Here is a 72,089-nt window from a genome sequence, read left to right as displayed (position 1 = left end):
ATTCATTTGTCACAAAACTTTCCTCTAGTCATGAGGTTAGACATCCCGGGGTCCTTCTAAAATTACTGTGCTGGCACTCGGTAGGAGAGATGGGCACAGTTGTGGTTGTTTTTATGACACAGAAATCCTGCCCTCTGAATGAATGGACAGACAGAAAGGAAAGAGTCATCTAGCCCTGTTTGAGTCAATTCCCATTGAGTCAGTCTGGCCTACCGTCTTCAGACCAAGGGACTCCTGGAACTGAGGGACAGGTTGGTGGTTCAGGGACCCTCTCCTCAGAAGTTCTGTCATGAGCCCTACTGACTTGAAGACACAGACTGTCCTTTGTTTAACTGCACAGGGAGCATCCCGGCCATACTGAGAAAAGGTGGGAGACATGGTAGAGGTGTGACTTCTTCACTGTGGCCACTAAGGCTGAGATGGATGATGAACGTTTTCAAATATTGATGTCTGGGCTGCAAATAGATTGCAGCAGAAGATCAGCAGTCTAGCAGTGTCCCAACAGAATAAATCACATGTCCATGTCTTTTCCTGTAGCCAGGTATTTAAGGAGATCCGTGGCGATGGAGATCTAGTTCAATCCAGTTCATTTCCAAAACATTTATTTACCTGTGACCAGTTAGACTGTGAAAAAATCTTCAGTAAGAAAAGTACTTGCTACCTAATAGCCTGAGAGGAAGTAGATGACAAAATCTCTTGTTCTTTCTTTCCCTCTCCCTCCCCACACCTTTTCCTTGGTAGTAGCTGCAGGGTGTTCAATATTAAGAATATTGTCTTAGACTTCCTTTTGACTTTTATGAAGACTGGGTCTTATGCTTTGGTGATTAATAGCATTTTCCAGAACGCTATTAATTATGTAGTACATTTGTCCAAAAGAGCTTGATTGTTGGTAGCCAGCGTCTACTAAAGCAGTTCCTGGCTAAGTGTTTTCTCACATAGTTATCTACAGGGACAATCTGTCAAAGGACCTACTGCTGCCACCTAAGTTATCTCAAACAAATCTGAGACCTTGTCTTACTTACTTCGACTATGGTTTATAAAAGCTGTGTGCTTGGTGTAGGAATCTCTCTCTCTCTCTCTCTCTATCTATCTCTCTCTCTCTCTCTCTCTCTCTCTCTCTCTCTCTCTCTGTGTGTGTGTGTGTGTGTGTGTGTGTGTCTGTGTGTCTGTGTGTGAATGTGTGTCAGTCCGAGGATAAACTTGGGTGCCTGTGGTCCTTGCCTTCTACCTTGTTTGAGGCAGGGTCCCTCTCCACGGATTTTCCTATCTCAGACTGTGCTCTCACCAGAGCATCCCTGGGATTATGAGTGGGTGCTATCATGTATGATTTCTACGGATCTTGGGGATCTGAGTTCAGATCCTCGTGTTGGCATGAGAAGTGAATCTTGGCTTTCTGACAATTGATCAGTAGTTCTACCGCTCCCTTTCTCCCTTTCCTTCATTTAGTGAACAGTCCTGGGGATCACCTGGGAAGAGCCCTCCCCACCTGCAAGCACCCACAGGACCCTGTGAGCTACCTCTATCACTACACTCCACACCCATATTCTCCAAGTCCTCCAGGGTCTAGCTGAAGGAGAACCCCTGTCTCCTCCATAGGTTTTCTACAGAGTTAGCCTAGATTCCGCAGCCAGCATTCCCGTCTCTCTTTCCCTGCAGGAGGGCTCTAGTCTCGGGCCACTCTCCCCACTTCCTATACACCATACCACAAGACTCTCCCATATCATATCTAACCATCTCACACAAACCTACCAACCCTGCACTCCAAGCCTGGAACAGGAAGCACATCCTATATACCAGTCCAGTCCCAGTCCTCTGTCTACTTGACTTCATCCCATCCACGCCATTTCCACCCTCTGGGTCCAGCTAACGCCCACACCTTGTCTTCTCCCCGACCCTCCTCAATCTGTAGCAAACTCAGAATTCCACTTTTTAAACATTAAAGTTTCCTTTAAAAAATAATGGCACTGGCATTTCTTTCTGAATTATAGTCTTTCTTCTTCATTTCTCTCTCAGATCTTCATTTTCACAGATGGGATCTTCTTTTCTTCCATATCTCAGTGGCCTTCTAGATTACCTGAGGAAGCTACTGATTTTTGTATGAAGATTTTATAAATTCCCCTGAATTAAATCCTTTTTTATTTGCAGTGGCTTTCCTCTGCATTTGCTGCCTTTTCTAAAGTCACCCACCTGTGAGCAGAGACCATTTTACTCTTCTTTTTAGTAACATTTGAATGCGCTTCTGCTGAGCTTAATCAGGGTGGGACCTCCTAGCTCACAAACGAGAATGCTCAATAGTCATCAAAGATCAAAAGCACAAGCTGAGATGCAAAACAGATTCGCGGGTCCTGTTCTCCTTTCCCCAAGTTTTCTTTTAAGTGATCCTCAGCATCTATAAGGAAAGCTACCTACGACCCACAACTTAAGGGAAGGAAAACAAGGAAGTCCTGGCTAGGTAGCTGACCATCCACAGGTAGATCCTGTTGTAGGAGAACCTGGAGGCTCCTGTGCTGCCAATAGAACTCACTAGTTCCTCGTTTTGGCTTTGATCATCTCTGCACATTGGTCTCCTGTCTCAATGGCTTCCAGTTCTGTGACTTGGCACCTGCTGGTAACTGCTTCAGTTTGGTATCACTTTATAATTAGTTGTAATGCCTGGAACAAGATGCTAGACCTACTTCAGGAAGTTACAATGGTAAAAACTAATTGGTCCAACTTGTATCCTACATTGAAGTCAGTCAATGAGGCTTTGAAATAGAACATTCCAGAATCTGGAATCCATGTATTCAGATAATGAAGTAGGTCTTAGGTCAAAGTAGATGTACTTCTCCCCACAGTAAGGATTTTGCCCCAGCAACACATATCTGGAAAAGCTCACCCTGCTATTCCTTCTCACATTGATTCATTAAACTGGACAAATGTGTATCAAATACTCACTCACCCTTGACCACACTGTTCTGACCTTTATGATATGACTGCCATGAGGCTTAAAAAAGACACAAGGGTTTCTCATTTCTTCAAAAAGTTCTGTTCACGAAACGGAGAATCAATAAAGGCAGTGGGAGCTAACTTTCTTCCACAGGAGAGGAATAAAAAGGAATGTTGAAAGCTAGCAAAGTCTGGGTTACATATCATAGAAGAGACAGACAGAGGTTGTAACGGAGTGCCTTCTTCAGTAAAGTGATGTTGAGCATCTTTGATTGTTATTCAAAGAGAAAGGCAGTTTTCATCCTCAAGAAATGTGATACAGTGGGCCGGTAAGCCATGCCCATGCTGCCTGTGTTCTGGTGTGTGGGGGTGTTGTGCAATTATGGGTCTGAAGAAGAATTGAGTGTTCCAGGTGGTCAAAGCGTTCCCAGAGAGCAGCTGGCAACAGCCCATCTTGCATGGACTCAGGTTTGCCAGGTGGGTGGGCCAAACAAAGAAGGACTTGGTGAGAAGTACAGAGTAAGAAAAGCAAGGGTGTTCACAGGTGAGTTTAAAGGTACAGTAGTCTGGGGGAGTCCAGGAACGCAAAGAAACCAGGCTAGAATAGAAGACTCGAGCATGTTAGACAGGTCAGGGAAAGCTTGGGGGCCTATAATAGTGTTACCAGGGGATTAAGCTCCTGTTGCTGTAAAAGAATTAAAAGTGTGAAATTTATGTTCTAAACAACAGGGTGAGATTTCTCTCCCACGTGCCACTGAGGGCTTAGAAGCTGTAGAAATAGCTCAGGACCTCCCTGCTCCCCTGAGGCTACTCAGCTCCCACCCAGCCTGCTGCAAGACTGCAGCTCTTCTCACTGTCAACTCATCCGAGCATTGCAGAAGGATGTTGGCAAGACAAGCCAAACCTTGACCGGGCACAGGACCTCTCAGTCCACCTTATGGATCAAAAGAAGTCCAGGGCTCTGGAGGTAGGGGGCTGAGTGCTGGGCCCCGAAGCTTCAGTTATCTTCAAAATATGCTAGCATTGGGGCTCAAAGAGGAGCCTGAGAAACAAAGCAACGTGGGAGACTACTCTTGGTTTCTTGCTTATTGACACACATCAGAGCCAAGCCTTGTCTCGAGGACTCACATGGGCGCTTACTTCCCAAGGCTTAGGCTCGACCAGTGAAGCTCAAGAGTTCCAAAAGCCTTTTATGAGTCTTAAAAGAATAAACAGTGTTTTGAATATATGTTTTTAAAGGTCAAGCCTTTGACCCAAATCTGAGGATTCAAAGAATTCCTCGCTCAATTCTCTTCAATCCCCAACTTCATATAAGTCCTTTATTTCAGTGTGTGAGATTTGCAGAGGTCATATCTTCTTCTCTGTACCCTTGTTGGCATTATTGGAAAGATTGGCCAGTGTGTGTCTCCATGACTGACTGCAGCTTCTTCCTCCTCAGCGTTTCTGGTCGAAGACTGTTCCCTTGCAGACACCTCCTACCAACCGGCTGATGCCTCCCCTTTGTGCTGCACACAGTGCGCACACTGGGGTTCTGGATTGTTGTGGGGGCTGGTGTGGTTCTGTCCCAGCGCTCCAGCTTATGCTGACACCAGATTTTCTGTACACCTGACTGTCCTTCCTTAATCCTTTCACTGCCTCCGGTCAGGTCAAGCAGCAAGCTGCAAAGGCCGTGACAGTCTTCCTTCGAAGCATTTAATATTTACGGTACACTATCTGATGTACATTTCTGCCCTGCTTCTAATACACAGTGAGTGAGGTTCAATTTCCAACCTTAAGGAGTCTTTAATCTATTAGCTGCGTGGAAAGTAGCGGTCCCACAAAGAAGCACACACCCACATTGTCAACATAGTCTTGGGAAAATGTAGGAAGAATCTGCTGTTGTGGGATATCTTGTATCTGGGTCACCAGTATCCAAATGACCGTAGACAGTCCCAGTTCTTTTTCTTTTCTTTTCTTCCTTAAAAGAATTATTTATTTTATGTGTATGAGTACTTTATCTGTATGTATGTCTGCATGCCAGAAGAGGGCATTAGATCCCAATATATATGGTTGTGAGACACCATGAGGTCACTGAGAATTGAACTCTGAACCTCTGAAAGAGCAACCAGTGCTCTTAACCACTGAGCCATCTCTCCAGCCCCCAATTCCTTTTCTTTATTGAGGTTCTCAAGAATTATTTAGAATATACTAGAGATGCAACGTTGGGAGAGAAGGAGGAACTGACCGGTCAGAATGAACTGTGTTTATCCATAGAAATGGTGGTGTCCTTTGGTGTGTTAGTTCAGTGGGTTAGGTTATGCTTGGGGTACATACTGGATTTAGAGCACTGTTTTTCATGGTCTCTCAGTTCTGGCGCTAGTGGAGTGTGTGTGGATGAGACTCCATCTATCTCAAACAGCTTTCTTGAGCCTCCGGGCACCCTCTTGTCATTGATCCTAGGCTTTTGCTGTCTTTTGCTACTGGTTAATAAGTAATAAGCCCACACTGGTGCAATCCGCTCCTAAGCAGGAAAAGTGTCACATGAGAGCGGCAGGCCAGAGGAATCAATGCACAAGGGCTTTGATTATGAATCGGAAAAATGCATTCTTCAAAGTGGTTGACTGGTGTGGAAGAATTATCTGTATTCTGTCAAACATATTTTAATAAAATGCTGATTGGCCAGGCAGGCAGTATAGGCGGGAAAGCCAGACAGGAAGTAGGGGTGGAGCAAAGAGACTGGGAGTATTCTGGGAAGCAGGAAGCTGCCACTCCTGCGCAGACCACCGAAGCAGCAACATGTAAGCTGACAACTGAAAAAGGTACCAAGCCATATAGCTAACATAGATAAGGATAATGGGGTAACATAAGTTATAAGAGCGAATAAGTAGCCTGACCTAATGGGCCAATCAGCTTTATAACTTATAGAGATCTCTGTGTGGTTGATTTTCTCTGGGACTTGCCAGCTGTGGGGTACTGGGCGGGAACAGAAACCCCAACAAGCCGGCCCATCATGTTACAGTTGACATTTACAGGAACAGTATCTTATTAGGGGAACTTGTCACATAGCAAAGGACATTGCCAGAAGAAATGGAGTTCCTGCTCTCCCTAGGATAGCCCTGTGCTCTCCCCTGCCCCACAGGCCACTCCCTAAGCCATGGTTCATGCCTACCCAGACAAAGGGACTGACTGGTTTGCTTGACCCTGCTTGCTCACCCATCGACTGGCACACATGGAAATCCTGAGGCTGAATTTACTGTCTGCCCTTTGAGTCACAAAAAAATCCCCCAGCTCCTCCCTCCACCAGTTGGAATCTGGGTCCTACTCACAGACACCCCCCCCCCCCCCGCTTTGTGTTACCTTGTGAATTCATCTGGAAGAATGTACCAAGATCCTTTGAATCCTACAGGAATGTTGAACTCAGTGAAAAGTGATGAGGTTAAGAAAGCAAATAACAAGCTCAGAGATGTTCCCTGGATGTGGCTAGAGGCATCAAAGAGATCGATGGATCTGCATTTTAAAAAGCCAGCAGGGGGTTGCGATTCAGCTTACCTCACTTCAGAACTGGCTGTGCATGCCTGTGATGTCCCTGCCATTAGTGAAGGATAGGAACACAGCCAGCCCTAGGAAAGAAAAGCCTTGGAATGATGCTGTCTCCCCCAATCTCAGCAACTCAGATCAGTTTGTCTCTTTTATTAATAGAATACAGCAGGTTACACTGGACAGGCATCTGCTGGGCTCGGACACTTGTTTAATGTAGGATTCCGCTGTATCCCACCTATTAATCTTCAGAACCACTGCTGAAACAGAGTATTATTGGCCTGTTAAACAATTCAGAAACACAAGGGCTGGAGATGTCAGGAAAACAACTCCTTGTAAAAGCTAGAGCAAGGACTTGTATTGGCCACCACAGGATACAGCTTCATTATCTCAGTCATACTCCTTCGTGGGGGTCTTGGGGAACTATAACACACTGTTTAGTACAACTAATTATCCAGGATAGACAGAAGAGGAGCCATGCTTCAGGAAACATCTGTTGAAGTTCCGTTTCCATTGACAGTTAGGGATAGCTAATTAGCTGACAATGGAGGTGACTACCACACCAACAGGGCCTCTTGACAACAGGCTAGTGGAGAGCCACAACTGTTGTCATGGCGATCCAAAGTTCATAGGAAATGTGAAGAACATCTGGTTCAGCCAGCTGGGTCAGACGAGGGGATATCTAGGCCTTGCCCTAGTGTCTTCAGTAGCAGGGCATGATGGGAGTCATTCAGGAGACAGTCTGTTTGCTTTGGAATAACAGTGTCATTGAAAACTCCTACTTTGTCTTGAGTCACAATCTGTTTCTGTGGCTCCTATACTGTCGATTTTGTATTAACTCCTCATCTTATCCTCTAGAACAACATATGAGAAAACCCAAAACTCCCTTTCCACAAGCAACACCTTCCAACACTTACAAGCTAGCCAGCAGCCCCCCTTGCTCTATCCTTTCAATGACTCTGATTTGAACCATTCGCCACGAAAATCTCTCCCCAGATCCACTTCTGTTTGGGGTAAAACATCGGAACCAGAAAGTGCTATGCGAGCTTTTGGAGGAGGGAAACAACCAACAGTCTTACCCAGCTCTAAGACCTGTGAACTACACTCGGGCCCAGCATGACATCACAGCTCTTGGGATACAGGGCCTGCCGGGAGTCAGTCCCGGCAGCGAACACGGTCCAGAGAGAATGCAAGGATCAGGCAAAGGGAAGGTTGAGTCAGACACCCAGACGAAGAGACTTTGCAAATCTGACTGACTAGCCAGCAGAAAATTTCTTTATTTAGACAGATTTTGAAGACATTTATGATTATCTCAGGAGATGTAGATCACATCATTTTGTCCTGGGCATACTTCTCTAGCATGCCTGGGGTTACAGGTTAAAAACAATAAATCTGAAAAACTACACTGACTATGCCAAATACCTCTGAAATACGAGAGCCACACAGAGGCAATTATTGCGACCTCCTCTAGTGTGACCACTACTACTTCTCCTTTAGTTAAGTACACATAGAATAGATTTCATTATCAACCCCATATCCCTATTCCTAAAATTTTCCAGAACATTTCAACTTAAGTAAGCATAATATAGCAGCCTGTTCTCAGGATGACAGCAGTCTGTGATTTCAAGATGTCTAAGATAACATCTGAGTTCGCCCAGGTGACTTGCCATGCTTTAAGCAGTAAATCATCAACTTTTGATGGTCAACCGTATTACTTACAAATTAGCCCAATGCAGAACTTTCTCAGGCTTATTAACAGTGTAGTTCTTATTCAATCTTTATAATATTTGTTTTTATAATATTGTAAGAACTTCATTAAAGAAAAGAATTCTTTTGTTTATAAATTAGAACATCACAGCAGCCTGATGCAAATCAATCTTTTTAGAAATGATAAATATTAATACCTTACTCTTCTTATGTTCTTCTCTACCATTCTTACACTGCTTATAGATGCTGTTAGCTTATCCTAGGCATTCTGACTCTTATTGTTGAATTCTTTAGAGGCTTAATAAATATGGTCCTCTATCTTGTAGGTTTTATTTCTAAGAAATTCTAAGTTTACTGTAAAAGGAGTTCTGTCCTCTGATCTACTGCCAATTCTCCTATCCCACTGAACCTGGTTAGCTTCTTCTGAACTCACATGGTTCTAACTGTTTTGTTCTTAAGTTTGTGTAGGGGCAGATAACATTCTCCAAGGCACAGAGAAGACTCCCAAGTAGGGTCAACTAAGGCTACTTTCCTGAAAGCAGGGGCAATAAGTTCAAGACCTTATCAGGGGTATACAGAAACAATTTTTCTTGGAAAACACATGGGTGAATCATTATGCTAACAGTCCCTTGAGAGTATAACACACAGAGATTCAAACTGAAAGTAAAGGGGGCATCAGGTCAACGATCGTAGCATGTGGCTCAGCTTTGCTGGAACTTTGTCAAGTAGCTTTATTGACTTCATGACTTTCACCATCTCCTAGGAGATGCTTGTTCCAAAGCAGTAGTGACGTGAATGCCTTAGCAGATATCCACAACTTCCTTATTGGACTTAAGACCCATACAACATGTTACATTCTAAGTACCTCAATGGTGTTGGAAACATAACCAACTACCCAGGGGTTAGTTAAATTATGAATTTTGAAGGAAAATCTCCAAGGTACGTTGTACCTAACTACATTCTAAACATTATCCTTCTACCCACAGATAAGTGCAATCATCACCCCTCATCAAGGAAACTTCTCTTCTTGATGGACAGAGAGCAATACAGAAAATCACAACCAATCAGAATGCAGAGTTGTGGCTCCCAGTCCCAAAGGCTATATTTACATAACCCACACCTAAGGCTCAGCAAACACTGCAGAAGAGGGACTGAAAGTTGGGGAGATCCAGAGACTTGGGAGTTTTCTGTGAGACTGTGTATCCCAGGAATGTCAGAAGCGTGATGGGGAAACTATCAACCAATCACATCTAATTAGGGTGTGGTTATCTGGGGCCCAAGTAGAAACACTGGGAGATCCAGGTGCGCCTCTCTCTCTCTCTCTGTGTGGTGCCTGCCGGACAGATAGGACGTTGGACCTCCCGCTCTTGTAGCGTAAGTTTCCCCTTTTCAACTATTAAAATATGACTGTTATTCATGAGCTGATCTGGTTATTTATCATACCGATCTAATTCGCCAACAGAAGCTACACCCACAAAGGCTCATCATAACAGCCTAAAAATGGCCTGAACAAGGACAACACCAATAGACATGCTAATGTGGACAGAGAAAAACTCATGCGGCCTCAACCCTACATACAGAACTGAGGAATGTTGAGAGAGGAGAAATAGTCTTCCCCAGGGAAGAACATGTTAATTGGCTAGCCAGTACCAAATGGTCAGCCTGAAAACATACATACAAGTAACATCATATAGACGGAGCATGTTATATTTAGGAATATATGTGTATGCACATAGCATTTATGCAAAAACAATGAAAAAGAGGTCATTAATTTGAAAGAGAGCAATGAAGGGCAGATGGGAGGGTTTGGAGGGAGAAAAAGGGAAAATGATGGAAGTATAATATAACTAAAATTCAAAGAAATAGTAAAAAAGAAAAACAAAACCCCAAATTACAATAGCAAAAGAAAGAATGAGAGAGAATGAGAAAAAGAGAAAGAGAGAGAGAGAAAGAGAGAGAGACAGAGACAGAGAGACAGAGAGGGGAGGGAGAAATTGATTTAAGGATCTCCTAAAGATTATTGTGCAAGCATGGCTATCCCAGGACTGGGGAGATGGCTCAGTGGCCCACAGCAGAGGACAGTGGTCCTTGCAGAGGATCTGGTTTGAGTCCCAGCCCCTACATGGATGTTTCCAGCCACCTGTAACTTCTGTTCCAGGGGTTTCATTGTTCTCCTCCGGCCTCCTTAGGCATTGCACATATGCGATGTGCATAAACTAACATAGGCACACAAACATACACATAGACATAAAAATAATAAATCTAAGAAAATATACTGACTATTCCAAATAGCTGTGAAATATGAGATGCACACAGAGGCAATTATTGTGATCTCCCCTAGTGTGAGCACTATTCCTTCAGAGCATACAAACTCTGGAAGCACACTGACCTGCGACCGAATATCTGACTCTTTACAGGAACTGCTAAGCCACAGATTAAAGGGCATCATAGAAGCCATGGAGCGGGAAGGAATGTGGGTGATCAAGGCTTTCACAACCACTTAGTAATTCATGCTAACACAGCCCATTCATTCATCAGTTTATATCATCGTTAATTCCACAAGTACCAACTGACTGCTCAGATCTGTCAAGTTATGCATCTTGTATTGTGTGGGTTAAATGTGAAGAAATAACACACTGTTTTCTGCCGTGAACAGAGCCACACTCTAGCTAGGGAGGGGGGAAATCAACTACAATATGAGATAAGCTCTTAAAATATCACATGGTGCAAAGACAGAATTGAATCATGGCCTCAGAGTTCTATTCAGAGTTTTTACTGAGGCTAATAACACTATGGTCTTTCTATGTTGGTTTTCATATTTAATAATGAAATACTTGAATTTTGGGGATTCTTTCTGGTTTCAAGGAATTGAAGCTTCAGACTGTCAAGTGATTTATATTATTTTTAGAGAAGGCATTGCATTTTATATAAAATTACATTCCCTATTAAGCAAACATCATTCATTAGACACTGACAGACTGAGGAATTCATATTTAACATTGACAGTGTGGGTGCACAACCTATAATTCAAGTTGCGGTAGGGGTATGCTGAGGCAGAAGGACCATGAGTTCAAGGTCAGCTTCAGCTATATAGTAACACACCGTCAAAAGAAAACAAGGGCTGCCATGAACTTTAGGTTTGAATAGAAGGAGGGCAGTGGGCAAGAGTTCTGTATAATTAAACAGCCCTGATATAGGTGTGAATTGGTGGATCACTGCTTCAGTTCTAGTTCTGTGAGGTGGGTTTCAGTGCAGCCTTGTCTACGTAGATAACTTCCCTCTGTGTGGGGTGGGGGGAGAGCACGTTCTATGAGGGTCTGCGTAACTGGAATCGAAGGTGAATGCAGGCTTAGGACAATGACTTCCCACTATGCCTTCAGCCTTGTAGGTGTAACAAATACATCATTGATGTTATACTCCATTTTCAGTTTGGAGTTCTCTTAAAGCTCAGCAAAGAAGCATAACTAAGCAAGAAGCCCTGGCCCCTTCTCCCTGGGTGGCTGGTGGCTGGTAGCTAGCACCTTCTTACCCCAGAGCTCTCAGGATTGGGGAGCTTCAGGCAGTCTGTTACATACCTGAGCCCATCTATGCTAAGACAATAAGGCAATCTCAAGGTCAGGGTGAGCATTAGGTATGGTGTTGAGGTTTGAATCAATATGGGAAGTGAGGGGAGAGATGGCTATGCTTAGAAGAGCCCAAATACTGTAACTTTCCAAAGTACGAGATTGTAGATAAGAGGGAAGGCATCTTGATATTGGAGACATTAAAACCCACTATCTCATATCAAATGGATATGACAGCCATTTTTGCTGTTTCTCTATGGTGACATCGTAATCTACAGAAATGAATATTCAAAATGGGTTCACCTTTGCTAGTCACTTGAACTTATTACAGAGTTTTTCCTCAAAACTGGGATTGAGACAAGTTAAACATGTACTCTTTGAGTAAGTAATGTGAGTATATACCCAAGCAGGAGGCTGACTGAAGGTAAAGGAGACAGATGTTAAAAAAGTGAAGGCAGAAAGAATACTTCCAGAAGGGTTTGAATTAAAAATATAGAACTCAGAAGATGAGTCTGAGAAGTCTGAGAAGCCCCCTTTGATGAGTAAGGGTGTTGGCAGCAGGAAAGTCAAATGGAAGCTGATGCCATAGAATTCAGTGGAAGAGAGAGCCGCCACCAACTCCTTAGTTACTCGGAAGATTTGCATCCAGGACTGGAAAAATATCTCAGTAATGAAGGGCACTTGCTGTTCTTTCAGAAGACCCAGGTTCAGTTCTCAGCACCTACACAGCAGCTGACAATTGAAACTCGCCCCAGGGCATCTGATGCCCTCTTCAGGCTTCCATGCCCATGGTGTACAGCCATGCAAACAAAACACTCATACACATAAAATACAGATGAATAAATATTTTTAGAAAGGAGTATTTGCATCCATGTCCAATGTTCTTATTAGATCATCATCTCTTTAGGGTCAGGGACCATGTAGTTTGTATGGAAAAATATAGAAATAGGAAGCCCTGAAGAATCCTAGTCCCATTGATTCAGTGTGGTTGTAAAAGGATCCCTTTTTTTTTTCTACAATCTTTTTGATGACAAGATATGTTATCACTGAAAGTAAATGCTAAGTTATAGTAGCTACTTGAACTTTCCAAAGTTTGGGGTTTTGAAAGCAGTTTAGATTTTAGAAGCAGTGTTCGCCTGGCAAGACTGACTCTTGCTAGAACTCACGGGAAGGCCTGAGAAATAACAGTTCTCAAAGATTTGGAAACACTTATGCAAATGGCATTTTGATGAGATAACTGTAAGTTGATCAAGAACACATGGATTAAGTCTCCCACGGAAACCCACTGGTTTAAGGAGTAAAGGTCCAGAACTGTTGACATCATGGAGCTTGGCTTTTGCTGAGTTCCCTATCTCTGGAAAATCAGTTAAGACTCTCATCAGATGGACACAGCTGTGGGGTATTCTCAGATCTGCTTTATAGTTTCGGGGCTTTCAGAGTGGAGCCAGGAGACTTCCAGCAGACAGAGCAAAATGAAGGGCTGGAAATCTTTGAAAGCGTGTTCCCAGGCAGGCCCATCACGACCACTGCCTTTTATAGTTGGTACCTGCCTAAGGGCCAAAGTTACAAGTACGCTCACTGTGAGTTTGTGTTTAGAGACTGTCTGGGTCATAGACTTTGCTGGGATCTCTTAAATGGAAACTGACTATTTTTTCCCTACAAACATAAAGTGTAATTTAAATGAAAAACAAAACCACTCCGAATGTTCGGAGAGCTTGAGCACAGGCAACAACTGCAATGCTGTTTTCCAGCCTGGGGGTACAAACAGCGTGAGAAAGAACAATACCAAACATGGATGCCCACGAATGTTTTCTCCCGCCACCCATCTCACGAACACCACAGCTTGCTGAAGAGACAGCCATCGTTTTAGAGGCCAGTTGATAGATGAAGGGTGAGCTAAGCAATTTCTAACTTTTGTATAACTTTTGTGGAACAACTTGCATGGAAACAGAGAACTGCGTGTTTTGGGAAGCAATGAACAACAGACATGTGGAGGATGGGTGTCCCCGCATGGACAGTTGCATAGAGGCTACTTACAAAATTCACAAACTTTTGTAAGTTTAATTACAAAATTCAAGAACCTAAACAGATGGCTTGAGATCCTTAAATAGGGGACCATGGAGGTTAGATTTGTGACTTCTCCAGATCTTCTTCTTCTTCCCATGCTTCAAAGCTGTTGCTATTTAAGATGTTGAATCTTCACACTGATTTCAGCTTCTCACTGGAGCAGATTTAGAAGCAGCGACCAGCTCTAAGAGAGTCAGTACTGATGGCACTAATTCAAGGCATAGTCACAACTAAGACAATGGGTAATGAGAAGAGTTCCTGAAGCAATGAGAGAATATCAGTGGACTGAAGATGACTATACTTATGCACCCCAAACTAACGATTCCTCTGCAACAGGATGCAGACATCTGCGATGTGACTAGAAGATGAGAGAGTAGAGACGTTCCGTTACAGGAACACTCCTGGCTGTGTCACCTTGGGTAAGACGGCCAGACTTTCTGAGATAAGATAATGAGCATTGCTGACTTAACGCATTATCTCTAATATAAAGATAAGGCTGTGGCAATTGATACCAAATATGTAAGGGTCGTAGAAACGGGCCAGAACCAACGAGCAACATCTTTTACAGCTGCTCACTCCAGTGACTCCGTGACTGTTGCCATGTGATGATGATGACACTTTCCATTTTTAAAGAGTCTGCAATAAAGCAAAACAAGGTTGTGCAATGTTTGTTTTCCTGAGTAGGGAAGGTCTCTCTGGGGAGTAGTGCACTCCCCAGGGACTGGCTTGAAAGCTGACTGCACGGGAGAGGGCGGAGAGAGGGCAAGAATTTCTTTCTTAAAAGGATTACTGATGAGTTCTTTCAATTCCGAGTTCAGTTAGCGGTACCAGGATGTGCGTGGATGTAGAGCCACACACTGAATCATGAGAAAGCTACCAGGAGCCATACCCTAGAGGAAACCGACTCTTCCACTTTAGTAGCCATTAGCTGCCAATAGCTCTCCTTCCACTAGGCTAGGGGTGAGGCTACGGGAGTTCCTCCTCCATCTAGGCCAGACTCCAATGACAAATTTCAAATTTTCGTTTTCTTAGGGAAGGCATAAGGTGTTTGAACAGAGGGGACTGTAAAAATTAAATATGCCGTGGTGTGAAATCGCACGCGGGTCGTATAAAAGTGAAACCAGCTTAAAACAAAAAAGAACTCCTTAAGTGAGAATTGGCAAAGGGCAAACCTCTCCTAGCTTTCTTCTCTAGAAACCCTTCCTCCTGCACAGTTGCTTTTGCTCATGGAAGAGAACATGAACACATGGTCTTTGGTGAGCTTCTTTGCTCAGTCGTGGTAACATCTTGAAAGCTTCTCTTCTATCGATATTATAACCACATGCCCCTTCCCCCCAAAAATCAATGCCTAATTATTTGGAGGTAATCAGAGACACTGGGAGATAACCTCTAGTCCGTAAGGGCAGAAAATAAAGATATCCAGGTTGCTTTATGGAGAAGAAAGGCTTGCCTCGGCATGGAAGGCCATGGTGTGGGCCGTGTGTATGTGAGTGTGAGTGTGTGTGTGTGTGTGTGTGTGTGTGCGTGCAGGTGGTGAGGATTGGAAGGGGAAATGTGATCACTTGCTCTAGGAGAAGTGATCTCTCAACAAGCACATCCAGGTGAGGACATGATGGATCCTTCATCAAAACAAGGTGGTAAGGCTCCAGATTGACAAGTTGATTTATCTATGGAGTAGGTGACACTGGCTGGATTGGATCTTAGTTCCTGTCATACTGTGATGTCCTTTTCTGTGGTGTTTAACACTAGGACCTGGTGGGAAGGAAACACAGGTTCTTAGTTCTGTAGACCAGAAAGTGGCTGATCAAGACCTGGGACTAAACCAATCAGCTGCCCTACTTTAGGGTGAAGTTGTGTTAGGACACAGTCAATCTTATTCCTTGACACATGATTGGCAGCTACTGTTGAGTTAGGTTTGTTGGAATCCAGCAGCTACGTAACTGTCCTGTGGGAGGGAAGGTGTTTTAAGAAGATGCTTCAGGCCCTCCTTTAGACTGTCTGACTTCTGAAACACTAGATCCCTAGAAATTAGAATTTCACCAAAGATCTCATACAATAGGAAGTTAGAGTTGGGGCCCTGGTGCCAGCATTGAGCAGAGATAATCTCCTTGCAGGAGACACAAGAGCCTATACAATGATGAGAGAGTGCCAGACAGGCCACACCTTGTCCAGATAACTTAGTTATGCATCCTCCTGTGTAACTGAATCTCACCTCAGGATTCAGAAGCCAGCATTGAGAGTGTAAAGCCCTGGTCTTTATTTGGTCGTCTTCTCAATGTGCTATATTTGTTAAACTTTCTTTGCTTTTCTTGATTACATGTCATCTCTCTAATTGGCTGATGGAGGACCAGTGGCCAAGCTTAGCTACTTAGGGCTCCCCGGGCCTAGATTCCCACCTTAGCAGCTCCAGCAATGAGTGCAATAAAAGTTCCAGCAATCCTGGGCATACGTGAGTTGTCTTTCTACAGTACATCCAATTCCTGCTCTAGACTGCTGGAATGAAAATTCCTTCTCAAACGCAGAGGCCACGGCTCACTGCAGACATTTCAGAGAGGCAAACCTCACTGTTCATGGTGTCAACCTTTGCAAACTTACCCAACGATTCTGCAAAAGCTCGGAGTGGCCACCCTAGAAAAGACAACGGGACAAATTTCTCTGCTCTCCTGAAATGGCATGAACAGATCTTCATTGTAAAAGAGTCACATTCAAATCTCAAATGAGTGTTTCTACACACATGTGGTTGTCAATCTATTAACTTACAAAAGTCTCTCTTTTAAAGAAAATTTTTAGCTTCTATCAGTTTGAATCACTCTTTGAAGTCTTCCTGTTTTGTCAAAAACAATCCCATTCTCAGATGGCCCAGTTCCTCTTCAGCGAGTCCCCTCTTCTTAGTCTTCCATTCTCCTGTTTGTTGTGTGCACACCTCATGGCCACACCACTCACAGGTCTCCAGGATGAGCTCCACATAGATTTCATTGACCTCCAGGATCAATGTACATCTCTGGGATTAGGAGCCAAGTGTGAGTTTGTTCAGTAGAGTTTTATAAGCCCTACATGGTGGCAAATTATCTTCAACAGCAAAAAATATGTTTAGCTCAAAAGTTTTGTGTGATATCTGCCTGAAGTTTGAGGTGATTGGCTGGCATTTTCAAACATTTGTGAGTGGTAGAATTAACTATGAATGTGGCTGTACCTTGCCCCATACTTTGTTCTGGGCTCTCGGGATGGGAGTGGGGGCCCCTCTCTTGTTCATTTACATTCTGTACTGTTTTAGTATGAGGACTGGCTTTGGTCAGGCAAACACTGTCAGTTTCCAGATAGGCTATCTGAAAGTCCAGTTTGAGGTCGTCCTGTATCACGTTCTCTCACGCCATAACTAGGCTGAGCAGCTGCCCCACACAGTTCATACATTGATCTTAATCCATATGTTCAAACTGTTATTAAGTGGTTACACCCTGTTCACCAAGTTGTGAAATGATTTCAGATCATATTGGGAAGCATTTCTGCTTTATGGGCCATGTCCAGTGGCCAAGCAAATTGTTTACTTTCTCACTTGAATTTTTATTTAAAAACCCAAATTTCACAACCAGTTTAGATTTCCCAGGGGTGCTTGCTTAAAGTGGAGCGTATTCAGAAATACTGGATATGCTTTTAAATGGAAAGAATTAAATTGCAAAAACAAAAGATTTAAAAGAGATTTGGATTACTCTGGTTATTTGAAAGATTATGATACTTTTATTTATATGAAACCCAATTCCTGAAGGTACTATAAATTCCCAAACTCAATATAATGGGGTTTTGTAGTTAGAAAAAAATGCCATAATAAGAAAAAAAACATGATTCTAATTATTGTATTTTTCCCAAGACGGACTTTTCCCCCTTGGCATGTTGATATTTATTTTGCAGGTAGTCAACTATTCTATTAGCAATTAATAAACTATAAAATATTACCAAATTTAAATTAAAACAAGTCACTAGTTTAATAAAACAAACAAACAAACAGCAACAGCAGCAACAACAACAACAACAAAAATCCAAGCAGTGGGTTAACTATTCATGTGCTTTGCAAACCCATTGCTATTTAGCTGCTGTGGATGGCATTGTAGGTTACATTAATAAGGGGAATGGGTGTGGAGATTTCTAACTTTTGGCAATAGCTTCCAGCGTCAGCGTAGGAGCAGATGGAAATTGAAAATGACCTTGACCTTGCAGCACAGCTATTATTTTTATTCATAATTATGAAAAAAGTGGAAGATGTAATCCAAACAGAATGCAAATTATTAAAGTAAATATTTAAATTATAACCTTGGCTTCTGCAGCAGCGTTCCCTCAAGTCTTCTATTTGGTGAAATTAAATCTTGAACACAGTGATTCTGATTTCTCTGAACCTCAGCAAGTCTTTTCTGAAACCTTCAGGAGGTCAGGAATAAAAAGCTAGCACAATGGGTAATTTCCTTGTGTCCTTCTGCCTGGCTGTTCTTAGAGTTCACAGTTCAGTGTCTGTTCTGGGGGTGGGGGGATGGGGCTGGAGTTCACAGTTCAGAATCTATTCCCAGGGGAGGGGCTGGAGTTCACAGGTCAGTGTCTATTCTCAGGGGCGGGGCTGCACTCCCAAGTCTTTTTATGCCAAGGTATGATGATCCCCCACTGGGAAGTAAGTTCACATCCGCCATGTGAACTTTGTCCAACTCACATAGCTAACACAGGTAGAAGTCAAGACTTTTGGCGCTTCTTTCTCTAAGTAAGGGGATCTTGTAGCTTGACGGTTAACCTTGCCTGTCAGTTTGAGTGACTGAGAGACCAAGCCTCCTGTGTGAGTCTCCACTGCTGTTTCCTGGAGCACACCAGGCAGTACTTTCTGGAGACGACCCAGTGATAAGGAGGGCTTGAGCGGGGAAACTGCTGCTTTTGCCTGCTTGACTTTGGTCCCTGCCGGTGACTCCGACCGCTTCGTTGCTGCTTCTGCCGGCACCATCCTTTTCTGACCTCAAAACCCAGCTTCCAGCATGGGCTGAAGACCGGCTGCTCTCCAGGAATCCTTCGGGCTTTCAATTCTAGACTGAGACTGCTCAGGCAGCCAGTTTTGCGAATTGAGAAGCTAGCAGATTCTAAGCATCAGCGGACAGCTGGTTTTGGGCTGCTTGACCCAAAGCATATAAACTAATCTAATAAATCCTCCCTCTCCCTCTCCTTCGCTCTCTCCCTCCCCGATGCGTGCACCTCCCCTCCCACACACCCCAGTTCTGTATACATGGCTTGGCATCAGCTTCCAGCCTAACAGGTACATAATACAAAGACGTAGCCACAAAGACTCCTCACTCCTGCTTAATAGGTTTTGAGAAGCTCACGGTGCACACGTTTCCTTCTAGAACCTCCCCGTGTCCATCACTAAGAATATTCCAGGCTCTTTTTCTTTTGTTCCTTCACCTTCTCCCTAATGACGAGGAAGAGGAAGTGTCTAGGCTAGAATGCTCTCAGATTTATGAATAGCTGGCCCTAGCCTGCTGGCCACTCACATGAGAGCCATCCTTGCTCCTAAGTCCTGGGGACTGATTCCTGCCTGGTCTCTGGGTCAGGGGCTTTGACAAAGAGACCGCCTGGTAGAGTTGCTCAGAGACCAACTGGACTGTGTGCTGTGCTTAAAAAATCCTCCAACGGTTGCAAGACAGCTTGGTTGTCTCTTATAAAACTAAACAGTCTTACTGCACAATCCAGCAATCAGAATTGCACTCCCTGGTATTCACTCAAATGACTTGAAAATTGTGTGCACACAGATATTTACGGCAACTGCAGTCACAATCACCATACAGGTGAATGGGTTTGTAAACTAGGATATATCAAGATAACGGAATTTTTACAAGAGCTGCAAAGAAATCGCATAACAACACAGCAAAAAACGTTGGGACAGGAAACTTCAATGCGTGTTACTACAAGCAGAGAATCTGTAAGGGCGGTGGACTGTATTATTCCAATTACAAAACATTCTGGAACAATCGGTATTGTGTAGACAGAGTAAAGATCTGAGGAGGAGAAGCAGAAATGACTAGGGAGAGGAGGAGGGTGTGCAGGCCAGGAAGCTGCCCCGTGAGATGCTGTGATATCTGTGTTCTGTCCAAATCTGTAACATAGATAACACCAAGAATGAACTCAAATGTGAAGAGTGGGTTGGAGAGGGGATGACGTAAGCATGCAGGTTCATCAACTGGAAGAAATGGTCCACTCTCCTTAGAGAATGGATGTTGATAATGAAGGGGGAAGACAGTGTGGGAGGAGTGGCCCAAAAGGATGTGGACCTGTATGCAATTTCCTCTGACTGTTTTTGTGTGTTCAAAAATTTTCAAAGTAATAAGATCTCTTTTTAAGAAATAATCTTGGATCAAAACTCTTGACGTGGGCTGGTCCCAGTGCCGGATTGTGGCATTCTTGTGCAAGCCTATGGGAAGTGTCACCTATACAAATGGGATAGCTTTGGGGAGAGGAAGCCATGTTCTAACCTTTGACATAAGGAAGGGAGCAACCCAACCCTGGGAGATTCTAGGTCTATCCTGGGGGCTGGCACTGGCGTAGGAAGTGCACACACTTTACTGAGAGTAAAACCTTTACAAGTGGAGTAAATGGAAGGGGTTCATGCTTGAGATTTTTGTCTGTGGCTGTTCTACAGGTTGTAATTTAGGTCACACTGTCATTTGTTCTACAGGACATCCATTGCAATGCAGTCCCTAACCAAAGGGTCACAGTTTCCTACAAAGCTGTGAACTGTTTCCCATGACTGACAGTGTCCCGCATGGAGGAGTGAGTGCAGAAGTGGGCAGGGAATGGGAAGGAGAACAGGGTGCATTGTGGTGGAGGGGCTGGTGGCTAAAATGGACGTTTGTTGTTTTTCTGTTTGCTTAAAGAGTAGTGAGCAGCGACAGAGCCCTTCAGATGACAGCAGCCAGGAGGCTGCTTTGCTTTCCCGAGCACTAGGATTTGGGGAAAATGAGATTAAATGTTCCTCTCCATGGTAACTTTACTCTCAGAAGATATGCCACTTACCAAAATAAATAGGGGTTTCTCATTCCTCCCAGAAAGAGCTTTTCCCAGTGCTGCAGCGGGCTTCTCAAAGCAGCAGTCCCAAATGGATACAATTTGGAAGGTGTTTTGTTTATCTGGGGTATGGATCAGCATCGGTCAGCAAAGCTCCGATCAAAGAAGATGAGGGCCCCTTATCTGGATGGAATTTAATTAAAAATAAACAAGGGCACAGCTACTATCTTAGGAGAGCACAGCTTACTGCAGTTTAATTTCCTTTCAACAAAAGAGGCTAGGAAGCCTCTGCAGATTGTAACAAACGAAGGCAAATTTCACATCCTTCATTATCCTTGAGTGCTTCATCCCCTTCTCCCTCACTCCGCTTTCTTCCACACGTGACTCCCATTAGCTGACTCAGTTACACCCTGCCCTGTGTCTATATCTAGCTCATGTTGACAGCACCAAACGCTGGAACTCTAAACCAACAATTCCAAAAATAGGGATTTTTTTTGAAAACATGAAAACAGAGATTTAATCGCACATAGATTGGATTGAAAAGTTCTCTGGATAATGTCTGCTGAGGTTCCTTGAATAAAAAAGTGAAATGAGTCAACCCATCATACCAGCGTCTCAAGAAGTCAACCACAAAAATGCATTTATCTCCTTTGCGATGGTTAATGTCAGCTCAGCCTGGAGACTTCCGTGGGTTTGTCTTTCCTGTCCATTTTCCTTGTCTCAGGCAATGGATTTCAATGGCAGGCTCCCAGAGGACACAGTCTCATTTTGTATTAACAGACTACCCATACGGCCCCATGGTCTTTGAAATGGACATTTCCATTAGAGGAGGTTCTGCACAGATCTGAGGAAATATATGAGTTTTCTGTGCTTGTTTTTAAGGCTCTTTGAGGCGATGTCTTGTTTTCCCCCAGAGAAATGGCATTCAGTATTTGCACATTTATGGAGCTTTTCTGTGTGACAGGTGCCCTGCCACACAACCAACTGGCAGCATTCCGTTTATCTTGGTTACAATGTGTCTGTGCGTGTGTGTGTGTGTGTGTGTGTGTGTTATACCTGTGGCTCACACTGCTGGAAAATACAGACATAGTCACATAGTAAAACTGTTTCCCAAAGTCAGGGAGTATGAATAGGGAGTGGCAAGGGGAATATTAGACTTCTAGTTAAAACTATCAAGCAAAAGAGATAGTTTCACCCCAGAATTCACATCTCCAACCCTGTCCATAGTACTGCATGCAAACTTACCCACTGATAAATGATACATTTCTTATTGCTTGGCCAGTCTTCATAAAACAGGTTTGTAATCTCAGGTATTTGGGAGGCTGAGATGAAATTCAAGGTCTAAAATAAAAGGTCATTAGGGTGGGGTAGAGTTCTTGTCTAATGGTTCAGTACTTGTCTAGCATTTGCAAAACCCTAGGTATTAGTCCCAATAACACACACACACACACACACTACAGATAGGTAGGCAGAGTAGGCAGGAAGAAGGAAAGAAGGAAGGAAGGAAGGAAGGAAGGAAGGAAGGAAGGAAGGAAGGAAGGAAGGAAGGGAAGAAGGGAAAGAAGAAGCAAGGAAGGGAAGGGAAGAAAGAATGAAAGGAAGATATACATTAAGTCTTTTTTAAAAAGTCTGTTTTCTCCTTTGACTCCTGTAACTGTCTTGTTTTGTCTTTACCCTATATCCATCAGGCACTTCCAAGCTCTACCCCTGAGCTGCATGTGGCCACATACAACAGAAGTGCAGTTGCAAGTGTGGCCTAACAGAGAATCATGAACTCCCTTACAGCATTTTGAGAACTTTGGGCGACTGGTTCTGTTGCAACTTGATTGTGTTATTCTTGGTGGTGCCCTTTGTAAATGAAGCTACATTGCAATGTCTCCTATATCTTCCCATGTTACCAAGACAACAATTAATGATGCTTTGTAAAAGTTGCTGCTATGTCTTTCCTGTTCACAAAATCAAAATATAAGAGCCTATCTCATTCTTTCCCTTAAATTAATCCTGGTGGACTGGCAAGCATACAAGAAAAAATAGTTTAAATTTTTTATTGTTTGATTTGTGGTGCTCTCTAGGTTTTTCTAAAACACACTGCGATTTCTTGATTTGCAAATGAACATGTTAGTGAATAGGGGAGTGGAGGGCAGAAAGATCAGAAAAGAACTTTGGGATCCCAGGATGTAGGCTCTTGAATGTTATGTTACATACTTGGACGGCATTTGCCAGCTACAAGAGAGGCAGGTCACAGAAAATGTGAATCATTGTCGTACTCTATAGTGAGAGAAAAATCAGTCTTTATAACTTGAAATTCCTTTTCCAATAATGGCATCTTCTTGCTTGTTACTCTTGACCTTATGAAAAGTTATTTGGGTTTTAGATCGTCTACCTCATTTAATACAAAAGATGTGCACTTGAAAATAAGCAATTGTATCATTTAGGGTTTTCTAGAGGAAAAAAACTTATAGAGTGTATATATGTATATTTTTGTGCATATTTATGTATAAAGAATAATATATATATATATTAATATTAGAGTGCCTTATGGCTTACAGGCTGCGGTCCAGCCAGTCCAACAATAGCACAATGGAAGGTCCACGAATCCAATAGTTGTTCCATCTTCCATCCTCAAGCCTGGACATTTCAGCTGGTCTTCAGTATATACTGGAATCCTGAAGACACAGACTTTAATGCTAGGGAAGGAATTGACTTGCTAGGAAGAGCAAGGGAAAACAGGCAAGATCAAAAGCTTCCTTCTTCCATACCCTTTATATAGGCTGACAGCAGAAGGTGTGGCCTAGATTAAAGGTGGATCTTCCCACTTCAAAAAATCTGGATTAAAAGTTGGTCTTCCCACTTCAACGATTTAATTAAGGAGAAAATCCCTCTCAGGCATGCCCAGCCTTGGGTTTAGTTAATTCCAGGTGTAGTCAAATTGACAACAAGACTAGCCAGTGCAAGCCCACCCCTGGTCAACTTCCTACTGCCTAAAGGAGAAAACTCCAAACAACTGCAGTCTAGAATTCACCTCCTAGACCTAACACCCTCCTTCATTCATTGCAGCTCTGTCCCCTGACTGTACCGTCGACAATCACTGCTTTCACGGGTGCTGAGTTCTTTCCCATAATTGTTTGCTTGTCTCCACCTCTCCCTCCAACTGGACCATTGTTGTTCCCTTTTTGGTTTGGGAGTCTTCGCTGTCACCCACATCACATCGCAGCCCAAGTTGTCTCTTTCTTGAACCATTTTAGCACGCTGCTCTGAAAGATCGCTCGAGCCATGCACAGGTCCTATGAACCTGACGGCTCGCACAGGTCCTGCTGTCTCTATAGAACACGGTGTGAGCTTTATAATGACCTCTTCCACGATTGTGCTCAACCTTCAAGATGAGACGTTTTTCCTACAACAGCCTCACAGACTTCAGTACAAGCTCTTGGTGGCCTGTGCTTTCAAATTACAAGCACAGACACTTCCTTCAGGCATGCTCATTGAGGCTTCCCAGTTTTAAGGGGAGTTTCTATAATCCAAGAGTTCTTTCAGGTAACTTGGATCTCAGAGTGGTGCATGGGTTGCTCATCTGATGTATTCTAGTCAATATAATGTAGTTCCTTTTAGTCCCAACATTCTTTTCATACAAAGCATGTATCCTGTTTTTGTTTTTGTTGTTTGTTTCAGAATGGCATAAGATAGAGTATTCACCATTGCATGGAAGTAAAAGCAGAACTCCATTCGCCTGAGTTCCCTGACCCAGATGTCAGCACTTGACATAAAGGTATGATGGAATCTTTGTGTCCCACTCAAATGCATATCTTGAACCCCCCTGCCCACCAAGTGACGCAGAATTAGAAGATGGACCGTTAGAAGGTAATTATGTCTTAAAGGTGGAACACTCAGAAGTATGAGTAGTGTCCTTCTTAAGAGGGACGCCAAGGAACTTTTTAGTTCTCCTTTTGCCATTCGAGAACACAGCGAGTATTTGGCCACTGTTCTCACCAGACACCTGTCAGTATTGACCTTGACTTCCCATCCCCACAACTGTGAGAGATAAGTGTTTGCTGCTTCAACGTCTCAGTCCATGATAATTTGTTTAACATCCCATATTGATCAAAGCACATAATATATTGTATTTCTCTATTCAGGTCTTTTCCTAAAATTAATAAAATTAGTATCTAAAGGTAAATTCTGATCTCTTCCTGTAGAGATTGATGCAATTACACATAACATAATATTTTGTCAGTTCTTGGATAATTTCATACAATGCATTTTGAATTTATGTTTCTCGTGAACAAAACCATAATGAATCTTTTATATGAATCAACTACTAAACTCAGTTAAGCTCCTGTCGATGATGGGGCAGAGCACTCAATATGCAAAAGGCAGTGGATTCAGTCCCTCACTACACAAATAAAACTCCCCCAAATAACTGAAAGTGTTCTTGTTTTGCTACTTGCTTTCAGCCTTACATTAGATATCAAAAAAACAGGCCTCTTGTTTGCTTAACACTTCCTGTATGTCAGTTAATGTGCTGACATTTTCCATGTCTGCTCTGTGGTTCTATTATGATCTCTCATGGTAAATACCTTTAGTTGCTTACTTAAAACCCATTTTTTGGTTTTTTTGCCCAACACTCAGAAGGTAGAGGCAGGCAGGTCTTTGTGAGTTCAAGGCCAGTCTGGTTTACATCGCATGTTCCAGGCTAGTCAGGGCAATTTTGTGAAACTATCTAGGAAAATTGTTTAGAAAGTATATTTATTTGTGCATGTGTTTCTGTGTGTATTTGTGTGTGTGTGTGTGTGTGTGTCTGTGTGTGTTTATGTGGTTGAATGTGTGGGCATTCAATTCACGCGTGTATGTGTGTGTGTGTGTGTGTGTGTGCACTGACCTGCTTGTGGGTGCCCCAAGTTTGAATCTCAGTACTTTCGTTGTATGGCTCACAAATACCTATGACTCCAATTCCAATGCTTCCAATGCCCTCTTCTAGGGTACCTCTTCTACTAGGGTACCTCTTCTACTAGGGTACCTGTACACACATGTGAGTACACACACACACACACACACACACACACACAAACACACAAGTATAAAATGTAAAAATAATCTGCTAAACATTTCTGGAAATGGTTTTTATTTGCTGATAAAAGAAAGCACACAGCCTGTTGAGCTCCTTCTCCTGTGGCTGTTCTGTCTGACATGTGACATTATGAGCCATAGTGACCATTATGTAATGCAAGCCAGCGTCATTAAGGTAAGGTCAAATCAGTTGTGTGGTTCCTCACTATCGTGGCCCCTCACTGCCTTTCGCAGACTCAGCTGTGAGGCATCTCCTCGTTGGGATCATTTACATCTTATATTACTTGCAGTTAACACACATTCCACAGACATCATCATAGCCCATGTCACTTATAAAGAGTTAAGGACTCAATATATGTGATAGGATAATAAATCCTCGTTATTTTCTTCATTTAGAATAGGACTTGACATTGCGCTAGTTGCTAGGCATGAATAATGCACAATCTCTGGAAACAAGTCAATCAGATTCTTTGAGAATGATGGACACTTCCTTAGCTCCTGGTAAGCTTAATTCAGAAGCTGGGGTGCTAGATGGTCACAGTCACCAAAGTCACCTGGAGCCAGTGACTTTCAAGGTTGTTGTCTTATGCGAATATGGAGAAAAGAGAACAAATATAAGTTTATTAAAGGAAAGTGAGACAGAAGGGAGAAATGTCACCATATTGCCCCATCTGATGGGATTATACGGCTGTCATGATGGGAACTGGATTGAAGATGAGGTCATCGTTACTGAAGCTGGTCATTTTTTGAAAGCACTGTGGACCAAGCCAGCATGGAGTCCATACATCTTTTGCATGCTTTTCTTTTTTTTTCCCTGACCATTCAGATCAGGACACATGGACACACATGGACTATATGACTTGCTTCTGATTCACCATAGGTTCTGCCCTGAAGTTATTCCTTGCCGCACATGGATTATAAAATCTAGTCTTGGTATTAAGTTTTACCATAAGCAAAAAATATTAAAAATATTTTAATCTTTCTTTTTCTTTCACTCCTATTTCCTTTCTTTCACTTCTCTTGTAAAGTGGAAAAAAAACAGGATGTTCACTTCAGCTGATTTGAGAAGAGCACAATATCTAAACATTGGAGAGGAGCTTTGAGCATCCTTAAATGTAGACAGTCTCATCAGAAAACAATCATTCAGGTGCGTAGGTGGTGTGCTGGTTACCGAACTGTGGACATGGTCTACTCAGAATCAAGGCGGCGAGCAGGGACGTTCTTTCCTGTAACATGAGGGCCGGCTTGTTGGGGTTTCTGTCCCACCCAGTACCCAACAGCTGGCAAGTCCCAAGGAAAATCAATCACACAGAGAACTCTATAAGTTATAAAGCTGATTGGCCCATTAGGTCAGGCTTCTTGTTAACTCTTATAACTTATGTTACCCCATTATCCTTATCTACTTTAGCACATGGCTCCGTACCTTTCTCAGCTGGGCAAGTTACATGCTGCCTCTTCAGTGATCTGCGCAGGAGTGAAGGAATGGCTTCCTGCTTTCCAGGATACTCCTGTTCTCATTACATCACCTCTACTTCCTGTCTGGTTTTCCCACCTATACTGCCTGCCTGGCCAATCAGCGTTTTATTAAAATATGATTGACAGAATACAGACAATTCTCCTGCATCACTTTCCTTTAGTGGGCAGGACTGTGACCCACAGAGACAAACATGCTTCCATCTTATGCAGTAGATTTTTCCAGGTCTTGCTTTTTTTTTTTCCTTTAAGTTCAGATTCTGGTGTCAGTTACAGAGCTCCCCTTCTCAAATAGGAGAGGAGCTGCCAATTTAGTAGCAAATTAGCATTAGTTAAGAACTTTTAGCCTTTATGTAGAGAAAATGCTACAGCAAAAGACATATCATTCCCTTTACAAACAAGCGTAGACTTTCTCTGTGATCCTCCGACTCCTCGAAAGATGGGCTTTTCATGTCTACTGGCTCAGCACTCGGCCCCAAGGCTGGGACCTGGCGGAGCTGGAAGCCTCTGTCTGACCCTAAGGAGAAATACGCTGAATGGAAGAGGCTTTATCACACAGACATGCACAGTGTTCTGCCTTCACCTTTTCAGCCCAGTCAGGCCACCACTGCTGATTGCCTCAAACACAGACTTGCAGAGTGCTTGCACATTTAGAAGCCCCTTGAAAAGATTGGAGTAAGTGCCCTGTAATGAGGAAGGGATTGGGGCTGGCTCTGCCTCTGAGCTTCCTCAGAGGAACCATAACGAACTGGGCTCTGGAGCTCTTTGATGGAGCCTTTGCCCCTGGATGCTGGATGTGAGCTTTCTGCTCAGTCATTTCCTCTGCACTTGGGCAGCACAGCATGAAGCCTGCTATTAGAAGCAAGGTTTATTGCTGCCTTGCAAACGTTTATTGGGTAATATCTAAAACATGGTGTCAAGTTATAGTAATGTGCTGTTCCGGGAAGCTTTGTGAGACCTTTAGTGTTTTTGAAAATAGTCCTTTGAGAATCCTGCAGTTTCAGAAATGAAAAGAAGTAAGTATGTGTGTGTGTGTGTGTGTGTGTGTGTGTGTGTGTGAGCATGTGTGCATGTATGTGTATGCATGTGCTAAAATATGTCCATATATCCTGATTATTTGGTGGAGGGCCATTGTTTTCCCTTTAGTAGGAAAATTCATTTTTATGATAATAATAGGTTATTCTTGGAAATTTTGAAGAAGTGCTTCTCAGAGCAAATGCCCACTGTTGTGTTTGTCCATGTGCTCACTGGATCCCTGACACATGATTACATACCCCAGTAAGCCCATTTGATGTTACTATTTTAAGAAAACACAGACTTTTCTCGTCCACACAAAGTTGGTTCACTGTAAACATCATGCATGTCCCCGCTCCGCAAGTGTGATGGTAGGGGAAGGGAACTCACCTCTCATCCTATGACAGAACTGCATACAGCGGCATCTACCTGAGACTGGGTCCTCTTTCCTGTGGCCTCTGAAGATGTCTTGGTAGGGATGTGCTTAAAACACGGCTATTAGTTTAATAGATGATAGGGAAGCCGACGGATGAAGGGTGGAAATGACTTCTTATCCACACACCTTCTTCCTTATGTAGCTGGAAACCTCATCTGTTGGTGGAGACCACATCCTACTGCCACCTCTCTGTCTTCCTCCCCCCTAAAGCCTCATTTGCCCAGTCTTTCTACTTCCTGTCCTTTTAAATATTGCCTACTTATTTTCAGACTCCCAATTAGGTTGACATTTCAGTCTAGCTTTGACTTACGTGCCTCCCCCTTTGTCTCTCTGCTCCTCTCTCCAGAGTTCTCTATAACTCCATTGTTTTCTTATACTTACAATCTAAAGGACAGTCATCTAGTGACTCTTATCAGAAACAAACCAACAAACCATACTGAGACCATGGCTTGGCGATTAAGCCCCCAGGGCTGCAAGGGAATACATTTCCACACAAGCCACAGTGTTGTGGTATCTTTATGTGGCAGCCAAGCTGACGGAGACATAGATGGGGTCAGAGCAGAACTAAATAAGTCGTCATGTACTGTCTCAGACTATAATAACCGCTATGACTCAGTCCCAAGCCCTGAACTCATGCCTACGTACAGCGATCATATTGCTAGTTCGCGTGGATCAGCAGATCTCCATCTGTGTTGCTCTCATGTTCTCTCATCATTTTCTCTCTTCTTTAAACACGGGTGGAATGTAGAGAATGCTTCATTCCCTACACAGTGCGCTTGCGTTTGGTTATGAAAACATTAGCTTTGGGGAACAAATCTAGGCTCCTTGGCCTTTGTTTTCTCTCCCAGAGTAGGATAGCTGTCTTATTTTCCCTTCCTATTGGCTTCTCTCCCCTTTTCAGAATTCGGCAAGCGTGAGCATCCTCGAGGATAATATGCATCCAGATTGCTTCATGGAGTTCAGATGACAGGAAACATGACTCTCCTCATCATTTTAATTTTTGTTAAGTAAATTAAAAATAATTTAATAATAATTTAATTTATTTAACAAAAATAAATTAATAAAAAATAAAACTTTTTGTTACTATATCAAGTAATGGGATTTATTTTGACTTTTTCATATCCACATAGCTGCATCTGGTTCATCTTCAGCACGCTTGCTCTGTTCTTCCCCCTCTTCAGTTATCATGTGTATAAATAGTTAAATCTAAATTTCATGTTTGAGAAAAGACAATATCTCACCACCCTTTGCCTTTCTTGCTTAATCCTCCCTCTTTCTTTACACATCTTCCTCCCACTCAGAGGTCCCTTTCTAAATTTACCACTTAGTTCACACAACCTAATAAAATGGCAGCTATTTCTGTGAGGCTTTTACGTTGACTCACAGTAGAGTTTACCTTGGGCTGGTACTTTAGAGCCTTAGACAGTAGCTTTTTTCTAAACCATAATGGTGGGGAAATATCATAAGTCAGTTGATTGATTAATTCTAATACTTATGAAAGTTTGGGATATTTAGGCTTACTTCAGGGAAAGATAAATTTTCTTAAAAAATCAATCATGTTTAGAGCAATGAATTCAGCTTTCAAATGTGATACTGAAAACCAAATCAAAGCAAAATAATCCATTTTTATTAAAGTGTGTGAGAAATTTAGTTTTGTTCGGGATCCAGTTCAAGTGCCTCTGTTTAGCTCCTTGCAGAGCTAACTAAGCTAAACCCAAAGGAAAAACTTAAAGATGATTTTTATAGCAATGAGGTCATTCTGTAAAATGCTGGCATTTCATATTTTCCAAACAGACACTTGGAAGAAACAGAATACAAGTCAAATTTAAAAGTTGACATTAATCCAATTCTCTGTTTTTCTTCCCATTTTTTTCCTAACCAAGCTTTTATACTGCCAGCTTTGGCTTTGCATTATAATATATGATGAATTGTCCAGGAGAAGCCCAGTGGGCACATTTCTCTTAAAAGTCTCTGTGGCCGGACAACAGGCGCTCGGGCTGTAAGGCAACATGCTTATGTCATAATGGAAGATTTTCCTTATTGTTGAACAATTGTCAAATACTTGTTGGCATTTTGTCAAATACGTAAATATATAAAGGCCACTAGTCACTCCAGGACTGAAAACACATATCATTCTATTCAAATCCATCTTACTTCTACAAAAATTTCACCAACTTAAAATATGTATTCTACCAGCAACAGTACAATTACTATCATGTGATTTACACATTTTACTGCATATTTATTTGGTCACACTCATACATGGGCAGAATATGAACTTTAAAAAATTTTGCTGGCAGAAATTTTGAAAGAATTTAGGAAAATTATAAATCTCATGATTTTCATTTGATATATAAAATATCACTTAAATACTTGCAAAAGATACAATCTTTATTATACATATTATCATTCTAAACAATTCATCGAAATTGAACACAAAATATAAAACACATTTGTATAAATAAATATGAAATATAAAAAGAATTCTTTATTGAGTATCTGTGTCTTTGATAAACTAAATGCACTGGAACTGTCACCTGCTGGTAAGTTAATCTATGGAGTGATGACTGTAGTAACTGTTAGGAGGAACCAGCATTAAGTTATCAATAACAAAATCAGACAGCATTGGATCAATACAGTGTGGTGCTTTTTAAGGATTATTGACATTTTTGTTAAAAGCACTATTTATAGTTGAAGCTGAAGTACAGAGAACCTAGGAATTCCATTGTAGAGAAAAGGTGATGGATGACAGCAATTTATGGATAATCACGTGAAAACTGTTTCTCTCAAGAATCTGAGTCTTTTATTTGAAATGTATTATTTATTTGTAAGAAGTAAATGTGAAACTTTTTATGTCTTCCTTAAAATTATGAAAACTATGCATTGGTGTTAGAAATCAAGTCACAGAGCAATCGAAGTATTTAACTTTTTCCTTTTTATTGAGAATGGAGACAATAAAGAGAATATGTGTTTTGTAGTCAAATAGAATGTCTTAGTGGGCTTTTATGAATTTGATTGTGCTAATTGTGGATGGATAAGTGAATAGAGTGGCATAAGCAATGATGGATGCAAATAAATGGATGGATGGGCAGGTGGGTAGAAGAACAGATGATGGATGGATGGATGGATGGATGGATGGATGGGTAGAACTGATTCATGAATGAATGGATATAGATGGGTGGATGGATATATGAATGAATGGATAGATGTATATATGGATGAATGGGTAGATTGGTAGAAGAATGGATGTACTGATGGATAGATGGGTAGAATAATGGATATATGGATAGATGAATGGATGGATGGATGGAGAGAGGATAATTATACATTTTAAACTTTCATTTTTCTTAACAATGACATTTGCTTTGTTTTTATAGATCTGTGATTCACTCTTTTTACATCTGCTATGGAAAATTAATATTTTATAACTACAAACAGCATTTGTGTGTAGATAGAGAGAGGCTTAAAAACTTGAACTCTGAGTTGGTGAGATGCCTGAGAGGGGAAACTTGTTTGCTGCCAAACATGATGACCTGAATTCAATCAAGAACTGATATCTGACAGTTGTGTACCTCCACAGGTACACTGTGACACACACACACACACACACACACACACACACACACACACACACACATGCACTACATAAATAAACAGGAAGACATAATTAAAAATAAATAAAAGCCAATTAACATTTCAGCCAATCTCGTCAACGGTTTTAGGGTTACCTCTTCAGAGGAGAAATGTTGCAGTCATAACAAAGGCCTATTAGAAGAAAATTAATTCTTCAGAGGAATTTCTGAGGTGGGTGGAGACCTAGTGTCCCAGTTGGGTTGGGACTAGCCCCTCCAGAAGGCAAGACCACCCCTCAGTTTTGCATGTCCACTTCCAGGGATGCTAAAGAGATGTGAGAAAAAAAATATCTCTTTAATGAGATAATGGACCTTTCTTCCCAGAATTCCTGTTTTCTGTGTAGTTGCTTATAGAGTAACAGCCATGTAGCTTTTTGAGTCTGTCCACCTCTCCGAGTTATTCAGAAAAGTATGGTTTTTCCTTTTCTTCAATTTCTGTCTTAAGCAAGCTAAAACCTTGTGTTTCACTCTTTCTGAAGCTGCTCCTTCCTCTCCTGTGGCTGCATGTCTGCCCTAGTCTGAACTCCATGCTACTCCACTCAACAACTTGGTTCTCTCTCTCTCTCTCTGTCCCTCCCCCCTCTCCTCCCCACTCCCCCTCCCCCAGGCAGCTGCTGAGGTTTGCAACTTGCCTGCTCTGTTTTTTTCAATTCGGTTTTGGTTTTGACTTTTGTTGTTGTCTTTTAACTTTAATGAAATCACTCTGCAACTTAGAAAAACAAAACAAAAGGTAAAATATTATGAATAGCGTCTTAAAAATAATATAAGAAAATACCTCAAGTTTAAAAGATAATGAGAGTTGTTACTTTTTGCATTGCTGATTATTGTGTCATCCAAGGGTACAGTGCAACCAAAATCCATGAGCATCCTATCAGATGGGTGAATTCCGATTTTGCTAAAGGGCCCTGAGTCACACTTGGGCTACAAGGTAACCATTGGCAGGATAAGCACCTGGATCCTTGCCTGCCCTTTTCCTCTGCATCTGTCTCCTGTATCTTAAGGCTTTGGGTCACAGTCTTGTTTAGCTCTGCACTTAGGCATATCAATCACTCAAGGAGTGTCTACAACTAATGGTAGCTGATCCGCTCATCTCCTGTCAAGACTCTAGGCACAAAGTTAAAACCCCATGTGACATCCTAATGTTCCCGTTCAGTTTCCTGTTCCAACCCCTCAAAACTGATGTCCAAACATCTCCAGACACTGCCCGAAGCCTGCAGCCACCCTGGATTCCAGGCATAGCACAGCCTCACAGACAGATGACCCAGGCCACCCCCAGGCAGCATCTCATGGGTGGAACTGGTTTGTCCTTCAAGAAATAAGGACTTCTTTGAACCAACCTGCAGAGCCAGAACTGAGACAGTGACCAACAAAGACCACGTTGACCGAGACTGTATGTCTTCCTTAGCCAAATTTTTGCTCTGCAGCTCTTCCTCTAGGTAAACCTCAGGGCCCTGAAGAAGGGCATGGAGTTCCTGACTTCAAACCACATTATTTGCTGTCCCCAGTATGGGCACATTGGTCAAACTTCCTCTGTCTGAGCTTTGCTGCTGCTTGTCTCTGTGACTGGTGTGTTGGGTGAGCGACCAATCTGCTGGGACAGCCAGAGCTGGTGATGGCATAGCCACTGTTCTTTCCACATCTTTGACCATACCCACTTTGTCTTCAGAGGGGCTTTTATTATTGCATACTATTTTTTAACGTGAAAACTTTCATGGGTAAAAAAAATAAAATTACCCTGGGTACTGGGAAGGCTCCATGGTTAAGAGCGCTTGCTGCTCATCCAGAGGACCAGAGTTAGATTTCTAGAACCCTTGAATGTTTCACAACTGGACTCCCCAGAGGATCCAATGCCTTCTTCTGGCTTCTGTGGGTACCTACATGCTTGTGATACATATATATGCCACTCCCATATACAGAAACATAAAATATAATAAAAACTCTCTATCCTTGTGCTGGACAGTTTTACGTCAACATGACCCAAGCTATAATCATCAGAAAGGAGGGAACCTCAGTGGAGAAAGTGCCTCCATGAACGTGGGCTGTAGGCAAGTCTGTGGAGCATTTTCTTAATTAGTGATTGATGGCAGAGGGTCCCGCCCATTGTGGGTGGGGCCACTGCTGAGCTGGTGATCCTTGGTTTTATAAGAAAGCAGGCTGAGCAAGCCATGAGCAGCAAGCCAGTAAGCTGCACTCCTCTATGACTTCCGCATGAGCTCCTGCCTCCAGGTTCCTGCCCCACTGAAGTGACAGACTGTGAATGAGGAAGTGTAAGCCAAATAAACCCTTTCTTCCCAACTTACTTTTGGCATTTATCACAGCAACAGAAACCCTAAGACAATCCTCCAGAGTCCTGTTTGTTTGTTAGTTGTTGAGTTGATCTCATCCTGTATCTCAGCTCTCCTTGAACTTGGGATCCTAGCAGACATACACCACCACACCGCTCCAAACATCTCCAACTTGAGCACGTAGGCTTTGTGCCAACAGATGCTGAGTGAGCCATTCAGCCAGGATGAGAAGGGATTGGTGTGTCTGTTAATCTGGGGCAGGTGTTTTCCATGCATTATCTCGCTTAACCCTCTAATAAAGCTGGAAGATTTTTTTATTCCTCCTTTATATGAAAACTGAAGCTTGGTGACTAATTAAGATGACTCAATTAGAAGATGAAGGATTTGAGATTCTTACCTGGTTGTAGTTCAGGAAAGCACGTTCTTTACTGCTTCTCAGTAGGCAGTACCCTGTGCTCTTGTGTGGGACCTGACTGGTTCTGCTCAGCTGAAGTAGAAGAGTGGGAGGTTCAAGCCAATATAAGCTGCATGGGGAGACACTGTGTCTACACTAACAAGGAAATGGACAAGGTTCTTATACAGCTGTCTAATACTCAATCCCTTTCCCCAGTGTTAACTCTTAGTCTATACTCATGCATTTAATTCAAAGAAAAACAATTCCCATTGCAATGTGCTATATTGGGCATTTTCTTGCACGTCTTTTTAAGGGCATTGTTTTCCTTTCGCTGTTCCCACCTGTCTCTTCAGTCTCATGAATCAGTGGTTACAATGTGCTCTCTTGTCTTGTAGTTTATCTCTGGTCCAGGAAATCTTAAGTTCTTGTCAACATCCTGGAAATGGAGCATAGGGTCACTGGACCCTGTTGGCTGTTCTTCCCATGTAATCAAACTTCTGGTCTCTACTTTTCACTCTCTCTTGGTTCTTGAATTAGGATGGTGGTTGAGCCTAGCTTGTTAGGGCCGGCAGAATTTGGGCTTCTGACATAAAATTCAAGCTACATAACAGTAGGAGAAAGAGACAATTGACATGAAGCGTCAAGATATGATGGCTTTGCAGGGAATGATGACCTAATACTGTGATCTTTGTGCTGGCAAGGTTGAGACAAAAACACCCCTGGGGCTTGCCTGCTAGTCTGTCAGTCTTGCAGAATCAGTGAAGTCCAGGCTCAGTAAGAGACTGCCTCAAAAGAAAAAAATCAGAGATTGACTGGAAGATCCACGGTGTTGTCTTCTGCCCCCACACGTGAATGTGCACTACACCCGCTGGTATCCACACAGGGACACACAGGCACAAACCACCACCACCGCTGCTGCCACCACCCCAGAAAGATATAATCTGAAACTGGATGACTATTGAGCATCCTTTGACTTTGTGGCGATTGGTTTTAAGGTCAACAAGCCGTAATTTATAATCACCTAAGCAGGGATCTTCAACTGAAGAACTTTCTAATGGCCTTAGTTGTCATGAGACGACTCATTTGTGTGCGGTACCTCCTGGTTCCCTCCCAGAGGAAAAGGGGTGGGACCCAAGGAAGATTACTTATTTTTTGCTCACTTGGCCTCCCTTCTGGCAGCTGAATCTGTTTCCCTGATGCTGCTGATCCCTTCACGGGTGATAGACCTAGCGTTTCCAGTCTTCCATTGCTAAGGAGCAGCTGCTCTCCAGGAACACTCCAGGATCTTGATACCAAATTGAGAGATGCTGAGGCACTATCCTCATGGACCGGAGGAACAGCTAGGTTGACAGCCTCTCTGGTATGAGGCAGCCCTTGTGGGACCCCTCCAACTACTAAGGCATCTAGTATCCAGGACCTAGCAACTAGCAAGTGTTACTATTTCAAGATAAGCTGATTTGATAAAGTCATTTGTATGCACATACATAAATGCATATACCACACACATATATATGTTTATATATCCACACACATACATATATCCCCTCCCTTCCTCCCCTCTCCCCTTCTACCCTTTTCTATGATCCCCACGCTTCTAATACACATATATGTGTGTGTATATGTATGTATTTCCATCACTCGGCTCTGTTCTTCCAGAGAACCCTCTCTAAAACAATCTTCTCATAGCCCATCGTTATCATCAATATGCTGCAGAAAAATGATTTGCCTGTATATTTTTCAGTACTGAGTACTGAGTAAACAAAGCAAAAGCAGGAGAGTGTAAAGCGTTTTGTAACATGCAGGAAACAATCAATCTCATATGTGGTCGAACCCAACACTTTTAAGTTACAGATAAAAAAATAAAGGATCAAGAAAAGAAAGTCAGTGAACACAATCAAATGATAGACTTGAGTTCTTGTTGTGTGCTTTTCAATGGATACAAACCTGGCTTTCTGTAGTAGAAAAATGTTATTGTTTTACAAGCTACTGATACATAAGTGGCTCAGGCAGCCTGAACAGGCAAGCTCAGCTACACATTATTCTCCTCACATTTTATTGACTCTTATCAGAATGACTATTTGGAGAGGATTATTATTTATTTATTTTTAAATTGTTTTTATTGAGTTATATATTTTCTCTGCTCCCCTCCCTTTCTCCCCTCTCCCCTTCTACCCGCTTCTATGATCCCCATGCTCTTAATTAATTCAGGAGATCTTGTCTTTTTCCACTTCCCACGTAGATTAGATCCATGTATGTCTTTGAGTGGATTATTTTGATAAACAAGGAACCAGGAGAAGCTCTGTAAACAAGATAATATTTACTAAGGGAAATTTGCAAAAATGAAGAATGCCATTCTTAGGACCCCTTTCTCCACACCCCTTACCTTTGCTTCATTGGATGAGGGGATCTGATCCACATGTTTCACATCTGCCCTTGACACTACTCCTCCCTTGCTTTAGTCTATGCGTAGGCTGAATGTGTAGGTCAGTAGCTTGTGTGTGTTTTTTTCCTTGTCATTATGTGGGCTATTATAGACATCGGTCCAAAGAACTGCTGGGCAGGAAAAAACCCCCTCCATAGCAGATTTTGAATTTGGATTAAGAATTCTGAGTATCGCTTCATAGAAAAACTAATTTGTTTGATGTTGCTATTAGGGTCTTCTACGAGCTCCTTACAAAATCCCAGATAGTTCAAAGAGCAGGTCTTATTTAGATCTATTGTTCAGAAGTATGGGTTTAATTAGTAGGTCATATCTACAATGTTGGAAAATTCTGAACAATTATTACTACATTTGGGATCTTTCTGAGGCCATTCCAGGGAAGGCAATTCATTCAAACTGAAGGTGGCATAGAGAAAACTTTATTATAGTGAGCCGGCTCATGGGGTCGGGCTGAACTCTGGTCCTAGGTACTTTCCTTTTAGGATGCTGATTTAGAAGTCGTTTGCATAGAAAGCAGGTGATGGCAGATTGGCAGGCGCCGTCTCACAGATGGAGGTTCATGGACAGAGGTGCACATCTGCCCATCTCCACCTACCACGAGATGGCTTATGTTCTGCAAAGCTGCAGGACAAAGATTATGATTTCCTGCGGCTATTCTTTGACCCTGGCGGGTTTGCCTGCATGCTGTTCCTTATACTTAACATGATGAGCAAGGCAGAGGGATTGGCCAGCCAAGGTGCAGTAATGAAATAAAACTTACTTCACCTAACTTGTAAAAAGCTCAAAGTTAAGTGTATTTAAATAGAGAATTAGGCATGGAATCCCATTTCAGTGCTTGGCTTTATACTGAAGCTCATGAGAAATGCAAAAAATAGGCTAATAATAATACCTGCACAGTGCCTATAGTGATATCTGTCTACAGTCTAGAGATGATAATCCAATTTTACATTTCAGATTTCAGTTCATTTATTTACCTATTTGTGCCTTAAAATATCTTTTAACAGCTACACATTCATCTGAAATGTCTAGAATAGACAAACTCAAAGATCCAGGAAGACCTGAGTATGGGGGCACACACCCTTAATCTCAATGTTAGGGTGGCAGAAGCAGATGGATCTCTGTGAATTACAGACCAGCCTGGACTACTTAATGAGTTCCAGGCTAGCATGTACAGACACTATGGGAAGGCAGTGAACACTATGGTAGCTGATGAGGTCTGGGAGCACAGGATGGGAGGGACTGCCAGAGGGGCAGAAGGTGTCTTTGGAGACTGGTAAAAGTGATTTGAAATTAGATGCATGACTATGACAATGTAAATATAAATGTGCACTTGGTAATAAGAATTTTATGGTATATTCTGTCTTCCTCCCTTCCTTCCTACCCCTCCACCTGTGCATCAATCCTTCTTCCCTCTCTCCCTCTCTCTCTCTCCCTCCCTCCCTCCCTCCCTTCATCCCTCATTTTCTCCCTCTTTTCTTTCTTTCCTTCCTTTCTTCCTTCCTTCCTGTCCCCCCCCCCCATGATATATCTGCATGTAAGCACCACGGGCTTGCCTGGTACCCTCAAGGTCAGACCCTCTGGAACTGGAGCTGTAAGCAATTTTGAGCACTGGGAACCAAACCAGGGAAGTCGGGTAGCTAACATTCTTGACTGCTGAACAATTCCTCCTGCCCTTCTTTAAATGTCTTTTAGTGACTAAATGTGTCCTAGGTCTTAGAACACAAAGATGAGGAAACAACCTACCCTCATGGATATTTACAGTCTGTCACTATTCAATATTCATGGCTATACTTGAAACTCGAGTTTTTCTGAAGAAACAGTTTGCTTGAGACTGTACATAGTCTGCAGAGAGGCCATTTTTCTATCAAAGGCAACTCTAAAGGTTTTAGGACTTATTGTAGTAAAAGAGCCTGAAAGAAACCTTGGCAGGTTGGAGCCAAGGGACCCCATGGCAGGTGAGAGAGAGAGAGACAGATGTACCACTTCCACAGTGTTCAAGTGGAGGGTCTTTTTTTATTGGGGGACAGGGAGAAAGGAAGCACAGAGTGGCCTTGGGGGAGGGGAGAGAGAGATACAGAGACACGGAAAGACTAGAGAGAGACAGAGAGACAGAGAGAGATGGGACTGGAGAAAGGGGAAGAGAAAAAGAGGAAGAGGAAGAAGAGAGAGAAAGCAGGCAGAGTTCTACCGTTTTATTGATTTTATTGAGCTATATATTTTTATCTGTTCCCCTCCCTTTCTCTTCCCTCCCTTTCTACCCTCTCCCATGATCCCCATGCTCCCAATTGACCCAGGAGATCTTGTCTTTTTCTGCTTCCCATGTAGAGTAGATCCATGTATGTCTCTCTTACGGTCCTCTTTGTTGTGTAGGTTCTCTGGGATTGTGGATTGTAGGTTGGTTTGATTTATGTCTAAAGGCCACTATGAGTGAGCACATATGATATTTGTCTTTTTGTGTCTGGGTTACCTCACTCAGTATGATGTTTTCTAGATTCATCCATTTGCCCGCAAATTTCAAGATTTTTTCCACTGTGTAGTACTCCATTGTGTAAATTACCAGTATTGCAACAAGATACAAGATTAACTCAAAAAAAAAGTAGCCCTCCTTTATACAGACAATAAATGGACTGAGAAAGAAATCAGAGAAACATCACACTTCACAATAGCCACAAAAAACATAAAATATATTGGAGTAACTCTAACCAAACAAGTGAAAGACCTGTATGAGAAGAATATTAAATCTTTGAAGGAAGAAATTGAAGAAGACACCAGAAAATGGAAAAATCTCTCATGCTCTTGGGTAGGTAGATTTAACATAGTAAAAATGGCAATCTTACCAAAAGCAATCTACAGATTCATTGCAATGCCCATCAAAATCCCAGTGAAATTCTTTACAGACCACGAAAGAACAATATCAACTTCATATGGAAAAACAAAAAAACCCAGGATAGCCAAAACAATCCTGTACAATAAAGGAACTTCTGGAGGCATCACAATCCCTGACTTAAAACTCTACTATAGGGGTTCTGCCTTAAAGGGAGGGTCACAGCGCATGTGTACAGAGACCACACAGCAGGCCAGGGTACTGACTGCGCACTGGGCATGCACATGGGGGTGACACACTCTGCCAGGTCTCCAAGGAGTGGGCCAGGTGTGCCTGAATGCTAACACCTACACATTTCATTCTCATGATTGACAAAAACAGTTTGGTACTGAGGGAAGAACATAGACCATGGTCATCATTGCTTTATGTAATTAATTAAAGTAATTCAGAAACTCACTCAGAGGTATGTGACAGGAACTGACAAACGCCAAAGCTAGAACCAATTCTTAGTAATTCTACTTTCATTTTTAAATTATAGCACTAAGATCTACTTCTTGTTCTGTTTGCATTTCTCCTGTGGACCAAATACTTGACAAGAAGCAGCTTGAGGGATGATCACTTATTTTGCCTTCTTGAGAAGATACTGTGGGTCATGAAGGGATGGGCATGACAGTGGGCACGTGAGGCAGGTGGTCACACTGCAACCGCAGTCAGGGAGCAGAGAGAGATGACTGTCGGTGTTCATGCTTTCTTCTTTCCTTTTCTGCAGGCAGATGCCCCTTCTCATGAGATGATGGCGAGTCTCCCCATCTAGGTTAACTGTCTCTGGAAACACTGTTAAGATATGGCCTTTTCCTACTGTTGGTTTGTCTTGTCCAGCTTCAGTGTGACAGGTTTTGTTTTGTCTTTTCGTGGGCACCACATTGGGCTGCCGTATGTCGTGAGCCACCATTTTGGTGTGACTACTGCCGTGATCCTAGCCACGGTGGGTTCGTATGATCCAGGGTAGGGAATTAGAAATGTTAGGAGGAAGAACAGAGATCAGAAAGAAACAGAGACACAGGATAGTGCCAGGAGGGGAACTCAGTGAATACTAAATGCTGAATCTCAAGTTCTGAGTTGGCCTGCATTTATTTTTCATGCACTTTTATACCTCAATGCAAAAGGGAGAAGAAGGCAAAAGACTGCCTTATCATGATACTAAGGACAACTAGAACAGTTACTTGTTTTAATACTTGAGACATCAAGCCATTAATTCCTGAGCAAAGGTATTTGATATTTAGGGCAGTGAGCCCACCCTACACCAAGTATTCTGCAGGCAGCCGCTCCCTATGTCAAATCTCATATTTTGAAAGAATGTTTGAATTCTCTGATCTTTGGTCAAGGTGGAGCAAATCTATCTCTATGGACCATCTTAACATCCAAAACACCAAGTAACCACACTCTCGGTCAGCATGTCTTGTTTTGTAGCCACACTTGTTATCCACAGCTAAAAATAAGCTCAGACTCTCTGGCCTTTAGACAAGGTGGAATAGGCTCACGTGTTTTGGGTTCCCACGTTATCTTATTGTGTTTTAAAAAAATGAATGAATGAAATCACAGACACTAGGATTACGTTAACAACTGAATTGTCCCTTATACCTGCTGGGAGAGGGAAAACCCGTTTTCTCCAACTGATTGACCCTGGGTATATCAACCTCTCTGGGCAGGCCCCATGTTCAGGAGTAGCTGGCTAATAAATAATGAACTCCACAGCCTTTGTGTGCTTTAATTTGTGTACAAATTAGTGTTTCTTTTTATTGGGGTGTTTGTTTTAAAATTTTTCTTGGTTTGTGGGGTTCTGTTGTTGTATCGGTTTTTTTGTTTTGTTTTTGGAAAGAACTTAAAGTTGGGTGGTTAGGGATGGGTGAGGATCTGGAAGGACTTGGGAGATGGAAAGAGTATGATCAAAGGATATTTAAAGTTAAAATGTATAAAAATAAAAAAGGATATGCCCAAAGGTGTATCTCCTAGGTGATTGTAAATTTAGTCAAATTCACTGTGGAAGTTCTCATACTTCTGTGAAAGTTCAGGATAGTGAAGTAGAAAGTTCACCAGGTTTGCATTGTCGGTGGTCAGCCACTATTTATGTATTTTTAGTTATTTCCACAGAACTATATGTAAGTCACGTACTTGAATGTGGTCATATTCAACACACTGTTCCTAACTTCATTTCCTTGGGTATTTAAACCTGGTCCCATATTGACATTGACTGCTTTCTTTGTATTAAAGGCACTGTAATTTATTTAGCCTGTTTTTACTTTGCTTTCAAATCTACGCTCTTGTTCTTTCTCTAGGAATAGAATAACACCCGTGTCCTTGCCCAGAAGTAGCAATGTCCCACTCTGCTTTAGGCTTCTGATAGCTGAGACCAGTACCTTCTGTCACTGCCTCAACGCTACAGCTCTTCTCTAGGCAGTAAAGGATGCTCACTGTCTACAGGGGTGTCTTCCTACCTGGCTTCTTCAGAGACTTAAACAGTATAATAGTAACACTTTTGTCTATAATGTCTGTTTTCCAAAATGTCTACCATAGTTGTAAAAGCAGTTTTGTGGCATGTGGCAAAAACAAACTTGGCCAGTTTAAGTGAGGAAAAAAATAAATAAAAAGGAATGTACTGGTTGAGGATCAGGTTCTGGGTGAGGAAATGAACTCTAGGCATGAGTTCTCTCTAGAGAATTGCCATTCATGCAACTCACATCAAACGGCTTTTGCTTTTTTATTTGTTAGCTCCCAAAGTTAATGTTCTTTGAGAGGGACTTCCCATTTTTACAGTAAATTCTGGACTAACCAGTTTTGTTCAGAGGGTGGGAGTACATTGTCCTTGCATGGAATTTCCTGCTGCCACCATGGAGGGAGGTGTGGGATGGGAGAATCAGCTCTTTGCAGAAGGAGGGCTGAGAGGTACACAGGGCATGTGCCCACTACCCTATGCTTTTAGAGTGGAAGTGGAGAGATGGAGAGACCCAGATGGCTCGGAGCTGCCACACCAACCAAGGTGCTGGTGATGCTCATCTCAGTTTCCATGGTTTTCATATCCAATGCAAGAGAAAGTCTACAGGGAAGGGGTGGATAAAACAGAAACACAAAGAAGAAAAATGTGGATGCCAGAAAGAGAGGGTGGGGGATGAGAGACAAGTCTGTAATTTTCTCCTCTTACCACATGGTCTTGACCGGAAGCCATTGTCCTTGTCAGAAAGCCTTTCCTTTACCCTCTCAACAAATACTTTTGAAAACATGCTGGGTCCAGGATGCTGGATGATGCTCAGGACACAAACAAATGATCACAGTTGGCCTGGTGTAGAGTTCGTAACCTGAAATTAAAGATGTCAGGAGGATATTTCATGTGGGCATTGAATGAGACCAGATATGGTTTGCAACTGCCGAGGAAGCTTCCAGCAAGGGAGGAATGCTCACGCTCTTTGATGGATTAAAGAGCATGGAAATGATAATATCTATCTATCTGTGTGTGGATTAGAAACTCGCTAATGCTACCCCCCCCCAATGCAACTATCAAACCCTTTAAGAAGTGAGCAGATGAAGTGATTTTATTTCCATTCATTTCACAGGTAATTTGTACAGCTGGGTTTACTAAAAATGAAAATTAAGGGGGTAATACCATTTAAAATGAAAGTGGAGGATGGAGATGGCAGATCATGCACTTGTTATGGGAGGACCAGGCTCAAACCTGAGCAGCACAAATAAGACAAAAAAAAATGTAAATAAAATGGTGATAAAACCGTGAAAAGTGGTGGATACATTTCCTCTCATTTCATTCAGTCTTCCTGACAAGAAACATCTAAGTTTTAAACTCATAGGTTAAAAAGCAACATTCCAGGTGCTTAAGAAAAGCTCACCAGGTGAGAACACTCTGACCTCGGGAGACTCCATATGTCTTTTTGTTAGATAAACAGAAGTTAGAGAAAGTTGAGTTTGCCACATGGGATGTAGAAGAACTAGATAGATTTTCTCATTAGGAAACCCGAGCTTCAGCTTGATTAACCAGCTATCAAAAATCTTTAATATTCATTAAATTAAATAAATATTAAATTAAATATTAATTTAAATAAATAAATATTAAATGTTACCGCAACCAGGGCCTTCCAGAGCCCAGCATCTGTATAAACAGTATAGGTGGGCAAGGACAGCATCTTGTCTGGGACACAATCTTTGCCCTCTTTCTTTCCTTTTTTAAGGCTTAGCAGGAGGACATAGGCTAAGTGTTTTTCCTCTTATCTGACTTTTAACAAAGGAGAAACTTACAGTTTTAAAATGCTAATTTGTATCACTGATGAGCTAGGTAAGTGGAGAGAGAAAGAGAGCCCGCATGCCAGGTGGGAGTGTCTACTCCAAAGAGCCCAAGGCAGGAGGGAATGCATGCGGTTGTTTTATTTGGACAGAGGAACAGGAATGGAAGTGGGGGCTAACCACTAGGGAGATAAACAGGGATCTGATTATGCAGGGAATTTGGAAATTAATCATAAAAGTCATCATGAGGTTTAAACCAGGGAAAAGCTTAGTTAAGTCTACACACACAGACACACACACACGTATGCACACACACTTGTGCATGCATAGGCACAGAGTTGTTCAAAACCAACTTTATTCTTTTACATGGATTGGGATGGGCAGTTGTAGATGTTTAAAAGGGGAAGAGTTTGTAAAAGAAAAGGTGGGCCGCTTCCCACTGTCCGCCCAGCTAGCTTTACCGGAAATAATTACACGGAAACTGTATTCATTTAAACACTGCCTGGCCCATTATTGGCTAACTCTTACATATTGATCTAACCCATTTCTAATAATCTGTGTAGCACCACAAGTGGTGGCTTACCGGGGAAAGGTCCTAACCTGCATCTGTCACGGAGAGGAGAGTCATGGCGACTACCTCACTTCCCTTCTTCCCAGCATTCTGTTCTGTCTACTCCACCCACCTATGTTCTGACCTATCAGGCCAAGCAGTTTCTTTATTAATTAGCCAATGAAAGCAACAGAAATACATAAGACTCTCCTACATCAAGAGTTTGTAAGGAATTCTGAGGGAGGCTTTATTGACTAAAGATGAGTGTCTCTGCAGAAGAGACTAAACTTCCAAGGCATATCCCTGTTCTGTGTCACGCACTTTGGTTAAAGACTAGGGGCGGGGAAGACCCAGGTAGATGTCAGTTTTCTCCACACTGAGCTGGAAACTCTTACATCTAAAACAAGAGGCCATTTCAGCAGATCTGAAAATACTCTTGACAGTTGGCTGTACGTTCAGTTTCTCCTCAGAATGTAATGAAACAGATAGACCTGGCACATCGTACAGATAGCTCTGAGGCAGAATTATGACAGAACTCAGGTATGACCAGCACTCTCCAACCCCCGTAGCCCTTCAGTTTAGACACAATTCTTTCTTTTTTCTCTGCGATAAGCAAATGGTCACTGTTTGCCAGTTCTATTCAAAGATCCATCAGAAAGTCAGTGAAAAAGTCGGGCATTCTAGGAGAATGGGAATGCCAAGCAATATTCTAGCAGATAAGTGTCAGAAATCCCCATTTCTGTTTGATCCTCATTTCCCTTTGAACTGTGGAAGTCAACCATGGAAGTTCTGTCACCCCCCTCTTCTAGTTCTGAAAATTGTACCTTGGAGTCCTCCTAGCCACTAGAGGGCACCAACCTCACAGGTGTGTGCAGGGGTGCCTTTCATGGACTCTCTGCGAAGTTGTTTTAAATGTTCTCTTTATAACTCTGTTGTACAATGCACTAGTGTTAGAAACACTGGTGGAGGGAAAAATAGATGAAGCAATTATAGCTGGCTTTGCTTGAAGGTCTTTTCCTAACTGTGTGTAATTTACATAGGCTGAAGGCTTACAAAATTCTTTGTTAGCAATTTATAGCGCACAATGACCTCTTAATTCTGTTTATCTTTGTTTTTTTTACCCCCTTGTTCCTTCAGAAAATTTCATTTTTCTTTCTTAATGAAGTTGAGAGAGAGAGAGAAAGAAAGAGAGAGAGAGAGAGAGAGAGAGAGAGAGAGAGAAGAGAATGAAGGCAGAAAATGGAAATTTTGATCTTTCCACCTTTGTCCTTCAAGCCTGCCTTTGACACTTTCTCTACTGTTTCTTAGCACATATAGATGTCACGTAAGTGTATTTTTAGGGTCCAGGAATTGGAACTCTGTCCCAGTGATGTAACCCAGCCTTCTTTTAAAGGTGAGATACGCTGTCATTAGGAATTGCTCCCAGATTCCCCAACGATTGGCTAAGTCTGAGAGCCCTAAACTTGGTGCTCTTCTGACACTTTTTGGCACTCTTGAAACACAGACTCAGGTATGGGTTGGAGCGAGCTGCAGGAGGGAGCCAGGCCCTCCATCACTTTCTAAGCTACTGGAACTTTCCTCAGCTCTGCCTACTTGAACAATGTGATGACAATTCTGGGAATCACAGACTTGCTGGTGTTTTTTGTTTGCTTGTTTGATTGATTGATTGACTGATTGACTGATTGATTCCCCACCACCACTCTCAAGGGGACCATGGGCTCTTGAGGCAGAATGAAGTGAGATTATTTGCTTTCTTCCCCAAATAGCATGATTCTACCCTGAAGCTAGAATATTAATTCCCTTCCACTAAACTCTCAGAGCTTGCATTTCCTCCCAGGCAACTTTCACTAGACCTTAGGTAAACAATGTCGCCACTCAAGTGGAATGATACAGCTTAAGGAATTCAAGACAAGGAGGGGCTCATATGGTCCTGCCATGCAATCAAAACCAGTAAAGAGCTGTGTGTAGATTGGATCTGGAATAAACCCTGCCTACCACCACTGACCCATATATTCAAGGCTTGGTTTTTAGTTTGACACCATCGGAGAGTGAAGAATCCTTTAAGAGAGAGGACTTGGGAGGTCTTCCAGCCACTGGAGCATTTCAGGATTGCACTGTAGAGCCTGGTCCTTTCCTCTCTCTGTCCCAGGCTTCAGGTGGACAGGGTTTTACTTCACCAGGCGCTCCACATGACATATACCACATATAATATTTATGATCGTATACTTAACTTTCTCTTGCTTGCAGTACTGGGGAGTTGCGAGGGTGTAGAGGTGTCACAGTAACCTGTCATCTCTTTGTTGTGCTCTGCGCATCTGTTAGAATCAAGGTGTTCTTCCGCTGATTTTTACCACTTACTCCGCTCTTTGTGCTTTTTTATCTTACACGAGTCCTCCTTAGGAGCCGTCTTCACTTGGATCCGCACTCCTTGCTACTCCTGGCAAAGGTGAAGCCGACTGCAATATGAGATACAACCATCGATAGCCACCCTTTAATTGGCTACTACATACTTCACCCATGTCCCTAATGTGATTCAGAGAATAGTACTAAGATAATGATTGGGGAGAATGCAGCTTATAGATTTTTAGGGTGCCTGTCAATAATTAGTGAGATGAGATGAACAAATGGGGGAAACGGAAGCGATGTGTGAATGGGAAGGAAGTCGTGTGAGGGATCGCTCAGAAAACATTGTAGAGGAGGCCCAGCGAAAGGGAGGGCAGCCACGAAGCTTGCTCAGCCGGGATGAATGCTAAAACAAACAGCTGTACAGTGGACGTACAAACAACGCAAGCTCAAAAACTAAAAGTGAAATTAGGAGGCTCTGCGGTAAAGAATACTGACTGTTCTTGCACAGGACCTAGTTTCAATTCCCAGTACCACAGGGCAGTCCACGATAGTTAGTAACTCAGTTCCGGGGAACTCACTGCCGCCTTCTGGCCTCTGCGAGTACTGCATACACACGGGTGCGAACAGACACACAAACGGGTCTAACACCCATACACATAAGATAAGCTAAAAAGGTTACAACCTCAGTTCCTGCTCTTTCCTGGTTGGTGTGATGTCACTTCTTTTCCCCTGATTGGCTCTTATAGCACACTCTGCAGGTAGGAAGGGTCACCAGTCTCAGTAATTCAAAGACGTTGTCATTGGATCTCTTCTACTAAGAGGGATTTCCAAGTGGGAACCTTACTTCCTGTTTCTGAGAACCCCCTGACTGTCAGTCACAACTCCACTCCCCGTGGGGCTTTTCACATGCGAGTCCCATTTGTTCATGGCCGAGTTTTCTCCCCAGCTCTACCTGTTTGGAGAGTAGGCCGAGTTAGGCAGCATGTATCCATGGTGTTGGGCCAGGCTGTGGCAAGTTCCAGCCTTCCCAGGTTGTTAATGCTAGGGCATCCTGGGCAGATCTCAGCGGCTGGCTCCCACAGAGCACTACTGCCTGTCTGCAAGGTCTCCCTTCCGTGGTCTGGTCCAGCCATCTTTCCTTTCACAGCGACTCCAGTGCCTGCTCTCATTTCTGCCGCCTACTCAGAATTTTGGAGCTTGCTCTTCCCCAGGAGCTTATGTGAAGGAGAAAAGAGGACCTCCTGGTCGGCTCCTATCGATCATGGCCTGGCATGAATGCTGTGGTATGGCACCCATTCCTAGCTGCTTCTTCATGGAGAAAATCCTATCCAGGCTCATTTCCTTTCTCATTGCCCTTTCTCTTATAGGAATAGGGTACATTGCTTTTTAGCCTCTTTGTCTTTTATCAGGCCAAAGAGAGGTGGCTCCTAACGTGTCACCTTACTCAGAATTCATAGAAAAATCATTCCAAATCTGGCAGAAGCATCTCTTTTCTCCTGGACACTGGCTGCCTCGTGGCGCCCTCAGGATGCTTCTCTGTTCCATCTGGTTGGTTTTCTCCTCTTCCCCATGAATTAATCACAGAAGCGCGAGGAATGACTGGGGACAATGAGGTTGGATGCTTTCATTTATAACCCTGGTCTGCCTGCTCCACCGAGTTCTGGTTGGTTTTCATTTGAATCGTGTGGGCTGTGAAGGGGGCACGCGGTGCAGGACAAGAGGGAGCGGTTGGTGGGAAAGAGAAGGCGGGTGGAGAGAAACCTCCGCGAGAACCCTTCCTACTGAAAACAAATGCTTTAGCTCTGACAGAAAAATGAATCATCTGTAAACAGAAATGACATCATGAATCATTTCTCTTTTTTCCTAACGTCCAAAGCCACAGGGTCTGTCTACTGCTCTATCTATCCTAAATCAAGTTCACATGGAATATTCCACTGACTTACTGTGCCAACGAGCAGCAGATAATCTAACAATAACTACATTCATTTTTGTCAGTGGGCTATATGCTACTAAGAAAACCGAGCCAGTTCGAGCAGTAATAGACTCTGGAGTCACGCCATTCATAATTCTTTGTGTTTCTATTATATGCTATGCCTGGGTCCTTAGGTCAGTTTCAATTTAATGGTATAGTGAAATATTGACTGTATGTATCTGTTCGCCACGTGGGATGTAGGCATCTGTTGAGGATCAGGGAATGCAAGCAGGTGATTGGCCGAGAGCTCCTAAAGCACACTGACCTGTAGTAGTCCGCCCACACACTCAGACTGGAGAGGCCAGCAAGCAACTCTGTGGCTGCCTCTCCCAATACAGCACCAGTTTTCATTTATTACAGTTTATATCCAATCACTTATGTTCATTCCATTTTCAGAACTTCAAAAAGCCATGTTGAGCTCTGCATGAATTTGATTCTCTTCATATCTTGGAATGAAACATATTCAGGTGGAGTTTGGGGTTGAGGTTAGAGTGAAGACATGTCTCTTTAAGGGCAATTGAATATTCCTGAGTGGAATGCTCTTCAATCTCTGGGTCTTCTTGAGGACAAAGTAGGGATAGCACAGCTTTCCAAGTGTCTGTGGAATCAGATCCCGAGTTTCTGTCTGGTGGCTCTTCGTCAGTCAACAATTCAGGGAGTTGTTTTAAATTTAATACATAAATATTAAATTATATATGTGTATCTACTTTCCCAATTTGCCTATAATGTTGCCAGATAGGCACACGTATAGCCTGTTCTGGACAGGGTGACATTGCTCTGAGTTAGGTGTATATTCATAAACCACTTTGTTGAACATTGTCACATGGTTTCAAGAAAAGCCTTCATCTCAATGTGTATTTTCTGTTTTATGGATTTGTAGCTATGTGTAAATGTCAGTTATAAAATCATGTTTTAACAATGGAAATGAATTGTCTATGTAGCTTGCTGTCTGATGAATGACTAGGTGGAATGCAAGAGTTGGTGGTACTGTGTAAACATTCTCTTCTTTAGAAGATTTTTTCCTATGTGATGAGCATTTGTTTGCGTGTGTGTGTGTGTGTGTGTGTGTGTGAACCACATTGTGCTATGTGTCTAGAGGCTGGAAGAGACATCAGATCCCTTGGATGTACTTCCGAATCATTGCTCCAAGTCCATATTTTCTCCTTTTAACACAATGCAACTCTGCAGAGCTTTGGAATAGCTTTTCTTTACCAGGAATCTAAGCTTCAGTGTCTAAGGACTGGTCATCCAGGTTGGTTGGGAGGAGCCCTATTTTTCCTTGGAAAGAATATAGTCATGTATAATTAGGGTCTTCCTCCAGCCAGGGAAGCCTTCTACACAAGGATGCAATCCATTCAGACGGCATTCCTCCTTTCTTGTTTGCTTCTGAGCATTCCCACCTATAGGCAACAGGTTCTTCTACAGCAAAGTCGTGTTCCCTCCAAACCCAAAACTAGGGCCAGAGAGATGACTCAGTGTTTAGGAACACTGGCTGTTCTTCCAGAGGACTTAGGTTCAATTCTCAGCATCTACATAGTGGTGTATAATACTTTAAAACTCCAGTTCCAGGGGATCTAATGCCCTCTTCTGACCCCTTCAGGCACCAGGCACATACATGTTGCACTGACATACATGCAGGTGAGATACTCATACACATAAAATTGAAAAACACATAAATCTTTTAAAAAACAACCCCCCAAACCCAAACTGGCAAGAAATCCATTGCTGGCTTAACTGGCAGAGGTTGGATATGTTCACTTGTCCCAGGGGAAAGGAAGAGGTGCTCCCAGTAGAGATTGGTCCATTCAGGCTCTTATAGACAGAGCAGGCTCACAACAGAGGTCAGTCCAAATGGGCCCTTATTATAGAAAGGTGTGTGCTATCCCAGAATTGACTCATCTATGCCTTTTGGTTGGTCACCAGCCATTAATGAGAATTGCACTGTGTTGTCTTCTCTCCCTGTGGACTGTGACAAGCTCAGAGTCAGGATCCATCATTCTGCCTTCCTGTGCATATTTATGATCAGCAAAAAGTCAAAAGTGAAGTGAAACCTTGTCAGTATCTGAATGAATGTTATCCAGAATCCTTAATCTCTTTGAATACCTCCTGGAAGGTGACTCTTCAGTTTGTGTTTTGAGAAGGAAAAGAAATGTGTCAGGAACATGAAGAAACTTTCCTATTTTGTTCCCAGAGTCTATCTGAGTATCCGAGTCTACAGTGCAGACAAAAGGTGGTTACAAAGGAAATGCTCAAGACCCCTCCAGTAGCTGCTTTGGCCAATAACATTTATGTAGAACCCAGCACTTTCCTTTGCTTTCCTCACGCCGATAGCAGGCTGACTAATTATGACAGGTGCCCTGTGGCTTCACAAAACAGAACATGTACTGTAATGTAAAGGTTTTCAGCAAAAATATGTGTCCTGAGAAAATATGCAGACACATACAAATACAACTATAGAATAATTTTGTGTTTGTAATATGTGTGTGTGTATGTGTGTGTGTGTGTGTGTGTGCAAGCATTTGTACGTACGTAGGACTGTTGTAAAGAGGGTGCTTGTTGGTTCCCAGCTGCTCAGCCCTGAAATAATCACACAGAAACTATATTATTTAAATCACTGCTTGGCCCATTACCTCTAGCTTCTAATTGACTAGCTTTTACATATTAATTTAACCCATCTCCATTAATCTGTATATTGCCACAAAGCTGTAGCTTACCAGGTAAAGTTCTGGCATTTGTCTCCAGCAGTGGATCCATGGCTTCTCTCTGACTCTACCTCCTTTCTCCCAGCACTCAGTTTAGTTTTCCCTGCCTACCTAAGTTCTGCCCTATCAACAGGCCAAGGGTTTCTTTATTCACCAATGGTATTCACAGCATACAGGGGGGAATCCACATCACCGGACAGGAGTCTATTTTGTTTCCTAATGTCATTCTTCAGAAGCTCTCTACCTTTCTTTTGGAGACAGGGTCTCTCACTGTGACCTGAGGCTTCCAGTTATCCAAGCCTGGAATTGCAGTAGACTATACCATGATGTTATGTAGCAAGGGATCATCCATGTCAGATGAAATCTGTGTTCCGTTTATCTATGACCACAGGGAAATCACTATGGCATCCATTTGGATGTCTGTGTGGACCTCATCTTGGATAACCTGTCACAATGGCATAGGTTGGGTGCTACTTCTTCAGATTCAGTGCCATGCTGGTGACATGAGATCATGGCTTTTTGGGATTTTTCCTACAAAGACTGTATTTACAGACCAGTGGGGTCACCCTTCCTCTGTTATTAAAGGATGCTTGATACAATAGCTACATCATGCATGCTCTGGGAGGATCAGGTCAAAAATGTAGGTGACCTTTGCAGCCACACTGTGGTGCTGCTCTCAGCACCAACTCACACATCCCCTTCCCGGCCACTGGTCTTTGGATGGCCACCGGCCACTTACTGTTGGCTGGGCCCCCTCCTGCCTTTGTATCATCATATTGTGACTGCTCTCTGAACCTTGTGAGCATAGACACCCTTTTCTTTTTTCAAGAGCCTTTCAGAACCGACAACCAGTCTTTCCAGGGAGTGATTCCAGCACAATGTTCTAAAGGAAGTGAGCGGCAGGCATGGGATGGTTTCTGGTGTGCGTGACAGGCTCTTCCTCAACTTAGTCTCAGATAGCTGAACGTCTGAGCAAACAGGGACTAGGAACTTAAAGGGACCTCTCATTTTACCTATCACCCATCATCATCATCACCATCTTCATCATCACCACCACCACCATCATCTTCATCATTACCACCACCATCATCATCACCATCTTCATCATCACCACCACCACCATCATCTTCATCATTACCACCACCATCATCTTCATCATTATTTCTTTTTTAAAAAAATAAACACTAGAATTTAAATTTTGAAAACTAAAATGATTTAGGACTCAGAATGCAGTCCTGGAACTTCTGAGAATAACTGTAATGGCATATTTCATGAAACTCAACAGGGACCTCACTGAGTCTACCTTCAGCGTGGGTAACATTACAGCACCAAAGGGAGAAAGCCATTCCCATTTGAAGCTAATCATAGCAGTCAGCGACTGCTCAAAGACTTGCCAAGGGCCACCGAATAACCGACTCAGATGAAGTTTACTCCCCGTCCTTCAGGCTGTGGCCATCTGGTTTGAGTTGGTAGAAGCCCCACTGCCCTGGGAGTCTCTTTCCCCCACCCCTTTCCCTCACCCCTTTCTCTTATCCCTTTCCCTCACCCAGCCAAAGATAAAAGATTATTTTTGTATTATTGACCTGCTCAGCTCCTCCAAGAACTTGCAGCCACCAGGCCGGGACAGTGGTATTTCTGACAGCCAGAAGCTGGAAAAACAATGAATGGGAGGTGCAAAAAAGTCACCGGCATATTTGCTGCAGGTGGACCTATGTCATTTCCTGGCAGCTCTTATGGCCAGGCTCCAAGTGTAAGATGCACACACACACACTGGGCTTGCAAGGATATTAAAATGAAATGTGTCTATGCTGTTCATTGGCTTCCAAGTAGGAGTGGACATGGTTTGAATTAAGACTTTGTATTTCTCTTCAGCAGGCCAGTGTTTAATGGTGGACAGCTTTCTCTTCTATGAGGTGATTATTGGGCCTGGGTTTGTCAAAACTATTTACTATATGAGTCCCAAACTCCAAAATTCTATTAAAGTTGTAATTCAGAGCATGTCACCCAGTTTCACCTTCTCTGACCTCCCTCCGCTTTTGTGGCTCCGGGGTCTGCAGTGAACAAAAGGCCCCTAAATAAACAGTGGTCTGCATTCATGCAGGGTTTTGCTTTCTGTGGCTTAGTTACCTAAACACTAGAGGGAAATTCACTGATAAGCTCTAAGGGCTGGAGATGGCAGGGTTAGTGGCGCAGCTCAGAGGCAGAGTGCTTACCTAGCAAGCATGAAGGAGCACTTTTGATCCTTAGCAGCACATAAGCCAGGCATGATGCAGCCTACCTGTTAGCCCAGCACTGGACAGAGGGAGGTAGGTGGATCAAAAATCCTACATAGTGAGTTGGAAGTCAGCCTGGGCTACATAAACTCTATCTCAAAACAGCAACAACAAACAAATAATAAAAAAACAGAAAATAAATCTTAAATTACTCTTATGATAGACTGTCATTGTTACTCTAGTTAATCCTTAACATGATTAATTCATAAAATTACTCTATTATAGGCATTCAGAGTCCACGCAGTGTTTGTCATTGTTGGTAGCTTGGTGCACTAATGGGGACCATGGGAAGTATCTTTTGAGTGTGTGCAGGGATGGGGGTGCTGGTAATATTTGGTATTCGGATTTATTCTGACTATCTCTTTTCCTTCTCTGGTAGGTTGAATAGGAATTGTTCCCAGAGGCTCATAGATTTGAATGCTTAGTCATCAGGAAGTAGCATTACTAGGAAGTGTGGCCTTGTTGGAAGAAGTGTGTCACTAGGGATGGTCTTTTGGGTTTCAAAAGCTCAAACCAGGCCCAGTGTTTCTCATTCTTCCTGTTGCCTGTGGATCCAGAAGTAAGACGCTAGGCACCTTCTCTTCTCCAGCACCCTGTCTGCCTGTGTGCTTCCGTGTTTTCTGTCCATGATGACAATGGACTAAACCTCTGAACCTGTAGACCAGCCCCAATTAAATGTTTTCCTTCTTAAGAATTACCATGGCCATGCTCCTCACAACAACAGAGACCCTAACTAAGTGCCAGCAGCACATGCCTTTAATCCCAGCCTTTAGGAAGCAGAGGCAGGAGGATCTCTGTGAGTTTGAAACCAGCCTGGTCTACAGAGTGAGTTCCAGGACAGTCAGGGCTACTCAGAGAAACTCTGTCTCAAAATACCAAAACCAAAAATCAAAGAAAAACAAACACAAACAAACATAAGAAACCCTGACTAAGATACTTCCCCACCTCCTCTTTTCCTTTCTTCCCTCTCCCCTTCATCTTCTTTTGCTGTTGTCCCTTCACTCTCCCTCCTGTCCTTTAACTCTTTCCTTCCTGGATCCTTTATTCTGTTGCCCTCCTTTCTCTCCGCCCCCTCATCTCACTTCCCCACCTGTAGTGATATTTCATTTGTATTTTAATAAATAAAGCTCACCTGAAGATCAGAGAGTAAAGCAGCCACACTGATCAGCCTTAAAGACCAGGCAGGGCTGACACACACGCCTTTAATCCCAGTCACAATAGTTTGCCATAGAAACTGGGTGGTAGTGGTGCATGCCTTTAGTCCCAGTAATAGAAAGGAATATAAGATGGGAAGAGACAGCACTCATGCAGTTTCATTCTGAGCTTCCTGAAGGCAGGATCGCTATTTTTCAGACTGAGGTAGAGGTAAGAGCCAGTGGCTGACTGTTTTAATTTTCTGACCTTCAGGTTGAATCCCAATTTCTGTCTCTTGGTTTTTATACCACCCTCCTGTTCTTTCTCATCCTCTTCTCTTCTCTTCTCTTCTCTTCTCTTCTCTTCTCTTCTCTTCTCTTCTCTTCTCTTCTCTTCTCTCCTCTCCTCTCCTCTCCTCTCCTCTCCTCTCCTCTCCTCTCCTCTCCTCTCCTCTTCTCTTCTCTTGTTTTTCCTTTGACAGAGTATCTTAGTGCAGTCCAGGATGGTGACAGATGTGTGAGTCCCTCTGTCTTTGCCTTTCAAATGCTGAAACTGCAGACACGAGCCATCACCTGAACATAGAATTTCTTTTTTTCAGTAAATGCTGATATGCAGTTTGGTAGGAAAACAGCTGGAGAACATAAAGATTCAACCCCAATTTGCTAAATGTATTTTAATGACCAAGCCATAAAAACTGGACTATTAAAAAAAACTAGACAAATGCTTAAAAAAAACCCTTATATCCCTATTTTCCTTTTTAAAAAAGCATGTGATTTGTAATCTGTAGGACTATAATCAATGTTACAGTTGAGGGGAAAATTATAAATGTTTTTATATATACACACAGCAGACACTATTAGACATTCTGGATTTGACCTCATCAACTGTATTATTAAAACTTTGCAGGCAGAAATCTCTTCCTTTTTCCTTTTGGAGGTTTGTTTTAGTTTTATTTTTTTAGCTGTCTTCCAAAAGGAATTCCAAAATTTTTTGACAATTTTATCACTTCTGACTTAAGTCTGCTGCAAATCTCTTTGAAACAACTAGGCCCAAGGGCGGCTCCAGCGGCTGCCTGAATTCCACACAAATGTAGAAAGTCTCTTCTATTCTGAGTGCTATACTTTGCTGTAATAGAATCCAGATGCTTAAACCATTCAGATTACCTTTTCCAGTGTGAACAGAAGCATGGATGTGTTATGTTAAAATGTAGTTAGATCCCAATTGTTGCTACGCTTTTTGAATGTAACTTCTGAGAGAGAATGGCCAAGAGAGAAAAGAAAGGAGCTGGTCTGGGGAATGTCTTAGCAGGCAATCACGAGGGAATCATAATTAGATTAAACTACTGCAGACAATATCAGGCACAGAAAGAGACCAGGAGGTGTGTGAGACTAGGGTCAAACCTCCACAAGGAGGACCCAGGTTTGGCTGCCAGTATACTCTGAAGGGAACACTCCATCATGACGCCATACTGAGCCCTATGTCTCAATGTTCTGCCACCTACTGACATCGTCTCTCAAGAGTTTCTTCGATTTCTTATAGGTCAGGTGAGCGCTCGATCTTATTTTGTGCCCTCTGATTCACTGCAGAAGCCCTTTACATCCATGTCTTCCTATCTATGTTCAGTGGAGGCTGTGCTTATCCACCAGTCTAAGACCCAGTGAGTAGAGATTGCATGGGGATACGCCACTGGCTTCTTCATCCATCCAAAGAAATGTCAGATGCTTAGATGATAGGACAGTGGATGTGGTGCACAAACAGCCTGAATGCTTCGCCATTAATATGGTGCCCTGACACCACTCACAAATTCTCGTGACCGCTCGAAGCACAGCAGAGTCAGTTGCTTTGATGGGAACATGGTCATTTGACCATGTTTTGTACTTTCGGGTACCAACTCAAGGCTCTTATGAGACATCCATACTATTTGTGGAACCATTTTGGGATATCTGAAATTTGAGAGTTTGCATTATAGATCTCAAATAACAATTCCTAGGGAAGACCATAAAAGGAGGCTGTCTTGAGCAGACTGGTTCTGCTGAGGTCCCAAGTACTTCACCTGGGCTTCCTCAATTGAGAAATGAGAAAATTATATGAGATTGCCAGTTCCCTGGTCATAATGTTCTAAAACCTTCAAGTCATGGCTCACCTTTTGCAGAGGAAGAAAAGTGTGGGCATGTTTGCGTTTATAAACATGCTTGCAAAAGTCTTCATCCCAGGATATGCTCTTACTATTTTACCACTGTATTGGTACTTCAATTTCTGCCAAATGGGCAGTTCTCTGGAGTGACAGAAATCTTTGGAAGACTTTATTGGACGTTCCATTATGCTACGTGGGCTTATAGGGTGTCACCACATTGTGCCCTTCTGCTAAGACATTTAGTATGAGTATGGGACTGGATTCCCAAGAGTAGAACAGGGACCAGAGAAAGGGTGTTTGAAGAATAGTGTGTTAGTGACTCATCTCCTGGTTGTGAAAAACTGGGGAAAGCTATGCAAGAATAGCTTTATTTCAGTTCACAGTTCAAAGGCACAGTCCATTGTGGTGGGGACGCCATGCTGGCAGGAGCCTGAGGAAGCTGGTCACATGGTCTCTGCAGTCTAGAAACAGAACCGTGTGGATGCTTGACATACAACTCTCTTTCTCACTTCTATTTGGTTTAGGGCCCCTGCTGACGGTCACATCCACAGCGAGGGTAGGTCTTCCTACCACGATTAACACGATCTAGATAATCTCTCACTGGCATACCCAGAGGCTAACTGACCTAGATGATCCTTGGGGATTTCTCCCTGGGCTTCGATTTCTGGATTACTCTACAGCATTAACCATCGCAAATAGGAAAAGACTGTGGGCCACTTGTTGGGAAGACTCTTGACTTAGAATAGTGAGGTCATAAGGACCCCAAGAAAACTGGACTACACTAGAATTACCATTATTGAAACGTACTTTGTGAGTTTAACAGATTGATCCAGAAAGATCCGCACACTGCAGTTCGAGATCACGTGGCCACACTTAGTGTTTATTTGGATGTTAGAGAGCTGAGCTCGGGGTCTCACACCTACACAGTAATCACTCAGCCCCACTGAACCAGCTTCCTACACAGTAACCACTCAGCCCCATCGAACCAGCTTCCTAGCCGCCCCGTCATTTTTAAAGTGACCTCAGTTGTAATACAAATTATTGCTTATCAAATTATCTAGGGGATATCTTTGTTTTCTTCGTATACCTTAGTGTACCCATCTTTGTATCCCTGGCATTTGGCAAGAGATGCTTACATATCAGCTCTGACCCAGGCCGACTGAACAGAACCAAATAAATACAGATTTGTTTGGACCTCCAGGCAATCAAAACAGTTAAATTTTTACATCACAGGGTCTTTATTCACTAACACTCATGTACCAGGCAAAAGTATTTTACATAACCAGAATAAAGAGTGTGAGAATTCTATTTTATTTTTCCCTTCACTTTAGACATAAAAAGAGAGATGCCGATTGACAATTTATGGGTCTGAAGTACGGATTTTATTGTCTCTGGTCTGTTTTGTACATGTCTGAGTCTGTCACTTGGGAACATTCTATAAAAGAAACAAAAAGAAAACTCAAAAATATGGTCCTATTTTTATTTGGTTTCATTATTAAGGAGATTTGTATGGCCACCCTTGTTCAAAGTCAAGTGCACTTGCTGAAATCCTTCTGGGGCTTAAGTGGAATCTGAAGAAAGAAGAACACCCCTGTTTTTTGCTGAAGGAAGTGTTTGTTCGGTGCCAGGTTTGTGATCATAAAACAGCAGCTACCCAGATTCTGCCTTTTATAAATAACGTGAATAGTGAAGATAGGGACACATTAGTACAAGTCTGCTTTTCTCTCATGTAACTAAACATTTTTTTCTTTGAGGTCACAATATAGTTGGTGGTGGCCTCTTCGATTTCCCTGTTTCAAATTTTCTCTTGCAAAAGGAGATCTCCATCAGTATGTTTCCCCCACGCCTTGGGAGTCCACCCCTTCTCTCATGAGACCTAGAAATTGGTGACTTTAATGTCAAGGAGTATGTCAATTCACCAACAGCCATTTGCTTCCTCGTAAGTTAGGGATGCCCTTGTCACCAAAAGGAGACATAGAGCAGGTTTGAGGGTGAGGAACCAAGAAAGCCTTTATCTACTGTTAAACTAAAATAAAAGCGTGGCCACGGGGACAACACATCCCCTTTGCACATGGTAATACTTCTATGTGGACTAAAGTGGAGATGTTAAGGGTTGAGAGAAAGGGGGAATGGGAAACTCAAGCTCCAGTACTGTCACAGGGTGCCAATGGTCCTTCACCTTTATAGAAGTGGCACATATGTTTCATTCTATGTTATTTGATGCCAAATTCATCATACCTCATCTCAAAAAGGAAGGCCATCAAGGGAGGAGAAAGACATATTTACTATACTCGCTTATAGTTTAATTAAACCACATCCACATAAGAATCAAAGAGAATATACAGAGCCAAGAATTGAGTGGAGAGTTTTAACCATCCTGTATGGCTAGTTTGGTGGATGTCTGTGACTTACTCCTATGATTTTCAATGGCAAAAGTAAAGCATACATTGTCACAAAGAGACACAAATATAACTAAAAGTTCCTGAAGTTGAGAACCCTGCAAAGATGCTTAATCCCACTATGACATGGTGCACTGTGTTTCCATGGTACCAAGCAGATGGACCCAAGTTGGCTTTTATACTAAAGCTAGTGCCAAATTGTTTGATGGCTAAAAGGTGACAGTCAAATCAAATATCTTGTATTTCATACACAATTACAACAACTTAAGCTGAGAAAGTATAGTCAAATTTAAATAAATTGTTTTTTTATATTAAAGTCATCAGTAGTTGACAAGAAACAATTGTCTCATTTATCCATTTCCTGAAAAGAAAGGCATTGACAAGCCTCAAAATAATTATTAAGCCTAGAAACTCTGCAATAATGTGTACTAATCGCCCCAAGTACGTGTGCTCTGTCTTCTGTCATGAGATTCATTCATATAGGTTGCTTCTTTGGCACTGTCTCTGTGGCCTAGTGACATCAGGGATGGCCATGTGACTGAGCTAGGGAAGGAGGGCAGAAGTTGCAGCGTCAGAGCCCTGTGCTGATTCCTCCCTTCCATCCTCATCTTCTGTGTTTCATGAAGATGCTATATACCACACCAACAACTCTCTTTCAACCTTGATTCAATAGCACTAGACACAGGAGCAGAAACTTGGCCTGAGATTGCAGCTCACATGAGCAAGAACTACACTTTCAAGTTGCAAGACACTGTTGTGGTTGAGTGAGAAATGACCCCGATGGGATCATGTATCTGAACACTTCTTCCCTGGTGGGTGGCACTATTTGGGGATGTTATGGAGCTACAAGGAGGTGGAGGCTTGCTGGAGGAAGCATGTCACAGTGGGCAGGCTTCCGGAGTTTATAGCCTTGTCTTACATCTGTCCTCTTCTCTGCTTCCTGTGTGGGCATGAAATGTGATCAGCCATTTCCTGACTGCAAGGCCAGCTTCACCCTCCTTTGTCATCTCTTCCCCACCATGGTGGACTGTAAGCCAGAATAAACTCCTTTAAACCTAGCTTGTCTTTTGTCAGGATAATTTTATCACAGCCACAACAAAGAAACAAAATGCAGTCACTTACATTTGGCTTGGCTTGATGCCATTGAATAATAAAATATATAGCTGATGAAACAACAATAAACATAAATTTGTATCTATGAGTGATGATTCTAATTTTTTCAAATTTTTCTCTTTTCTGTCACCATGAAGTCCTTCACTTTGCAAATTCATTTTACCTTTATGTGTGTGTGTTTATAATATATGTGCATTAGTGGGTGTTCTCATCTGTGTGGCGGTGATGAGCTCGGTATCATTTGGAATAGTTTTATTTTTAAGAGGTTTTCTTCTTACTGAGAGGACATTGTGTTTTTAGACAAGTCCTGACTGAATGGGAAATTAGGTTCATGAGTAGGTAGTTTACTCTCATTTACAGTAATAATATGTAGGTTTAGCCTGAATAAAAAACTGTGGAGATAAAGTGTTTTCAGTTGGAGGATTAACTAATCAGAATTGAGATCAGGGTTGCTACACCTAATTTAACACATGGCTTAAAGTTTAAAACGTAGCCCAGCATCTCCATATTTTTATTGTCAAGATCCCTAACCTCCAAGTAGTGAAGTTCAAAGTATCATCATGGATGGTCTCAGCCTTGCTGACTGAAAGTTTATGGCCTCATTTGATGACAGCTTAGCCTCCCAGAGATTCCAAAAAGACAAAGCTAGCAACCCTCAGAGAAGGGAGAAATTCTTAAGTTAAACTTTCACTGCTGTCCTGGGAGACTTCGGCTCCAGTTCCCGTTTATCATGGTCACATCTTTGCCTCTCACTCGTGTGATTGTCCCTCTTTTATGACTAAACATGAAAAGAATTTTGGTTTTGTGGAAGACTGTCAAGAGAAAAGGAAGGGGGTATCCAGTCTGGCACCATTCCCAGGTCTGAACTCTGTGGAGGTATCAAGAGAAGAGCTGTTATTAATTGACATTGACAGTCAAATGGAATAGGTCAGCTCCTGGCAAGCCAAGACTGTGTATGAACATCCCACAGCACTCAGGCTTCCTTCTTTTCCCTTGAAGACTTGAGCTATTTCACTCTTTCCCCGAGTTTCCTCTAGAAAAGAAACAATGTATGGCCAGGTTTCTTAATACCTTAGGAGAGTAAATCATCATGGGGCATACCAAATCATTGAAAATCAAAGATGCTGAATTCAATTTATGCACAAAGGCATTCCAATTGTTAGAATGTGGCTGGATATCTCTTTCTTGACTTCCTCCTATGTTGTCTAACTAATGGTCATCTAGCCTCTAAAACTAGATTTTAGTACTACTTGAAAACAAAATCTTTTTCTAGAAAAATTATTTTCATCACTAGAGTCTTTTCAGTTATTGTACCATCTTGTATAGGTCATTGTGATACTTTTTTTCTACCACTATTGTTCTGCCCTCATTTATTTTTGAACTTGGTGTGTATAAAGGTAGATCATGAAGTGTGAAGAGGAAAAAGGAAAGGGTAGATGTTCCTGAGAATAGTTCTTGTCATGGATGGTAGTGTCATGGATTCTGTGGTTCTGAAGACCAAGAAATGAATATGATTTATGGTGGAGATGTCTGTGTATAGACTTATCAATATAAGTTGCTATTTCCATGGTTCTATCAAGAAAAGGGGTTGATTTAGCTCTGACCTCTAGGGACTGGAGATTTAAGACTGGGCACATCTTGTCAGAGGCACAAGCAGCATTACAATTCAATGGGGAAATACACAAGCAAGAGTGAACATGCACTTATGATATTCTACTGTTCTTAAGATATTCCAGTCCTGTGAGGACCACACTGATTACTCATAGTAACTTAGTTATCTCTTAAGGTTTCTACCACTTCACAACACTGTTACACTGAGGAACAGATTTCAATGTAAGTTTGGGAGCCAATAAATCATCATAACACATTTAGGGCACAAAATCAATTAGGCTTCCTGTGATCACTGACACTTAATGATTGTGCCATCACAGGCAAATAAAATTTTCAAGACTAGTTTACTACTTTGTCAAGTGAGAATGAAACTCTCTTTGTCCAAGTGTAGCAGGGAGTGAGACAATCCATGGAATGTATCTTCAGGAGATGTAGGCATGGTCTCTCCTTTCAGAAGAGACAGCCAATGTCTTAAATCATAGCAAAGAAATCGCTTTTAAACAAACCCTGAAGGGTCAGTGGATTTGTTACCACAGACACAGAAAAAGTGCCCCAAAATCAGGTATCAGGGCTGCAGATCTCCAGGCAACAAGCATGAGAAAGCAAGCAGCTAGACACTGGACAGAAGAAGCTTGAATAAAAGGCAGAAATGAAAGATGCTATTGCAAAAAGACGTAATGGGTAGAGAGATGTGTCAGAATCACAAGCTGCTCTCCCAGAAGACCCGGATTTAATTCTCAGTACCCACATAGTGGCTCACAACTTTTGTAACTATGGTCCCCAGGGCTCTAACACCCTCGTCTGGCCTGCAAGGACACCAGGCATGAAGGTAGTACACAGACATGGGCAGGTAAAACACTCATATTTGCAAAACATTATTTTTCACTTAAAAGTCTTCAATATTGAAAAGCAGAATAACATCAGCAATTTGAAGTCTAGATTTAAAAGCTAGATTTTATTGCCAGGTTGTGAAAACTTTTGTTCTAGTTTAACTTCAGGAGTGATACCAGAGTGGTGTTTTGAGGAGCTCAATCGGATCACTCAAGCATAGGAGAGAGAGGAAGGAAGGTGGCATTAGATTCATGAAGCACTGTGATTGCTCAGGCATGAGGTACAAGAAGAATAGGCTAGAAAGAATATGGTAAAATTATGTTGACTTCTCCTCCACGCAACTCTTTTGTTAAGTTCTATTTCCAACTACATAGCACAATCATGCATTGTTTTCAAAAGTTTTATTCTATATAGACCAACAACTATGCCTGTATTAAATTTATGAACAACTACTAATCAGCCATACGGTTTAAGCAGCACTGTTGGGGAAATATGTTATCTATATAACATGATGGTTCAGCCCATTCAAACTTCCTTTTTTTTTTAACTGCTTTTGAGACAGTGTCTCCTGTAGCTCAGCTGGCCTTGAACAGATACATCTCCATGTCTCTGAGGATGACTTTGAACTTCTGATCCTCCTGCCTCTACCTCCTTGGTGCTGGGGTTATAGGTATATACCACTGGCCCTGATTTAAAGACCTAGATATCTAACTGAAGGCTTCATGCATGATTGGCAAGCATTTTGTCAAGTGAAATACATCCCCAGCCCTCCAAACCTTCATTTAAACCCTTTACAAATAGTATTTTGATTATCTGCATGCTTAATTTAACATATTGTACAGTGAACGGCTATCGAGTGAATGTCATGGAAACTGTTTATTTGAGTGCCTGTGATTGATTGCTGATTCTGACAGAAAAGGCCTTGGAGTGAAAATATATAAACTATCTCCTTCCCGTGTGACCCTGGAGAGGTCATTTCACATCTGGGTTGCAGCAGACAAGGAGATTTGAACTCTATCAAAACAAGAGAAGAGGGAGAAATTTTAAGGGGATTAACACTTCATTTTGGCTTCCCCACTGTATGTTACTGGTTGGGAAAAACAAGCCAAGATGGAGAGACAAAGCTTGTGTGCTTATCCTTCTAAATGAAGGAGAGATTAAATATTTTAGGAGGGCATGAGCTTACTTCTCAGAAATACAAAATTTGACACTCAAAGCCCAGCTTTGCCAAAACAGAATGCTTTTCAAATCGGAAGAGCTGGCCAAGCTCAATACCTCTTAGGTTTACTGTTTTCATAAATAATGCAAGTAGCAACTTCCCTTCAGTGACACCTTTCCCTTAGAATCCTTGTATGTTATCAGAAAGGCAGCTGTTCTGATTGCTAGGGAAAGGGGCTTAGTGTGAAAGCTCCGTGGACCCTTCTTGCACATATATTTTACAAATACCTTCCTAAGTTGAGCATGTGTAGGAAATGTATTCTTGTACCCTCAGAGCTGTGCTGAAAATAAGTTTGCAGTGAGCAGCAGACTTAAATGAGATGCACAGGCTTTCTAGTGATTGAAGCAGTTCTCATCAGTGGTTTTAAGGAAAGGCCACACTTAACATTCCTCCCCAGTTAGGATCTTACAGTGAAAGGAACATCTACCCGGTAAATCATGCTACCAGGGACCTGGAAGAGATTCAAAAGACCCAGGCAGCTCTTTCTGCCCACTCTCTCCACATGTCTGCAGTTCTGGAATAAGAGAAAGAGAGAGAGAGAGAGAGAGAGAGAGAGAGAGAGAGAGAGAGAGAGAGAGAGAGAGAGAAAACATGGGTAGTTTGATAGCCTATCTCATACAATACATCCTGACCACAGCCTCTCCTTCCACGCTCCTCCCAGTTTCCTCCCTTTTCCCCCAGATTCACCATACTTCCATTTCCCTTCAGAAAAGAGCAGGCCTCCCAGTGATATCACCCAAATAAAGCACAAAAAGTTTTAATAAGATTAGACACAAACCCTCACATCAAGGCTGGGTGAGGCAACCGGGAGAAGGAAAAGGGTCCCAAGAGTAGGCAAAAGAGTCTGAGACACCCCCACCTCCTGCTTTCAGGAATCCCACAAAGACTCTAAGCTACACAACCACAGCACGTATGCTGAGGACCCAGTGCAGACGCATGCAGACACTCTGACTGCCACTTCAGTCTCTGTAAGTCCTATGAGCACTGCTTGGTTGACTCTATGGGCCATGCTTTTCTAGTATCCTTGAACCCTCTGACTTCTACAGCCCTTCCTCTCCTCTTCTGTGGGGTTCCCTGAGCTCACCTAATGTTTAGGTGTGGATCTCTGCATCTTTTCCCATTGGCAACCAGAGGAAACCTCCCTAATGATTGGGCCAGTCATGTTTGATTCTATCCAAGGAATCTGAGCCATCTAAGCTTACAGTTCTGTGTGCCTATACATAAACTCTGTACACATCCTGAGTTAAGTTGTTTTAAGATAAATGTGCTCTTTGTTGAGTCTCTGTTGCTTCTACGAAGAGTTTAAAAAATATGGAATTTAGTGTATAGGCGATCAGGCCTTTCTCTTCCCCTTGGTCATAAATTTCTCATTTTGTATTTATTTTTTTAACTTATTTTCCATTGGCAATGCAGAAAGAAAAAGACAAGGAGGCCTGCTCTATCTCTGACAGTGGTGTGCTGATCTTCAGGAGAGTCCTCACATCTGGGGTTGGGAGATGACACAGTAGATAAGTGCTTGTCACACAATTGTGACTGGGGTTGAAATCCCCAGAGCCCTTGTAAAAGCTGGTCAAGTGCTGTGGCTGCCTGTAAGTCCAAGGAGAGACAGACACCTGGAGAGACCGCGGCAGGGGGCCTCTAGGTCCAGTTAGATGACAAGATGTCCTGGTTCTTTTTATTACTGTAATAAAATATCCTGGCAAAGCAATTTAGTGAGAGGCCTATTCTGGTTCACAGTTCCAGATTACAAACCATCAGAGAGGGGAAGCCACTGAAACAGAGCATGAGGGAGCTGGCTAAGTCACATCCATCATCAGGAAGGAAGAGCAAAGAATGTGTGCATGCCTGTGCCCAGCTCCCTCTCTCTTCATTCAGTCCAAAGCCTACCATCCAGGGTAGGTCTCCCTATCTACGTCCCTTAACCCAGTTAAGGTAGTCCCCCACAGACCAACATAATCTGGATTAGTCTTTCGTGACAATCCCCTCTGATGTGGTTTTAGGTTATGTCAAGTTGGCAGCAGAAGCTCACTGTCATGCTAGACTAGCCAAAATTGGCAAGCTTCAGGCTCAGTGGGGGGACTCTGTATCCAAAAATTAAATGTAGCCTGATCACAGAAGGAAGACTTCTGACCTCAACTTCAGACCTGCACTTGGACAACCACACACCTGCGTGTACACAACACATGCATGGAGACAGAGAGACACAGACAGACAGACAGACAGACAGATGAGAACTCACTCATGATGACCATCACAGAGTATGCTCCTGAAAATAGTCTCATGTTACATCTGTGCAGATGAGATGTCCTCTGTCTAGTGGGAACATGCATGCTCATACACATGTGCACATCCATGCCCACACAAGTCCTCTTCTTCTGATACATTTGTTTATCCCATGAACATGGTATGATCTCAATGATATTTTGAATCTATGAAAGGTGATCTTCCCGAAGCAGGAAGAATGACTCTGGTTACCAGAGGCTCAGGGGATGGAATGGAGACGTGCTGGTCAAAGGATAGATTAGACAGTGGTGACTATAGTTCATCATGGTGTTTTATATTCTTAAAAAATTCAGAGTGGAAATAAGTAATGGCACTACAAAAGTGGTAGCCTGTGAGGCCATGTACTGGCTAGCTCATCTTTTTATGCATGCATCCACACTTCAGAGCATCACACTGTACATGACAATTATATATCATGTAAGGGTCCAATGTTTCTTAGTTGGTCAGGGGTGAATCATTGCTGCACACCTGTAATCACGGCACTTGGGAAATTGAAGTAGAATGACCAGGAGTTTAAAAATCATCCGTAAGTATAGAAAGTGTTTGAGGCCAGCCTGGGATACATGAAATATTGTGCCAATAAACCAAAAGAAATTAACCACAATAACAATAATAATAAAATTTTAAAAAGTTAAAAACATATATCTGGGGAAGGCAAGATGTGCTTCTGATCCCAAACCTTGGGGGAGCTGAATAGGAGATTATAAGTGTGACATTACCTTGGACTACATAGAGAATTCTAGGCTTCATTTTGACCTTCAGAGTATGACCCTGTCCTTAAATGACAAAAAAAAGAGTAATTAAGAAAACAAGTATAATTGCCAATTACTTTGGGAGTATTTTAGTTGCAGTTGAAATAATAAAAAGAATAAAAACGTTGTGATCTTATATGGCATGGAATTTTCATTTCTGTATGGAGGAAGTGACTATTGTCAGTAACATTGTTGTAAATATTAGGATAAACATCAAAGTTCCATGATCCAACCAATAAATTCTGAACTAATGATAAGGAGAGATCCCCACGGTTTCCTGATGTGGGGAGGATTCCTCTTCATGCTGAAGGGAAGGACTTTAGCTTAAAGATTGTAAGCTTGAACCCGAGTGGCTTGTACATCCCCTGTTGCCCTGAAAGACCCTCTCTGATGTCAGTCCATTCTCAACACTGTTCTCTTGACACTTCTCGACATGTAGAGAGACAGGCTGGCCGTACCAACTGATTCTGCTCTTGTGCTGTTTCAGAGGCTGTGGGAGCACTGACTGGGACCTGTAAGATCCTGGGCAAAAAGCAATGGAAACTCCAAGGAAGCAGATTCCTACCCCAGATTAGGAGATCGGCACCCTAGACCAAGCACAGCGGGATAGCGTGCCCAGCTCCTGTCTTGTGGACTTTTTCTAATTAGTTGTTTTTATGTGTTGCATGAGGGTCTGAAATAAAGCTGCCTTTAGCCACCGTGCCTTCAGAAGGCTGGTTTACATTCCAGGTGTGTCAGGTAGTAGAAAACTCGGGCCTTTCATTTTTTCTTTACAATCAGTTTATATTCCTTCCGTGACATATTCATGACTTTGGCGTGTCTGTTTGTAGATGTTTTTTTCCTGCCGTGTAAGTACCTGGAAGGTTGTTATGCCCTCCGTGTTTATTTTGAAAAACTGGTTCATTAAGTCCACATCCTGTATTTTAGCAAATGGCCTTCAAGTACAAAATGAGGTGAGGCCTGTTATTTTTCAGGAGCAAGGGAAGCTGTGTGGAGGTCCACGCTTGGGCAAAGTTCCAGTCCTCACTTCTATTTCTCTATTGTTCACAAGGAAAACGTTTGTCTAAGCTCCAAAGTCACGGTCATTTGAGGCTTTATAGAAGCTCGGGTCCCCCAAATAATGAGGTTGATGAAATGTTGGCCAAGGTCACAGGAGATAAATCCCTCCTCCCATAAGAAGACACAGTTTGCTTTGTGTGTCCAGCAAGAGTGTGGACTGCTGGAGGCCTGCAGGCATCCGGGGCTGCTGAGGTAAGCACATGGCTTTGAAGTGGTCTTGTGACCCTGGCAGCATGACTGATGCTTAGCCAGAAGTGCACAACAATAATGAGGCTCAGCGAATCTCGTGTTAAAATTGAACTCCGTTGTCAGGCATTTGCTGGTCTTTTCACTTTCCTAATGTTTTTTGTTTTGGTTTGGTTTGTTTTTGGTTTTTTCCAGCTGGGATAAATGTGTCCTTCCTTATTTTCTGAATTGTAAAATGGCTAATTTGGGGACTTTGGACTGTTTTCTACTCAAGCTCCATGCCTGATAAATAGACTTCATCAATAAAATTCTCCTAACTTCTTCCAGAGTTTCATTTGTCCCTTCTGCATCTGCGTCTGCTGTAGATTCTAACCATGTTCAGGGAGAAGCTGTGTCTGTGACAACCAGGCTCAGAATTAGGAAGTCTCAGAGAATCTGTCACTTCCCACAAAGCAAGGGACACACAGGTTCCAAAAGACATATTCTTCATGATGTTTTCTTTGGTAGCTGAAATACCCCTGCGTTATAGCTACTACTTTGGAACAAGGGAAATGAGATGTTTGTGTCTATATGCACAAGTGGCATCTATTTACTCTGTGTGTGTGTGTGTGTGTGTGTGTGTGTGTGTGTGTGTTCCTTTGTTCATTCAGGGTGATTCAGTCAGATGTTCAGTAGGTTCACTGATCTAGACTGGTGTGGCCTGTATGTCATGACTGCAGAGAAGTCAGACCTCTATACCATCTGCTGATGTTTGAGTTTTGGTACCATCCTGGCTTGGGGTTGCCCTTCTGCTTAGGGCACCCAGTGATTGTAAATACTCAATAGGGGCTTACTGTGATTTTTAAATGTTTACACACCACATTCTTAGACTTTATTTCGCTTACTGTACTCGTATTCTACATAGAGAAATACCAGCACTCTTGGGTTCCCTGCAAGGCAGAATTCAAATGTCGAAGGTGGGATAGCCCTCGGGGATAGAAATGCACAAGGGGAAAGCCAGAGCAGGCAGAGGTGGAGCTGTGGACACCTACACTCTGAATCTCACACAGAAGTGCCACAGCTACAGGAGCTGAAAAAAGCTGTCTAGCAGGGTGACAGGGCCAGCCAGCCCTGTAGGTTGGTTGTCTCCAGAGAGGAATCCAGGCTCAGATAAGGAAGGCTTCTGCTCATACAAACACCCCCTCCCTCCCACAGATACACTGCCCTCCTGCACACAAACACACACGCCACATACACATAAACATACATACCACACAAACAAAAACCTCCACACACAAACACCTACACACAAACACACACACACACACACCACACACACAAATATCCCACCCTCCCACAGACACCCCTGTAAACAAACAAATATACCATACACACAAATACCCCACACACAAACACACACACCACACAGAAACACCCCCATACTCCCAAAGACTCCCCCTGCATACAAACATGCACACACCACACACACAAACACACACACACACCACATAGAAACACCCCCACCCTCCCCAAGACTCCCCCTGCATACAAACATGCACACACCACACACACACACACACACACACACACACACACACACAAATACCAACACCCATGCACACAGTGATTATTATTTTATCTCGGCAGTTCAGAAGCTCCCTGGCTTATAGTAGAATTAGCTCTTGATAAGGCAAACATGCCCCTAACCTTCCAAATGTGTTTAGCATCTGGTATAGTGCGTAGTTACTAAACAATTCTTGTGGACAGTTTCCTCTGACTTCAATCTTAAAGATGTCAGCCATTTGCCAAGTCACTCAAATCAACAATATCTACCTTTTGCTTTTTGGAGATAGAGGATTGCTATGTATTCTAGGCCTCCCAAGGACCAAGGTGTTAGACAATCTCTCTTGCTCTTTTTGATGATGTTGCTTCTGGTTTCTGTGATGCTATGTTGCTTCTGTCGTGGTCCACATTGCATCTCAGGACCACCACTCTGCTGGTGGGTTAAACAGCAATCTGTATATTGATGTCCATGTACAGTTCTATAGTGCTTTGTGAGTTTTGACAAAAATGCACTGTCATGCATCTACCATTGCAGTGTGGAGCAGATTCACTACCATCCCAACAATGTCCCCTTGTGTCCCCTGGGCAACCAGGGGTGGGCTGATTGTCCCTGTAGTTTTGCTTCTGCCAGAATTCCCTACGAACAGGAACACCCAACATGGAGCTCTTTACCCTTGGCTTCATTCACTCAGCAGAATGCATTAGTGTGCACGCATAACTTTGGTCGGCTTGATAGACTTTTTCCCTTTATCACTGAATTATTCCATGTTTATGGACAGACCAAGGTTTGTTTCTTTATCCCCCTATCCTTGAAACATCCATGTTGCTTCCAGTTTGTGCCAATTATTAAAACGACTGCTCTAAACGTTGTCATGGGTTCAGTATCTAGGAACATCAATGCAGAGGTGTACTTAAAACTCTTCTTAAAACTGCTTGCTTTGAGTCTCCACATCTTTAAATGACATTCCATTCTTCATTCCCACTGGTATTTACCGATATTTCTGTTGCTCTGCATCTTTCCCTAACTCACATCTACTGTCGTCGAGGGTAGTTGTATGCCAAATTATTCTAATTTCATGGGTAATTGATGTTAAAGTCTTTCCTTATGCTTACATACAAGCCATGGATCACTTCTGGTGAGACAGTACCCATGAGATTGGACTGTTTTTTCTTGTTGCGTTCTCATCATTTTGCAGTTCCTTATGATGAGGTGGGAAACACAATGAACATTACTACAAGATGCTGTGGGTAAGGACTGATTGAGCTGTGGGAAGGACTGTCTTTCCCAACTACACACTCATCTTTCCTGGGGCAGGCAGACAGATTTCCA

The sequence above is a fragment of the Myodes glareolus genome, chromosome 5 (assembly GCF_982192425.1).
Source record: "Myodes glareolus chromosome 5, mMyoGla1.1, whole genome shotgun sequence".
Lineage (NCBI taxonomy): Eukaryota > Metazoa > Chordata > Mammalia > Rodentia > Cricetidae > Myodes > Myodes glareolus.
This window is presented reverse-complemented; position numbering follows the sequence as displayed.